This window comes from Suncus etruscus, chromosome 18 (assembly GCF_024139225.1).
Source record: "Suncus etruscus isolate mSunEtr1 chromosome 18, mSunEtr1.pri.cur, whole genome shotgun sequence".
NCBI classification, from domain to species: domain Eukaryota; kingdom Metazoa; phylum Chordata; class Mammalia; order Eulipotyphla; family Soricidae; genus Suncus; species Suncus etruscus.
In genome coordinates, this window is record NC_064865.1 from 9,895,266 (window position 1) to 9,967,354 (window position 72,089).

Consider the following 72,089-nt stretch of genomic DNA (forward strand, 5'->3'; position numbering starts at 1 on the left):
TTTTAAAAACTTCAAATAATCCTAGGGATAAGCATTAATCCTTATTACATAATTCCAGTTTAGTACAATTGCTTGAGCATAAGGAGAATATGTTCCCAGAGTTGTGAATTTAATAGCTAATAACAATTTTTCAGGAATGACACATTCATTTAAAAGAATGGATCAGAATTTACAATAAAATATGTTATGCTCCTGAATATGTCTAAGTAGTTAACACTCCTCCAAAATAATCACTGTTATTTACAAATCAAGTTCTAATGGGACTAGGCTAAATGAATATAGCATTCTATGAGTGTGTCAAAAATCTTAACTTGGTAAAAAAGCTGATCATTAAGACATCTTGATTTACGAAGTCATTCATAGTTGAGTTCAGGCATACAATGTTCCAGTACCAATCCACCACTGTGAATTTCCTTCCCCAGTTTCCCCAGGAGGAAGTCTTAAATTTAAAGAAAAGGGGGACATTGGTAGTAGATAAGAAATATATATATTGTATGACTGAAACTCAATCATAAACAACTTTGTAATTTGATCTAAAGAAACAACCCAACTGTATTATGAGAAGCCTTGTAACCATAGTGTTTAAATAAATTTAATTGAAAAAGAAAAGAAAAATAGTACTAATGTTTTTGTTTGATTTTCTCCTAGGGGGAGTCACCCTTATCTGAATCTTGACCCTGGAAAAAAACATTGCCCTATGTTTGTAGAACTGTTGCTCACTTGAATTTCACAGAGAAAAATAAAAAAAAGAGTACAATTCATATGTGACTTTGCTAAGGTAAATTCTTCTCAGGAGACATTTCTAAAATGTGAGACATTCCTACTTTCCCTCTTGACAATGAATAAAAGCTTGTCCTGCAAATATTTTTTTGTTTTCTTGGGGCCACACCTGGATGTGCTCAGGGGTTACTCCTGACTCTGTGCTTAGGAATCACTCCTGGCAGGCTCTGGGGACCACATGGGATGCTAGGGATCGAACCTGATTCAGCCAAGTTCAAAGCAAACACCCTACCCAGTCTGCTATCACTCCTCCATCCCCTCACAAACATCTGATTCAGCAAGTAGTTTCAAACATAGTACACAAATGAAACACACTTAATCAAATATCAGGCCCTGGAACTATTTTTAGTTCACAATTAGTATGAAAAAAATTAAAGTGGTCTGCAATGATGTTATATTAACAGGACAGAGTAGGAGAAATAGTATAATAGGTTGGACACTTACCTTCCAAACAGTTGACCCAGTTTCAACCAGAGCATCCTATGGGGCCCTTGAATACCACCATAAGTAATTTTTGACAGAAGAACCAAGAGTATTCTCTGAGTACCACCTGGTATGGCCCAAAAACTAAAACAAAAAATAAGGTAAATAAAAAGCAGGAGAAGGGTAATGAAGAAAGATCAGGTGTCCTACCATATGCTTACCATGGTGAGACACTGAGATCAGTCCCAAGTACTCCACAGATTCTCCTATTAAATTTTTGGAGATAATAACTAGAGTATTATATCTACATGAGAATCTGCATGACTGACTGCTTTCTATAAGGAGCATCTTGGATGAAATTTTTGTCTCTAAGCCAAGCAAAAACCACAGTCAATTCAATCAATCCAAATTAATTATAAAGTTAGGCTGGTTAGAAGAAATCCCAGGGGGCCATTAACATCTCTATTTGAGCAGGTTAAAACTTCTAAAAACACAAAGAGCTAAAGCAACAGGAGCACAGGTGCACAGCACGTGTGTTCTTCCCTTTGTCCATTGAAGGATCTAAAAATATGTGGACAGTTTTGTTTGGATCTTCATCTTCCACAATAAGATGTAATTCACTGGATGATATGGTCTGAGGTATATCCATTGAAGGGTAAATCTTATACAAGGGTCTTGATCAACATTTAAAAATAAATTTATGGAAAGAGAAGTAATGGAATAGGAAAAGATAATATTTTATTATTTCAGAATAATTTAAAGCAGGGGTCTCAAACTCAATTTACCTGGGGGCCGCAGGAGGCAAAGTTGGGGTGAGGCAGGGCCGCATAAGGGATTTCGCTTACCAAATATTCGCAATAAAAATCACATTAGTAAAAAAAAAAATCGCAAAAATTTGTATTAAACATTTGCATACCCCGAACGGAACTACTCGGGGTATGTGAATGTTTAATGCAATTTTGTCTTACTAATGCGATTTTTATTGCGATTATTCAGTAAGCGAATAATCGCGAATACTGCGATATCTGAAGGCCAGCTGCAGGCCACAAAATGTATGGAGGGCCACAAAGACCCGCTGGCCACGAGTTTGAGACCCCTGATTTAAAGAATCTATAAGTTTATAGTGAATTATCGAACATTTCTTCCTGCTGAATTTTCTAATACTTTTAGCCTTACCAAACTTCATGGTGATAAATTCATTTATTTACTCTAATGTCTATAGACTAAATTTTAACTTGTATATTATAACATAGCATTTCAAGAGAAATAAACCTATTTAAGGAGAAGCCTCTCTAAGCTCTTTCATAGAATACCTAGCATTACAAGAGCCAGGGACTCCTGGTAATTATTCCCTTCCAATCTCAGTTCAGTGGCTCTCCAGAAGAATATTCTGAAATGTTTACATCTTCTACAGGAGAGGAAAGTGAGCTGAGCTCTTTGTCTTTTCATTACATACAATTCTTGTTACCTCTTCAAACCAGATTGTCCATAACCAGAGACCTGGAGATATGCAGGAACTCATACTTTGCATGGGAGCCCCAGGGTTAAGACTCTATATGTAATGGTGATTCTATAATTCTTTCTAGGAATGAGTTTCCCAAAAGCCAAAACCTGAAAGTCTTCTGTTAAAGTTGAGAAATAAAAGTATGTTGAAAATAAAAGTAAACAAAATATTTTGGCTGTTTTTAATGACTTTATCTGAAAGTACAAACATCTATAAGGGAACAGAGATAAGAGTAGAAGAGTAGAGACAATGCAGGATCACATAAGAAAAAATAAACCCCCATAGTTCATTTTTGGTTTTGGTTTTGGGGCCACACTCGGTGATGCTCAGGGGTTACTCCTGGCTATGAGCTCAAAAATCGCTCCTGGCTTGGGGAGCATATGGGACGTTAGAGGATCGAACATCAGTTCGTCCTAGGCTAGCGCATGGAAGGCAGACGCCTTACGCCTTGCTCTGGCCCCAAGCCCCTATAATTCTTGACAGTAACTACTTGGTTTCAAAAGTAGAGGTACCCCCAAACCTTCTGAATTTTCTTGGGCTGTTGCCACTGTAACAATCCCCCTTCCGCTCCCAATTTCAGAGGCTGAGGCTGCCGCCCCAGTGTGAAATGTTCATTGGGGAGACACTCAAAAAGTGTGTCCTAATAGGGAGACATACCCCATTAGGGATCTGTAAGTCAACCTCCTTCTAGCTGAGCTAAATGGCATAAAGATATTCACAGGATTCTAAAAACCTTTCAGGATGTTCTGGCTCCTCAGGAATAGTTTTATCAAAACGGATCATGCTTTTAACTGAGGATGTCTGAAGCCATTAGCACAGATTTGTGACTGGAAAGAGGGCAAAGGGAGGTGGACTTGCCAACTCCCAGAGGAGGAGAGAGATGCAATGAGGATGCCCCGGGCCTTATGCCAGAAAGAGTCAGCTACCAAATGAATTTCTCTTTATCCCAAGATTTCTCAACTCATATGCAGCAGCAGAGAGCTTAGCTTCAGAGATAAAATATGCATCAGTCCATGGAACCATTGCTCTCACACTAAAGCATCATTTTCAAAGGCCTCTGGGACCTTTCAGTGGGACCAACTGTCCTCATTGGGCATAGCCTTAGTGGGGACTATGTGTGTATATGTGTGTGTCAGACTGTGTGTCTGTGCCATAAATAGGAATTTCTGTATTTCTATGAAGAAGACAAACAGATGTCTCTTTAGGATGTCATATTCTTAATGTGGATGGCTGTTTTGAATACTTCCAAGAATATTTCACCAAAAGACCCACTGGGAAGCCTCACCCCTGAATGGATAACTGGTAAATTACATAGAGATATTTCTGAGATTTGTGTTATGGTGTTGACATTATACTTCCTTTGCAACTAAATTATTTTTTTTTGATGGTATGAATTTTCTTTTTATTTACTTTTCAGGTGATTTATCTTAGCCATGATCTGCTTTGCTTCTCTCTAAGTTGCAAAATGTTATTTCTTTTTTTTTTCTTTGACATTCTTTTTTGTTTGTTTGTTTTTAATTTCTTTTTTTATTTTAATTATGACAACAAAGATGTAAAGAAGAGGACAGGGTGAAGTTACAGTGGAAGCCCAATCACCCATAAACAGAATTCTCTGGCCTTTCTCCTTTCTGCTGTGTATTATAGTCCAAAATTAGCCTTGATTAAATTTCTCTTTACCTGGAGAATTCCAGCACCAAAGACATTAGAGACAATTTTCTCCTCTCAGTCAGTTCAGAATTTATATTGAAAAGGCTTGACCAGGATGTAGCATTTGGCTTTCGAATCTTCTTACCAGGTAAAAAATTGGCATTTCATTAACTACTCCTAATACACAAAAGGAGTTTTCCTGCAGAAATAGGAAACCTGTCAAGAAATGTAACTCCTTTCTACTCCCTCAAAATCTTTACATCTGAAAGTAGCTGGACAGGATATGCTTTGAGATGTTAAAACTAACATTCTCCTTTATAAATCATGACTCTTACTCAATGTAGTCCTTTTTACCAGAGCTGCATATCCCCTCAGCCAGGGAATTGTTATTTATATCTCACAGGGCTACTGTTAATGTTTCTGTGTACCAGAAAGTATCTGTTTTGTTTTTTTTTTTTGTCAATCCACACATTCTTCTCATACCTGTGACTTGAAATTACCCCTTATAAAAACCCCTAGTTTGGAGATTAAATGTAGAATGCTGTTTATCTCATACATTCATTGTGTGGTCTCATTTTCTTCATATTTAGCTGCTGTGCATCCACTCTCCCTGAGGGAACTTAAAGAAGTTCTCTAACTCAACCGGACCCCAAGAGCTAGGCAAGTGTGTATGGGAGTGGGTGTGTGGGGTTATGTGGTGGAGTTCTGTGTTTCTGTGCATGTATACGTGTGTCTGTGCATGTTATAGGTATCTTTATAGAAGTGAATATGTGGGTGGAGGTCTGTGTGTGTGAGAGAGAGAAAGAGAGAGTGTACTTATGGAAATGTGGATGTGTAGAGACAAGGACCAGGCCTGGGTGAACAGAACTGAAGCAGGGACACCACAGTATTAAGAAAACAAGACAGACATAAGGAATAACAAGGGATCAAGGGAGCTCCCAGCCCCAACTGTCCTTCATATACAGTATTTATTGTTCAGGGACAATCAACATGGAAGGGCAACTGCCAGTAGGCAAACACCTACCTAATGCTAATCAAGACTATGTGAGTCATTATATCTCAAAAAGTTGTGTGTGTGGAAGGAGAATCTAATGCAAAGTCTCTATGAATTGTCCAGGAGAGGTTCAGGAAAAAAGAGTGAATACATGTTACACCCCACTCAGGAAGGGCACACACCAGAAGTGCTTCTTAGCCTTCTTAGGTGTAGTGCACTCCTGAAAAAAGAATGATTTGCCAAAAAGGCCCGCTTAGAGTAGTCAAATTAGGTGACCCTTTGCGTGGATTGTTTGGCTGTAATTCTAAACGTGGCTGTGACTATCTCTCTCTTTATTTTTGACCATTATTAGAAATCAGGCCTCAGTATTTCTTTCTAACAAAGGAAGACAGTATCAAATCCCGCCAAAAGTTTCCCACTGACCAGCTCTCTGTGATCTCTGCTACCTTGGCGTCAAGATCATGTTTTTTTCCAAAACTTAGCTCATGATGAAAGTAATTTTCAGTTTTCCCCAAAACTCTAAAAACATTTCTCTCTCTTCCCACTGCCCTGAAAATTACCTGGTTTCTCCTGCTTACCCACAACAAAAGCTAACCCACAACAGAACTTCTTTTTACCCTCAGTTTTGGTTCTTTAATATGCAGATTTTAGCTATGGCCTTCCATTATGCTCCCCTGACCATCTCCTACTTTCTTTGATCCTCCTAAATTACACCCCGCATTCCAGAGCTCACCCCTTAAAAGTCACCCAGCTCAAAAAATAAATTTGTCTTCGTCTTTCCAGACGCAAGTCCCCATACATCTTGTGTAGTAATTTATTTCTACAATATTGTTCCATTTTTTCGTCCATTTCGTATTTCCACTCTCTCCCCGTGAAAGGTTACCCGGACTCCACAAAGAAGCTGCTTAGAGGAGCTGGCGTCTTCAGCAAATACAGGTCTTCCACCCCATCAGGTGTTGCTTGTGAGTGCAGGTATCTGGTAATTTAGAAATTAATAGCCTTAAATCACTTTTCCACCCCTTTCCACAGACTATCAATTCTCTAGATAAATGTATTAATTTCATGGGTGTCTTCATATGTGACACTGTGGGAGCATGTGGGTGGAGGACTCTCATGTCTGTGTATGGCTCTGTATATATAGATATGTATATGGCTTGTATGTATCGATATTTATGTAAAGGATGTGTAAGAGCATGTGGGTGGGGAGGTATGTGTGTGTTTGTGTCTGTGTGCTTGTGTTTAGGAGTGTTTATGGAAGTGGGCGGTTGGGAGCATGTGATGGAGGCCTTTGTGCAGTTGTGTGTGTCTGTGCATATGTGTTTGTAAGGGTATTTATGAATTGGATGTGAGGAGTATGTGGGTCTGGGCGTGTGCCTTGTGTGTGTCTCTGTGTGAAGTGTTAATGTGTCTTTCAGTTTAAACAGAGAGCAGACGAACCATCTGGCATCTAGGGACTCCTGGATCTGACCTTTCAGCAGGGGTTCTGGAGTTGAAGTGAGGTGGGAAGCAGAGACAGCTCATAGACAAGCATGGTAAGAGGTAAGTCATACAGGATACTACATAATGTTCTGGGTTGGGAGAAGTCAGCTGGAATTAATCTGGGGGAGAGGTACTAATTAGCTGTTCTAAGTTAGAATAAAGCGTCATGAGAAGGCAAACACTGTGCACAGGAAAAGGCCCTCAGGTTCCAGCAGTGGGAAATACAGACACTGAGCCACGAAGCCCAAAGTGCTCTGGAGAGATTGATCCACAAGCTGAGGAAAAGAAAAACATAACAGAGGAATGGTGCAGAAGTTTCAGCCTTAACTTGGTGTCATTCACTCCGTTTTGACCTAACATCAAATGGTTTTCTGAGCCCCAATGGGAGCACTCTAAGCACAGAGCAAGAATTAGCCCTCAAGAACAACAGCTGTGACTCTTCCCCTCAAAACTAATGGGGACCAGGGCCTCATAAAAAAGGGAATCCCTCTCCTCTGTACCTGCACCATCACTGAGCTGGGATTTGCTCTAAGTATCAGGGGTGAGAATGTGAGTAGAGAGCACAATGTTGTGGGGTTCATGGAGATTTCTTCCTTGTTTAGCAAAAAATGTGCACTGGAATAAAAGAGCACCAACACCACTGGGGAAGAGTGGCTCATAAAATCCAGGCCAATTTGCCCCAACTGAGTACAGAGAAAGCAGGGACCTGAGTAGGTAGGACTCTTCCTCTAGGACAAGTGAGACAGGTTAGCTCCAACTATGCTCTGCACTATCACAGTTCCCTTGAGGGGGCTTATGTTCCTGCAGAAGAACAATGGCACAAGAGCATCAAGGGCCAGAGACAAACAAGGGCTTTGGATCCCTTTGAAGTATTTCCCTAACTCAGGTTCAGGTCAATTCTGCCCTATAGATACTTTTCCTGCTTCATGACATTTCTTCAAAGTGTGACCGAAAAGAAAGTCAGCTGAAGTTACGGAGCATTAGTGTTTCCATTGCAGAACACTCTTCGAAACTGTGGTAAGAAGAGTGCAATAGGGACCAAGCGGTGGTGATAGTGGTAAGGTGCCTGCCTTGCCTGCGCTAGCCTTGGACGGATGGAGGTTCGATCCCCCGGCATCCCATATGGTCCCCTAAGCCAGGAGCAACTTCTGAGCGCATAGCCAGGAGTAACCCCTGAGCATCACCGGGTGTGGCCTAAAAACCAAAAAAAAAAAAAAAAAAAAAAAAAAAAAAGAAGAGTGCAATAAGGGTAAGATGGAAGACCTCCTCTCCTCCTCCTTCCTCATAAGACCCTCCTCCTCCTCTTCTCCTCCTCCTTCTTAACCTTCTCTTTTTCCTTCTCCTCCTTTCCTCATTGTCCTTTCCCTTCCTCTTTAATTTCCTTCTCCTCTTCCTTCTCATTAACCTCTCTTTCACTGTCTTCTTCATTATATTCCTCCTCTGCCCATTCATCCTCTTCTACTACATCCTCTCTTCCCCATTTTTCCTACTTCTCCTTCACCACCCCTTGTTTTCCTCCTCTTCCTCGCCCATCATCCAATTTCTCCTAGTCCTCTTCACTCTTCTCCTCCCTCTCCCCTCCACCTCCTCCATTTTCTTCTCTTCATTATCCCCCTTCCTCCTCTCTCTTTCTCCTTTTCCAAATTTTTCTCCTCTTTTTCTGTAGAAGTGAGCTGGAAAAGCAGCTAACTCTGTTAGTTTGTGATGTACTGTGTTGATCCCAAGTCAACAAGGCACCTGCTGCAAAAATATTGTTCAAGTCTGTGTCTGCACAGAAATGGCAAGTGTGATATGAATCTGGTCAAGTGTGATATGAATCTGGTCAAGCTTCCATGCTGCATTTCCAACAGAATCATTTTGATTCTGAACTTCCTGACTTTATCATCATGGACAGAGGAAGGGGTGGTGCCAATGTGGAGTCTGCAAGGATTCCAGAAAGATGCTCTCTGGAAGGAGTCTATACCCAGGGACCCATTCTGGTAGGAGTCTACATCCAGGGATCCTCTCTGGTGGTGTCTACACTCAGGTAGAAACCTAAAGACTTGAAAACACTGAGACCACAAGTACTGGGAACAATCTGGCTTGAGACTATTTTTTTTATCTTTTCAGAAGCAAAGTCATTTTTTGAGTGATAGTTTGCATTTCTAGGGAGGTTGAGGGGATATGAATAGGGCAGATAACAAAAGCCAAATAAAGTTCTTGAACAGTTTTATTATCAAAGCTCCAGAACAAAGAAAGACACTGGGAACATTGGTGGAGAGAAATGTGCAGTGGGAAGTAAAGGGTATTGTACATTGTATGACTGAATTCAATCATGTTCCACATTTTAAGTGTATATCTCTTGGAAATACACTTTAAAATTATTAAAATAAAGAAGAAAGAAAGAGAGAGAAAGAGAAAGAAAGAAGAAAGAAAGAAAGAAAGAAAGAAAGAAAGAAAGAAAGAAAGAAAGAAAGAAAGAAAGAAAGAAAGAAAGAAAGAAAGAAAGAAAGAAAGAAAGAAAGAAAGAAAGAAAGAGAGAAATAAAGAAAGAGAGAAAGAAAGAGAAAGAGAGAAAGAAAGAAAGAAAGAAAGAAAGAAAGAAAGAAAGAAAGAAAGAAAGAAAGAAAGAAAGAGAGAAAGAAAGAAAGAGAGAAAGAAAGAGAAAGAGAGAAAGAAAGAAAGAAAGAAAGAAAGAAAGAAAGAAAGAAAGAAAGAAAGAAAGAAAGAAAGAAAGAAAGAAAGAAAGAAAGAAAGAAAGAAAGAAAGAATGAATGAATGAATGAAGAAAAGAAAGAAAGAAAGAAAGAAAGAAAGAAAGAGAAAGAAAGAAAGAAAGAAAGAGAAAGAAAGAAAGAAAGAAAGAAAGAAAGAAAGAAAGAAAGAAAGAAAGAAAGAAAGAAAGAAAGAAAGAAAGAAAGAAAGAAAGAGAGAGAGAGAGAGAAAGAAAGAAAGAAAGAAAGAAAGAAAGAAAGAAAGAAAGAAAGAAAGAAAGAAAGAAAGAAAGAAAGAAAGAAAGAAAGAAAGAAAGAAAGAAAGAAAGAAAGAAAGAAAGAAAGAAAGAAAGAAAGAATGAAGGAAAGAAAGAAAGAAGGAAAGAAAGAGAAAGAAAGAAGGAAAGAAAGGAAAGAAAGAAAGAAAGAAAGAAAGAAAGAAAGAAAGAAAGAAAGAAAGAAAGAAAGAAAGAAAGAAAGAAAGAAAGAAAGAAAGAAAGAAAGAAAGAAAGAAAGAAAGAAAGAAAGAAAGAAAGGAAGGAATGAAGAAAGAAGGCAGGAAGGAAGAAGAAAGATAGATGATAGATAGATAGATAGATAGATAGATAGATAGATAGATAGATAGATAGATAGATAGATAGATAGATAGATAGATAGATAGATAGATAGATAGATACAAGAAAGGGTGAGAGAAGTGCTCCCTGCCAGGTTAGGTCACCCAGGAGCCTTCTTAGGAAGGTGAATGCTCAGATCAGAATTCTAGATATGCTTGAAGATGCTTCTTTCCACAGCTCCTCTTCCCCCATCCACATATCATTGCTGGTTTCATCAGCTCTCTCTGATTGACATGATTCTCTACAATTCCATCAGCAATGCCATCTCGTCTCCCCTGATGGCTAGATAGTGACCTCTGGTGAATTAAAGTCTAAAACGAAGAAGAAAGTAATCCTGAAAATGCACTAAGTAAGACTGCAGGATGTAAGATAAATAAATACTTCTCACTGACCGAATGAGATGTGAGGTGAGTTTGGCCACAGCAGAGACACAAAAAGGAACATCTATGCAGAACTAGGAACTGGCTGATTCTGGGCACCTGGGGGCTACATAGATGGTTTCCAGCTCATGATTCTGCATGTGCTCAAGAAATACAAAAGGGCCTGGCTTGCACGTGAAAATAAAGAATGGCAAGGGAAAAAGGCAGAAGAGAGACCAGAAAAAAAAAAGAGTCATTCTATTCCTCACACTTGAAAAGGAAATACTGAAGCCAAATGGGTTTTATACCAAGGTCAAGGAGTGATGTACAGGGAAGAATAAGTCAATAGCTACATTTCCAAAAACAATTAGATATTCAATATTGAGTCATATCAAAATATGAACCAATTTTACTTAAGTGCAAAACTCCTGGAGATTGGAAACCTCAATAGAGGTCAGTTCCACTTTGCATTCTAAGGAGAGTTTTGCTGTTTTCTCATCTCTGCCAAGAACTCTGGGTACTGTAAATATTAAAAATTCAGAAAAATGTGTGGCAGAGCTTTGTCTGGAGAGAGAGAATGAGGAAACCTGAATTACTTTCAGTGAACCAAGAGGATCTGAAATAGGAAATACAGTGAAGCAAATAATTACTTTGAAACATATCTAAATATGAAATTGCTTATGAGTGCTTGCAGCTCAAAAATGTCTGAGAGAAGTTTTTTAAAAAGCAAAGGAAACAAACTCCACATTCTATTACGATTTCAACATTTTCTTTGCTGAAGGCCAGAGGTCTAAATCTGTCTGTGAAAGGCCACACCTGCTGCTAAATAGATGCCAATGTGAAGATAAAATGAAGTTCCTTTAACTTAACCAGATTGGGGGTCACTCTCACAAGTAAATTCATGTTTGTTTGTTTGTTTGCATTATGGACTGTCATGTAGGAGAGATGAGTATAGAAGTTAGTAAAGAGAGGAAGACACTTCAAACTGAATTTTTAATTTAAATTTAATTTTTTTTTTTTGCTTTTGTGGCCATACCCAGGAGGATCTGCACTCAGGAATTACTCCTGGGAGGATTGGAGAAACACATGGGATGCTGGTGATCAAACCTGAGTCAGCTTCATGCAAGGTAAATGTTCTCCTACTATGCTATCACTTTGTTCCCAAACATGGGTCATTTTTTTTCTTTTTTTTTTTTTCTTTTTAATTATGAGAACAAGGGTGCAAAGAAAGAGGACAAGGTAAAGTTACAGTGGAAGGACAATCACCCATAACATAATTCTCAGAAGTCCCCTCGCTGATATCTTAACTTTGAAATTTCAGCCAAAGAACATTAAGATAAATAAGACAGAATCCATGTACAATTGCTTTGTCCCTCAAGTCCCCAGATTGTAACACATTATAATATTTCTTAACAGTACACTAAGCAATCTAAAGCCATAAAACTTACGTAACTCCTTAAACATTACAGGCATAGTATTTTCTTACATTTCCATATACATGCATATTAGCTTACGTTAACCTCAAATTTTAAGTGAGTTCTTTTTAAGGATTAGAGTCAAAGGAGCACAGTAAAAATGGTGTTAGAGTGGCAATTGTTGTTTGCATAGGCCCACCAAAATATGAGGGACATGGAAAGAAATAACCTTGGCCTAAGTACAAAGAGACCCGACCCCTGAAGTTTCCTGGCACAAGACCAAGTCTAGGCTTCAGGCAAGCTAGATCGTCCAATCCAATACATTGTCTGTAGTGCCAACACACTTTTATTTTTCACACTGTCTCTGTTGTTGGTATCATGTTTCTGTATTAAAGATCCTGGAATCTGCATATCTTACATTGAAGTCAGGATGTGGAGCATCCTCTCCTTTCACCTCACAATCAAAGGGCAATGCAGGGAGCCCTGTCCTGTAAGCAGGTCATTGTCATTGTTAAGTCTTCTCAATGTTAAGGGAAGTCTCTTTTGAGCAGGTCAAAGTCTGAGCAGTGTAGGTCTTCCGTGGTAGAGGATTGCTTCCAGGTGATGTTATAGACCAGCCTGGATGTTTCGTGGATGGCTTCCCTGGTTCAGGGGAGAATGGATTATGCCCTTTCTTCTGAGGTCTGCGCCAGGTCGTTATGTCAATGTTCAGGGTGTAAGGTCTCTCTGCACTACAAGATTTGTGTGTTCCAATTTCTATTAAATAGGATCTTATTTGTATGTATAGTATTTTCCCATTTTAATGTGCCTATGCAAATAAAAAAGCAATGCCACGTGGTGTTATTGGCGCATATGGGTGCCATAAGAACAATTCCAATGATTCCCATGACATGGTTCAATCATAAGCATTAAACTGGGGGACTCTTCCACCAAAATTCCTTGTTAAACAGCTCAAAAAGAGAAGATAAAAAGTTGTTAGAATCATCACTGTATAAGACAAAATTTAGTAAGAATTATAGCTTTCCGAAAAAAACCACAAAATATTCTAAAGAAATACGTGTCCATATTATGTATCTTGAAATAGTTTGGGGTTGTCACACACAATGGACAGCTTTGGACTGTGATTAGGATTGTACACTACTGAAGTTAAAAAGAGTAATGTAGGTTAGTGATGTTTGAGAGGGGGTTAGAGAGTTAAGGAGTAAAAAAGAGTTTTGTATGGGTGTGGGAAAGGGTAGAATACAAAGTGAATATTCTATATATGCAAAACATAACATAAGAATAAGGAATATTCTGAAAACATGAAGTATATGAAGTACGCGCGGGGGCATGAGCCCCCGCGCGGTTCTGTAGTTTTTGGATGCCTAGGGAGGAATTTCTGCCCCCCTCCCCCCAGGGCCCAATTAACCAGGTGTGGCCTTGAAGACCCACCAGGATTGGGGGGACCTTGGTCCCCTGGACTAGGTGTTCAGCCCAGGGGGCCTGTGGCTAGCTGTCCTGCCCAGAGCCCCCAACATACCAGGCAAAGACACCCAGAAATCCTGGCTTGCGGAGTACTCTGAGCCCAGCCGAGCCTCTGTAGTTTTTGGATGCCTAGGGAGAAATTTCTGCCCCCCTCCCCCCAGGGCCCAATTAACCAGGTGTGGCCTTGAAGACCCACCAGGATTGGGGGGACCTTGGTCCCCTGGACTAGGTGTTCAGCCCAGGGGGCCTGTGGCTAGCTGTCCTGCCCAGAGCCCCCAACATACCAGGCAAAGACACCCAGAAATCCTGGCTTGCGGAGTACTCTGAGCCCAGCCGAGCCTCTGTCATGGGTCATTTTTTAAGAAGATAGTGAGTAGTTATTGTGGCTGATGTATGGTGAGTGCATCTAGTTCTGTTATTTCATTTATTTTAGACACTTCAGTTACATTAATGTTCCTTTTAGAGTTACCTCCATACACATTCCAGCGTCACACCCTTCAACAAAGTGTCTGCCTCCCTCCACCTCATCTTATACTTTGTCTTTGCATTCCACACATGACAGAGATCATGTTATATCTGCCCCTCACCATGGTGATTAGCTCTCCTCAGCATGATGCTTTCCAGATCTATCCATGTAGAAATGAATTGTATGATTTCATATGACTTGTAGCCAAGCCATATTCAATCATACATACTGGAGTCTCTATACCCACACTATTCTATTCTTGAACATTTGAGTTTTCGCAGATCTGGGCTACTGTAAATAGTGCTACAATAAAGACAGGAGTGGAAATGCCTTATTTCAGTTTCCTAAGCATAGTGAAAGCCATTTATCACAAACCCACAGCAAACATCTGACTCAGTAGTGAAAACTGCAAGCTGTCCTTCTAGAAACAGGCATGAGACAAGGCTGCCTCCTCTCACCACTACCTTTGACTGTAGCACCAGAAGATTTTGCCATGGCATTGAGGCAAGATAGAGATCAAGTCCATCCAAGTCAGAAAGAGCCAAAATTTTCAATATTGCTGGGCTTTTGTTTCTTGCTGAATGCTTGTAACATGTTCTTCACAAAAGATACAGGGCTGGTGAGAAGTGATGGTCATTTTATGACTGAATCTCAATCATGAACAATGTTGGAACTGTATATCTTATAGTGATTCCATTAAGAAATTATTCATAAATATAAAAAAGAGACATGGGAAATGTTGGAGTAGAGAAAATTCTATTGAGTTATCCAAGGAGCAGGGCAATGTTTTGGGGGAGAAGTCAGAAGGATCAGTTGGAGATGGGGGCTCACTCTGGATTAAGGGGCATCAATGTGTTTTAGCACATTTTGGTGCTACTAATAAGTAAGCTCTTGGCGATGCCTGAGGAGGTGGAATGCAATACAAGCAGAACTCTCAAACTTGAGACCTTTTTCCCATTTTCCTGTTCTGCCTCTTGGAAACTTGGAGAACACTTACAGTGCATTAGATCCTCTTATGCCAGACCAGAAAGATAGCAGAGTAGTCTATAACACACCAGGATTGCAGAGTCTTATTGCTCTGTGAAAGTGCTTTATTAAAACTTACAGGAAGGAAGCTGGAGAAATAGCACAGCCAGAAAATTTTTCTTGCATGTGGCCAAACTAGGTTCAATTTTCAGGCATTCCATACAGTGCCTTTAGACTTTCAGGAGTGATTCCTGGGCACAGAGCCAGGAATAAAGCCTGAGCACTACAGGGTGTGATCCAAAAACAAAACAAAATAAACTTGCAGGAAGGGAATATAGGAAACATTGATATGTCAATAAATCTAGTATTAAGTTAGTTCTTAAGATAATATATTTTTCAGAGAAGATAATATATTTTGAGTGGATTTAACCCAAGGGACTTATATATACCTAAGCATCAAACATGATATACATTTTAATATAGCAATTATATCTGAGAGCCAAAACTGAATAAATTGTAACAATAAATGATAATTTTCAATCCCAATAACAATAAATAGATATTGGTAAAGTCATAATTTGCTTTTTTAATTATTTTAATTGTGACCAATTAAGTAACAAATCTTTCACAGTAATATTCAGGATACATCACTATGTATCTTAAATGAATTTATCAGGGCCATTCCCACCACCATGGTTGTCCTCCCTCCACCCCTTTTCCCAGCATGTGGTCCCATATCTCCCTCCTTTGCTCCCCAGAGTACTAGTGTAAATGTTCCCCTCTTGTATAGCTTGTTGTAGACAGGGTATAGATTCTGTTGTTGACTTTGAGTTTGGTGTTTCAGTCTGATCAAGTTTATTTTCACTCAATGTTCATACGGCTGTTTGGTCCAGGTATCATTCATTTTTATTTCCCCCCTCAATTCATAAGGCAGCACAAGATGATTCAAATTGTGTGGTCCTATTGGAAGAAGACAGAGAAAAACAAAAAAAAGCATAACAAAAAAACAACAAACAACAATAAAATATTTTAAAAGAAGAGGCAGTCACTACCCAAAAAGGGAGAGCACCCAACACCAAAAATCAAGAACTCTAATTCCAGAGATCCTACTATGACAACTGAGACTGAGAAGAACTTCTGGAACCATAATGAAAGACTCTATCCTAGGTTTCAGACTAGAATATGAGCAAAAACTAAGACCACTTATTACAGAAGACTTATTACAACAATGATGGAACAGAACTTCTATAACCATAAAGAAAGACTCTATCCTAGACTTCATCCTATACTTACAACCTGTGCAAGACCTCTAGCTACAGAGGCCTGATTTTTTTTATCCACAACTGAGAGGAAAGTTTCTTGGCACCACAAAAAGACCTTGGGCTGTGATAATGAGCATGTATAGAACCAGTAGTTGTTTTCATGGCAGTATGCTTCAAGGGAGGAGAAACCCTGCATCTCTTAGGCCACAGGAATTTCCTTTCTTATTTCCCCAATACTTACCACTGTGCCTATGAAAAAAAAAAAAAAGAAGAAGGAAGCACAAAACTTTGATACTCCAGCACTCTTTCCTTTTTTTTCTTTTAATTAACTTATTTTTTCTGTTTTCTTTTTTCTTTCTGTTTCATTCTTATGTGGTCAGTTTGATTTTATAAAAATAATCTTTTCTAAAATTAATTTTCAAATGTATGAATGGACACCATTCATATGCATATGCATAGGCATACTAAAAGTAGAAATCTTATGCATATAAACAAGCTCTTATCTAGGTCTTATCTAGGGATAAAAACCCATAAATTTTATAATACAGGGGCACCTCCCACCTTGAACATTTGTCATGGGGACTCAACTTAGACTGCATGTGATCGGAAAGTGACCGTCCAGCCTCAAACCCCATATCCCAACATATAACTGACACAGTTCCCTGAAATAGCAACAGGAATCAGGGATTAGGGAGTTCCTAATACCACTCTGGCACCAACTTGTGACACCCTGATACAAGGAAACAGCAACAACTTGATCTAAGAGCAGGTTTTTCTACCTCACCACATAACAGTAAGATGAAATCAGAAGACACTCCATCCTTTGATCTGTGCAAAAACCAAGATCACTAATTACAGAAGACTGACTTTGACAACTGTATCTGAGCAGAACTTTACCTGGGACCAGTAAGAAAGACCCTAACCTTGGCATCAGCCTAGGACATATACAAAAACCAAGACAGCTAATTCCTGAGGTTTGACTTTGACAACCATGACTGAGAACTGAGTAGAACCATAAGTATAGACTTTATCCTAGGCTTTTCCTAGGATCTGTGCAAAAACCAAGATCACTAGTTACAGAAAACAGACTACAACAGTGATAGAGAACTTTTGAAACCATAAAAATTCTGCCCTAGACCTTGTCCTAAAATATGTGCAAATACCAAGATCTCTAATGACAGAGGACTGCTTTTGACAATCTCAACTGAGCAAAACGATTCCTGACACCACAAAAAGTCCTTGGAGTTCGACAATGAGCATGTCTGGAGCCTGTAGTTGTTCCTATGACATTATGCTTCAGGGGTGGAGAAACCCTGTATCTCTCAGGCCAAGGGAATTCCCTTTCTAATTTCCCCAATATGTATTGTACCTATGGAAAAAAAAAACACAAAACTTTACCACATGAGCCCTTTTTTCATTTTTTTCTTTCTTTCTTGTTGATTGTTTTTTGATTTATATTGTGTTTTATCTTTGCTTGTTTTGTTATCTTTTTCTCTCTCTTTTTTCTTTTTTTCCAACAGAACCACAGAATTTGAATAATCATTTTCTGCTTCATAAAATGAGTGGGGGGAGTGGATGGTACCAGGAGCATGAACATTAAGTGGAAATAAAAGTGATATGACCTAAACGCCAAAACCAAAGTAAATGACAACAGAATCAAGATACCCAAATTACAATAAGTTATATATAAAAGGGCCCTGTTACACTAGCAGTCCAGGGGGCAAAGGGGGAGGTATGGGATGCATGCTGGGAACATGGGCAGAGGGTGGACAACACTGGTGGTGGGAATGGCCATGATTCACTTTCACTATGTACCATAAATATAACTGTGAAGGACTTATAAATCACGTTGATCACAATAAAAATTAAAAAATAAAAGAACAACAAATAATTCAGGCTCTGTACCACCAAAATTAATGAATAAGATCATTGAAGATTTGGATTTTCATTGTATCTCTACATGGAAGTTTACTACTTTTATACACTCATGTTTGTTGGACATTTTCAGTTCAAATTTTGGACCAAATGAGTCATTTCCTAACTATTGAAACAAAGTGAATAAATAACTCCTGCTTGCAAAAAAATGTCTGACTGAATTTAAAGAAAGTATTATGGTACTAAATCTAAGTTTTATTACTCAGAATTCCAAAGAGTATTACATAAAATACAAAAGATACTATTATACTAATTTTGAATGGGATTGATAATTCAGGTTCGAATTAAGTTTATAAAAATTCTTCGAACACTATCATAAAACAAAGATACTGAATTTAAAAAACTCTGGTCAAAATAAAAGTTATTAATAAAAAAGAAATTATAAATAAGAAATGAAATAAAATATCTCAACATTTCTAAGTACAAAATATCAACAAAATAAATGTCAACACATTTGTAACCAGATGATCTAAACTGTAATAAAATAAACCTTTTAAAAAGGATGCAACAAAAAAAGATACTCATTCTTTCAGTTAACTTTGTTCGAGTGGGAAAAGCTAGGTTATAGATTATACAGATGCTAAATTTTTTGAGAAATTTTTATTTTTACCACAATAAAAATCTTTCACAGTAATATTTTAGGTACATAGTGACATTGAATCAGGGGCATTTCCACCACCAGTGTTGTCGTCCTTCCACCCCTGTTCCCAGCATGTACCCCCTTCTTTTGCCCCCCGGCTTACTAGTATGAGTGATCCCCTCTGTGTATAGATGTTAAATTTTATAGCTAAAACAATAGATTAGATGAATAGATAGTTATATAAAGATTTCTAGATACCTTTTAGAAATTTTTACTTGAACCCAAATCATTAGATTAACCGGGTTCTATCATATTTTGTATATGCTTGTTACTCATTGGTCAGAAGCACCTTTGTAATGAAGTATCCTTTGGATTTATGCCTTAGGTAGCCTGTTCACCATCCCAGGGTATGGTCTTGCTCTTCCTAATAGAGACCTTGGAGACCCTGAGGGGAAAACTGTGTGCAACTTGGATTTTCTACCACTGAGCTATTTGTTTCATAGGAGAAAAAGGCTTCTGTGTGCAAGTTCCAGAACCTGCTTTATCCCCTTACCTGTGTGTGAATTATTTGCTGCCTTGATGTTTGCTTCCAGACCTGAGTTTCTTCAATGCCTTATATTTGGGGTATGAGACTTCTTTTTCACTTGGATCTCAGATCAGAGACTCTGTGTATGACTGGTGAGATGGTAATTCAGTGGCTGTTCAAGTGGATCTTGCCATCTTGGACTTGTTTTTTATTAATTTTTATTTTGTCCAAAGTGGATTACAAATCTTTCACAGTAATATTTTAATTACATAGTGGCATTGAATCAGGGGCATTCCCACCACCAATGTTGTCCTCCCTCTACCCCTGTTCCCAGCATGCATCCCATATCCCACTTTACCCCCAGGGTTGCTAGTATAAGTGGTCCCCTCTGTGTCTAGCATGTTGTAGACTGGGTGTCAACTCTGTTGTCGTTGGCTTTGGATTTGGTGTTTAAGTCTGCTCATTTTTTTATTTCTACTTAATGTTCATATGACTGTCTGGTCTTGGTACCCTCCATTATTTCCCCCTTGATTTGTGAAGCGAAATAAGATGGTTCAAATTATGTGGTTCTGTTTAAAGGAAAGAAAATAAATAAATAAAATAGGGCAAAAAACAAACAAAAAAATGGGAGGAGTTTTTCTAGAGGCTATAAATATCAATTTAAGAGAAGAAAGGAAAAAGGGAAGAAACATAGCAATAATACTAAAAAATGTTTTAAAAAAATCAAACATAAAACTCAAAAGCACCACAACAATAAAGTCACCAACCACACAATAACCATGGCCCTGAAATAAAAAAAAAACAAAGCACACAAAAAAGAAAAATTATGGAATAAAAAAAATAAGCAACAAACAACAACAAACCCCCAAAAATGTTGATTTGTGCTTCTCTCTCTCTTTTTTCTTGAATAGGCACAGTAAATGTTGGGAAAATTAGAAAGAAAATTTCCTTGGCCTAAGACATAAAGGGTTTCTCTGCCCTTGAAGTATACTGTCATGGGAATAACTACAGACTCCATACATATTCTTTTACTCTCCTTTTGGTCCTTTGGTGGTGCAACAGTTTTAATATGACATCCTAACATGAGGAAATGGCAACAACTTGAGAGGTTTGCCCTATCTAATCACCTAACGGTATGATAAAATCAGAAGACATGTCATCCTTTGCTCTATGCAAAAACCAAAATCACTAACTACAGAAGACTGACTTTGACAAACATGGACTGGGCAGAATCTATCGAAGGACCAATGAGAAAGATCCTAGCTTAGCAAGGATGGCAAACAGGATTTTTACCCTCACTCAAGATGGCAAAATGCAATATGTGCTTAATATATTATTGTTAAAATTAGATGCTTTTGTGTGAGTGTTTGTCTGTTTTGGCAGGTCACTGCATGGTGTGGCTCTCTGACTCTCGCAGTTTAATATTTTGGCTCTTTGTGCCGAACTTGTTTGCCACCCCTGCTACCTTAGGCCTTGTCCAAGGATTCCTACAAAACCAAGATCTCTAATTCCAGAGGTCTGACTTTGACAACTGCAACTGAGTAGAACTTCTGGAACCATACTGAAAGAATCTATCCTAGGTTTTTTCCTAGTATCTGAGCAAAAACTAAGACCACTAATTGCAGAAGACTGATTACAACAACAGTGATAAAACAGAACTTCTAGAACCATAAAGAAAAACTCTCCTAGACATAGACCTATGACATACACAAATATCAAATCTCTAGCTGCAGAGGCATGATGTTATCATCCCCAACAGAGCCGAAAGTTTCCTGGTACCATAAAAAGATCTTGGAATGTGAAAATCAATGTGTATGAAGCCTGTAGTTGTTCCCATGGCAGTATGCTTCAAGGGTGGAGAAACCCTGTATCTCTTAGGCCAAGGAAATTCCCATTCTAATTTCCCCAATACTTACTGTGCCTTTGTGAAGAAAAGAAGAAGAAAGAAGAAAGAAAGAAAGAAAGAAAGAAAGAAAGAAAGAAAGAAAGAAAGAAAGAAAGAAAGAAAGAAAGAAAGAAAGAAAGAAAGAAAGAAAGAAAGAAAGAAAGAAAGAAAGAAAGAAAGAAAGAAAGAAAGAAAGAAAGAAAGAAAGAAAGAAAGAAAGAAAGAAAGAAAGAAAGAAAGAAAGAAAGAAAGAAAGAAAGAAAGAAAGAAAGAAAGAAAGAAAAGAAAGAAAGAAGAAAAAGAAGAAGAAAGAAGATGAAGAAGGAGGAGGAGAAGATGAAGAAGAAGAAGAAAGGGGAAGGAGAAGGAAGAAGGAGAAAGAGAAGGAGAAGGAGCAGAAGAAGAAGAAGAAGAAGAAGAAGAAGAAGAAGAAGAAGAAGAAGAAGAAGAAGAAGAATGAGAAGGAGAAGAAGAAAGGAGAAGGAGAAGAAGGAAGAAGAAGGAGAAGAAAAGAAGAGAAGAAGAAGAATGAGAAGGAGAAGAAGAAAGGAGAAGGAGAAGGAAGAAGAAGGAGAAGGAGAAGAAAAGAAGAGAAGAAGAAGAAAGAAGAGGAGAAGAAGAAAAGAAGAAGAAGAAGAAGAAGAAGAAGAAAGAAGAGAAGAAGAAAAGAAGAAGAAGAAGAAGAAGAAGAAGAAGAAGAAGAAGAAGAAGAAGAACAACAACAACAACAACAACAACAACAACAACAACAAAGAGACACAAACTTTTTAAGTAGTTGCTAGTTTAGGTTTGGGGATTTTTTTGCTGTTTTTTGTTATGTTTTGTTTGTTTTTGTTTTGTTTGTTTTTCATAGTTGCTGTTTTAAGTTTTGTTCTTTTTATGTATTTTGTTGATACTGCTTTGTTTTTTGTTTTTGTTGTTTTGTTACTTTTTTCTTTTTCTCCCTTTTTTCTTCTAAATGGATATTTATAACACCTAGACGGACTCCTCCTAGTTCTTTTCCCTTATCTTTTCTTATATCTATAACAACCACGTTATTGGAATCATCTTGGTAAGCCTCATAATTTGAGGGAGGAAAAATGGATGGTAGCATGACCAGACAGTCGTATGAACATTAAGTGGAAATAAAAAATGATCAGACTTGAACACCAAACCCAAAGTCAATAACAACAGAATTGATACCCAATCAACAAAAAGCTGTACAAGTGGGGACCATCTACGCTATCAATATGGGGGTAAAGAAGGCAGATATGGGATGCATGATGGGAACAAGGGTGCAGGGCAACACTGTGTTGGGAATTCCTTCATTTGTTGTCACTATGTGCCTTAAATATTACTGTAAAAGATTTGTAATTCACTTTTACCACAATAAAAATTAAAAAAAAAGAAAAAACTTTATGATCCTACAATGTTCAGTCATTGAGTATGCTTTTGCAGTTTACTTTTAATTCTTACTAGTTTTCTACTATACCATATGCTTTTGTTCTTAGCTTGCCTTCAGGAACCTGGATATTTGAAACCTCTGATACTGTACTCTGGGATGTAGACTATTTTATAGTGCTCCTTTACATATAATTTAGTATTCTAGACTAAAGAAATATAATTTATGGTAAATGTTCTGTATTCTTTCTAGACCATGAAGCCTTTGTTCAGCAAAGTTCACTCCATCAACGTCAATTACTCCAAGGAATTGGAAAACTTTTACACCTGACATTCCAGCTTTATATTTTAAAGCACTTTGACTCATTTAATCTGGGTCAATTTTTCAACTGCTATTTATAGATTGATTTTCTTTCTCTATGTGTGTATGTGTGTGGTAGCCACCCCTATGTCTGCTTAATATCCATCAATATTTTATGTAATGTCTGCTGTGTTGTATGTAGCCCTTCCTTCGGTTGTACTTAACCCCTTCTTTTCTATTGTTTTCTGTAACTCTCTCACCTATGATTTATTATTTATCACTAGTTAACTTTCCTTACCCTCAGTTCTTAATTCCTCAGGAACTTCCACATCCAACCCCGACTCCTGTCTTCATCTTGGGAAGAATATGCCACCACTGCTACTGCTGATGTGTTCTCAGCAGTCACCTTTTTACTACTTCCCCTCACCATAGACTGTTGCCTACAACTGGTTTTGGTTTTAGGACATTTCCAGATACATGACTTCTGTGAGCCATTTTTTGACTCCACAAGACCACATTGCAGGCCAAATTTGTGATCTAAAATATACACACATCTTGAACTATTTCAAAAGACTTATAGAGGATATGTTTATGTCCTTTGTATATTTGTTAAGTATATTTTTATATGTATATTCTTTATTGTATATATTTATGTATTTATAGATTCCTGACCCTTCTCTTTAGATATACTAGTAGGAATTCATAGTAGATAGTTTTCTTACAGTTTTGTGCTTTTGATATACCTAGGTTATAGAGATTGTTTGGTTTGTTATTATTTCCTCTTAGGTTCCAGTAGTATCCTGTGGCACCATTTCTTTTGAATGGGTGCATTCAAATGAAAAATTTGGTTGGCTCCTCTCACAGGAACTGGCTGTTGGCAGTATTGCTGCTGAGCTCATGTATGATGGTGGTGTCAGTAGTGGCTGCATCAAAAGAGTGTGGCACCATGTCTCATACCATTTTACTAATACAGCCTAGCAAGAGGCCAGAAAGCAGAGCTGACACTGACTATGATAGACTGGGGTTAGACAAATTAATATGCCTGGAGCCTGTAGTTGGTCTTATGGCAGGATTCCTCATGAGTAGGGATAACCTGTTTTTAGGCCAAATGTTTTTTTTTTCTATTTTTTCAACTTTTGAGGAACCTATGAAAAATATTACCACACCTTTTGTTTTTTAGAGGCATCCACCTTTTTCTTAGAATCTTGGTATGTGACTTAGTTTTACCTCATATTTCTACATTTTCCTATTGTCAAAAAGGGGCAGATGTTGGATTAACCAGGTTCCATCTTATTCAGGATATGCTTGTTGCTCATTGGTTGGAAGCACCTTTGAATAGTTAAAGCACCTTTAAAGCATCCTTTGGATTGGCGCCTTAGACCACCAGTACTTCACCCAGGGTGTGATCTGGTACTTGATAATAAGGACCACATGTCTCAAGAAAAAAGATGCATGAAGTTTCAACTTTCCACCACTGAGCTATCTGCTTCTTAGGAGCTTGTATGTGTGTGTGTGGAGGGGGGTGTTCCTGAGGCCCTTCTTAGGAGACTTTTGGGGGAGGGGGAGTTCCTGAATCAGTTTTATCCCCATAACTGTGTGGATTATTTATTGTATCAGTGTTTGTTTCCAGACTTGCATCTCTCCAGTGCCCTAGATTTGGGGGAATGAGGGAACTATTTCACCAAATGTCATTGGATATTTGTGGCCCAGTGAAAAATTAGGATAAAGCATGATAAAAATGCACAGTAAGGATACATGCAAAGTTTTTGTTCTTTGTTTGTTTGTGGGGGACCACACCTGATGATATTCAGGGGTTATTTCTGCTTCTGTGCTCAGATTACTTCATATGTGATGCATATGGGATCAAACCTGAATTGGCCATGTGCACAGCAATTGCCCTTTTTCCTGTGCTATCACTCTGTCTTTAATCCATGCAATTTTAAATGACATCAAGATGAAATATCTGGACCTTCAGTCTCTTGCATTCTGTAGCTTTGTTATCTCCCAGGAACATGCTCTCCTCATTTCCTCAGCCCTTTTCTTCTCCTCACCTCACAGCCCACTAGGACGTACTTCACAGAATTCAAGCAGTTTCACCCAGCCTGGATCTAGGATAAGAAAACATTGTTTCAGGGACCAGAGAGAGAGCACCGCAGTGGGGTTTTTGCCTTGCATGCAGCCAAGTTTGATTGCATGCACTGGTTCAATTCCTGGCATCCCATATGGTCCCCAGCCTGCAAGGGGCAATTTCTGAATGCAGAGCCAGGAATAACGCCTGAGCACTGCAGGGTGTGGCCCCCAAACCAATCAATCAATCAATCAATCAATAAAGTTTAAAAATAAATAAATATTTTTAAATAAAATGTTATTTCTAGAAAAAAGCTGCCTAGAAATTCTTAGCGATTGACAACATGCTGAAGGAATATTATGAAAAAAAAGTCTACTTTTGGTTTAATTATTCAGTTGGTTGACTGTGGGAACTTTGAAAAATCTATTAATCTAATTGCTTCTTTATCCTTATGTGAAAGCCTTTTTTTAAAAGCTGGAGATATAGAATTTGAAGTAAGTTTAAAAGCTTCTAATTTTTTAACCTTTATTTATATATTGCCTTGCGATTTTATGAATATTAATATCTTTCTTATGAAAAGATTGTCCAGTCAATAATCTTATTTATACATTCAAATTTTTATTGGGGACTGATGTGGGAAAAACATATTAACCTGTAATTTAAGTGGAAATTGACCATTAATTTTTGGAAGAATGTGTTTAATTAAAGAAAATTAAATATGGGCAGGATTCAGTAAAGTAGATCTATATAGCCCTTATATATGCATACTTTGTAGACATCTTCCTAATATTTTGCATTGTTTACTCATAAAATTTTTAAGAGTCTCCAGTATTATTTTAATAATATTAAGATATACATTCACAGACACAAGTTTTGTATTCTGAAATATTACTCTTTTTGTCCTTGGTAAGCTCAATTTTCTAATTTTCAAGATGGAGGGGTATAAAACTAAGTGAAAACCATGTTAAATATTGAATTCAGTGCTCTCGTATTCTGAAGATGGGTTATGTTAAAAGTGCACAATCACCAAGGGCATAGAAGAGCGGCCAGAATGGAGAGAAAATATTTGCAAAATATTTTGCAAAACTTATATTTAATGCACACTCAAACACACGTGCACACACAATCCCTTTCATAAGCACATGCATTTTCACATATGCTCACACACATACTTCATACATACATGCGCACATTCATACAAATACACTCATATACACTCTCTCTTACACACTTACAAAAGACTTACCTCTGTACTCTCATACACATATTTGATTTGCACACTCAAGCTAAAAATTGTACTACTACACATATACTCACACAGATACGTGCATGACATAGGCACATTCTAATATACTTGCACACTCAAAAATTCATGCATGTCTTACACAGACACTCATGCATGCTCATATACACTCATACTCTCATTCACACATCACAGGCACACGTATTTTCATATATTTTCATGATGTACGCATATTCACCCTCACACCAAACACACAGCATTCAAACATTTATACAGTCACATACTTAAATATTCACACTCAAACATTCATAGTCATACACAGTATTTCTAAAGCTGTGGAAGATGTTTTCTTGCTTTTCTTTTCTCTGTGGCTGTTGCTGCAATGATGGGGGGGTGTTGCACCCACTTGATGGTAACTCTTGGTGGGGCCCCAAACATCCATTGATGCTGGAATCCCCATGCTCCTTGGCAGAGCATAGGGTCTGTGACATTGATTAATATGATAGGATGTGCTTGACGTCCTATGTTGACTAAGACTATGGGATGAGCTTGAGGTCTTTGATGCTGACTGAGTCTATAGTACTCTCCTGAAGTCCACCTGAGATTATGGGACATACATGTAATTTGTTGAGAGATTGTATAAATTCTCCCCATTGGGAGACTGAGATTGGATGACCCAATGGAGGATGTGAGAGGGCTTCATCCTCCGTGGTGCATCTTCAACAGACAGTTCTATACTTCACCTTATACCACATGGCTCTAGATAATGAAAGAAAGGTCACCATAGTCCTGGGTTGGTAGGGGCATTAAGAAAATAGCTTGCTTGGGAGCAGAGGGGACCCTCAAACTCAAGGGTCTGCAGAGCTGCAGGTGGGCCAAAGATAGTCCGTCAGATGCACCACAGCTGAAGTCAGAGTTCAGAGGCATTTCTAAAAATGCCTGCTGTGGTCAGATCCCAGAAGTATTAACCAGGGTCCTGGTGAGCAACCACACCAGCCAAAGAGGAAGAAACCCAGGTTGCCAGCTCAGAAAAAGGGGATTTTGTGTGTTCCCAGATTTTCTACCCTCACTTTTCCCTTACCCCAGGGCCACATCGCTCATTGATGCCTGAGTCTCTCCAATTGGGAATGGTGATCATAAACTAGACACAAAAGCCCCCCAGTTCCAAATGTGCCACATCTAAGCTCACCCAGCCTGAGCCACCTTTGTCTGCTGAGGAGTCAACTGGAAGATCTCAGCCTTCAAGGTGCAAAAACATCCACTTCGGTAATAGCGTATGTCCTATTCCTGTCCCTCCCTTTCTGCTGCTGTACTCACCTGTCTTTATCCCTCTCCTTCCTCACAACTTCCCTTCTCTTCTCTTTTGTTGGAGGTGTGGAGGAGGCCTCACCCAGTGATGTTCTAGAGGTTACTCCTGGCTTTGCACTGAAGAATTATTCCTAGCAGTGTTCATATCAGATGACAGGAACCAAACCCAGGTAGGCCATTTGCAAAGTAGGTGCCTTCCCCACTGTACAATCACTCTAATTACTCTCTTCCCCCATCTTTTTCCAGCCCTTTAATCTTCTGTTCACAAAAGGACAAAAGACCTCAAATTTGTATTTAAGCACATATAAAAATATCCCTAGTTCTTTCACTATTTGTGTTGGCCTTAATGGCAACATCTCCATAGATTATTGTCCAAATGTTCAAAGGAACCAAACTTACAGTTGTGTTAAGTGTTAGAGCTTCATTATTGTAAGTCAGAATTGTGCATATAAATATGAGATTATCAGTGCTGGCGTGGTGGCGCTAGAGGTAAGGTGTTTGCCTTGCCAGCGCTAGCCTAGGACGGACTGTGGTTCGATCCCCGGGCATCACATATGGTCCCCCAAGCCAGAAGCGACTTCTGAGCACATAGCCAGGAGTAACCTCTGAGCATTACCAGGTGTGGCCTAAAAAGCAATAAATAAATAAATAAATAAATAAATAAATAAATAAATAAATAAATAAATAAATAAATAAATAAATAAGAGATTATCAAAATCAGCTAAGACAACTTGAATGCTAAGCACATGCTGGTTGGTGTTGCAACATTGTAGACTAATGTATTGTTTATATTAGGTAAAGATCATTTAGTTAAATAAACATGTCTAATTTATGTATATGTATTTATGTATGTATATTATTTGCATCAACAGATATCAAGTTTAACTGTGCCGTAGCAGTATAGATTAGTTATATATTTTTAACAATTGAAATGTTTCCTCCCAAGAAAGTTTTTAAATAAAAATAAAAATTTAATTAAAAGTAACTTTTTATACATATGTTTACAAAAGTGAAACTAATCACACACATAAATTTACTTCAAAATCTTGTAGGTAGACATGTGACATTAATTGTAAAGGCAATTCAGACTGACAGACACATCATCCCTACCAGTCATACATGTCAAATATCCACTATGTACTTCACTATGATGCTTCACTGGTCATTTCTCTAATCACTTCAGAATCGTTGTCCATTTTGTCTGAGTTCATAAATTCTTGAATAAACATCCAAAGTTTCCTTAAGTAGGAGAGAAAACAGGTAAAAAATATTTGTAATCCACTTTGGTCAAAATAAAAATTATTTAATTAAAAATGTTTCAAAATTTAGATATTGGAGGACATATTTAACCTTAAAACAGAGAAAGCAAGACACTTCTTCTTTCCACTTTACTTTGAAAGGTAGAATTTAAAAGACAGAATCCATTTTTATGTGAAGGTTCTGTGGACACAAAGACATGCAGAAGGTTCTAGATGGAGCCTAGAAACTAGATGATTTAGCTGGTGGGTGATTATGAGGTCTGATAATTCTCAGTGTTAGTGCTATGTGAGGGCCACCCCAACTTCAAATCTATAATGTTGGCAAATTTTTCTCCAACCTACAAAAATAAGAGAAAGCTCCCCCTTCCCCAAATCTGGGCTAATCCACAGAACATTTTCTCCCATTTTACCAAGAAAGTGGGAAAGTGAAAAGTCTGTTTCTTGCATGCTCCAGCAGCTCAGAGAGGTTTGAGAAATTGTGAGGTGACTGAGGTTTGGGCAGAAATTATGGGGAATGGATTTTATTCTGAACTAAGCAGAAAAGTCTCCTGATGAGAAACTCTTTGTTACTAGACTTGTACCCGGAACACTAATCTGATGCCTGACAGATTTCTCCTTGGGATGAACATGGACCCATCTCTACATTATTTCTCCATGAAACATGAATCCAAAACTTTAATTATTTCTGCATGGAAAGAAAACCCAATACAGCCATTATTTCTCCATGGAACTTAGACCCAATTCTTGCATTATTTTTCTTTGTCAATATGAGCTCAATATTTTTATTATTTCTCCATAGGAAATGGATACAAAATGTCCATTATTTCTTTAGGACACAAATCAAATACTTCCATGATTTCCCCATGGAACACAAATCCAATGTTATTTATCCATGTCACATGAGCACAGAGTCTGCATTATTTCTCATGGGACATGGACCCAATGCATTCTTTATTTGTCCATGGGGAATTGACTTCATGCCTAAAGACATCCTACTAAAGTCCCAAGAAGGAAATGTAGATTAGTGTATAAAAAGGGAAATGAATGAACAATGAACTCTCCATGCAGAAACTTCCATGGAATGTCCACTGTTCCAGAGCCTAATATGTCAGCTTAAGTGCCAACCTTGAGAAAACTACATAAAATATCTATGTATGTAACAGATCACCTATATCAACCGTTTCCATTTGGGGCTAAAATTTTAAAGTAATATTTATAGGGGCTTTCAAAGACTTAATGTAACCAAGACTTAGATGATAGAGAAGAATTCACATAGTCATAAACCCCATCCTATGCCTGCCTGTGTAAGTTTATTCGTGTTTTCTTTTTCAAAAAAATATTGTTAAACCATTTAGGCATAGTTTCATGATGCCTTAACCTGACCTTTACTTTGGCCTATGCTTGCCACTTCTTGGGGATCCTTGAGCTCAACCTGCAGGCAAAGCCTGAAACTATTGGGGGAGTCATGCTGTGGGTTGTCTGGACAATGCAATCTCTGCCATCTGTTGCACAGAGAATATTAATGGAATGAGTCCAAATTTAAACAGATTGACTTCAGTATGGAGAGAGCCCAGGGGCAGCAGGCCAAACATGGATGTGGGTGTAAGCACGAGAAGATTCAGCATACTAATTAAATTTCACCAGGAAGTACAGTAAGCCAGGTCAAAGGCCTCATGAGATCAGCAAGCCCCAAGTGCAATAGATTGACAGTCATGAGGAGAGATCTCAGAGTGCAGCAGGACATATGTGGGCATGGGTGTGAGCTTGAGAGACTCAGAGAACTGATCAAATTTCACCAGGAAGCATCATGCTCCAGGTCAGTGGTCCTGTGAGAGCAGGGCAGCCACTCCAATTTACTCCTCCACTGAGCATTTCTTCTAGTCAGTTAGCCGCAGTACATCACATTAAAAAAAATCATTGTGCAAAGGTCACAATGAATAAACAACACAAAATCCCTCCACACTTAGTTAATGAAGAAGATAGTTTTGAAGATCCAACAGAAATCAGCCACCTATATAGACATTCTAATAAGAACTTTAAAGAAGAAATGTTAAGGATGCTCAAAAACTCAAATAAATTGTGGAACAGGCAGCAGTGAAACTCTGAGATACATTCAACAGAAATAACATAAGAATCAAAAGGGTCCCACAGCATCAGAGAGAATCATAAAGAATCGACAGTCAAAGACATCATTGCTGAAAAGTTCTCAGAACTAAAAAGTGCATGCATCTACATTATAAAAGTAACACACAAATATCCATTGCTTTTTGCTATACACAAATGATGAAATAAAAATATTAAAAAACAATCCCATTCCCAATTGTGCCTCAGAGAATCAAGTAACATGGAGTCTATTTAACTAATGAGATGGAAGACCTATACAAAGAGAATTAAAAAACCACTGCTTCAAGAAATAAAAAAGGATACGAGGAAGTAGAAACATATATCCTGCTCGTGAATCAAGAAGATTACCATAATTAAAATGGCAATACTTTCCAAAGCATTGTTGTACAGATTTAATGAAATACCTATAAAATACTCATGACATTTTTCAAAGAAGTATACCAAACTATCTTGAAATTAATTTAGAACAATAAACATCCATAAACAGCTAAAGAAATCTTTTGCCCAAAATGGGAAGAATCATTTTTGCCTAACTTTACACTGTACAAAAAAGCAATATAAAGCATTAATCATTAAAGCAGCATGGTATTGGAATAAAAACAGATCAATAGATTAGACTTAAATATTCAGATCTGGACTCATAGGTTTACAATTAGTCTTTGATAAAGGAGCAAGAAGTACAAAGTGGAGCAAGGAAAGCTTCTTCAATAAGTGTCTGGGAAATCTGGGTGGTTGTGTATTAATTTTATAATGTAGATGCATGCACTCTTCAGTCCTGGGAATTTCTCAGCAATGATGTCTTTGACTGTTGATTTTTTATGGGAATTTTATCTCTGGTGCTGTGAGATCTGGATGATTCTGAATGCTGTTTCTGTTGAATTTATCTCAGAGTTTTATTGTTGTCTGTTCAGATATTTTAAGTATTTTTTGACTTCTTTTTAACAACAACCAAAAATGAACTCAGACCTCTCTTTATGCCAAGCACTAAGATCAAGTAGAAATAGATTAAAGACATTGATATCAAACATGAAACCATAAGGTACATAGAGGAAAACATAGGCAGAACACTGCATGACATTGGAGCTAAAGGAATCTTCAAGGATGAAACACCACTAGCCAACCATGTGGAAGATAAACAAATGGGACTACATTAAACCAAGAAACTTCTGCATCTCAAAGAAAACAGTGACTAGAATACAAAGACTGCCCCCCGAATGGGAGAAATTATTCATCTAACAGTCATTAGATAAGGGTTAATATATAATATATTAAAGGCAATTATAGAACTTAACAAAAAAATAACATCTAACCCCATCGAAAAATGAGAAGAACTAAACAGACATTTCTTAAAAGAAAATATACAGATGGTCAAAAGGCATATAAAAACAATCTTCACATCACTACTCAACAAGGACATGAAAATCAGAACAACAACGAGTTATCACCTCACACCACAGAAACTGGCACACACCACAAAGTAAAAGAATAAAACCAGTGCTGGCATAGATATAGGGAGAAAGGAAATCTCATTGACTGGTGGGGATGTAGACTAGTCCAGCCTTTTTGGAAGACAATATGGATTTTCCTCCAAAAAACTAGAAATAGAACTTTCATATTATCCAGCAGTGCCACTCCTAAAGATATACCCCTAGGAATCCCAAAACACCATGCAGTAAAGCCCTCTGCATTCCTCTTTCATCACATTATATTTATAGTAGCCAGAATCTAGAAACAAACCAAGTGAGTGTCCAAGAACAAATGAGTAGCAAAAGAAACTGTGGTACATCTACACAATGATTAGGAAAAATGAAGTCAAGAAATTTTCTTATACCTGAACATATTGGGAGATTATTATTACTTTTTTTTTTTTTGGTTTTTGGGCCACACCCATTTGATGCTCAGGGGTTACTCCTTGCTATGAGCTCAGAAATCGCCCCTGGCTTGGGGGACCATATGGGACACCGGCGGATCGAACCGCGGTCCGTCCTAGCGCTTGCAAGGCAGACACCTTACCTCTAGCGCCACCTTCCCGGCCCTATCGGGAGATTATTATGCTGAGTGAAACCAGTCAATGTGAGATAGATAGACATAAAATAATTTCATTCATTTATGGTATATAAGAAAAGTAAAATATTGTATGGTAATAATTTCCAGAGACAATAGAGATGAAGGACAGGAGGACCAGTCCATGCTAGGAAGCTTGCCACAAATAGTGAATCAGTGCAGTTAGGGTAGGGAAGGAACCACTATGATAAGGAAAGTTGGCACGTACCACTCTGGACAAAAACAGGTTGTTAAGAGGAGAAAATGATATGCATGTTAGTACCCCCTTTATTAACAGTAGTGCAAACCACAGTGTCAAAAGGGAGGGAATAAAAGGAAAAGAGAGAGAAAGAGAAATAGAGAAGTAAATGTCTGCCAAGAGGCAAGCAGGTGAAAGGGAGAGGGAAACTAGGAACATTGGTTATAGGAAATGTGCACAGGTGAAGGGTGGTGTACATTGTATGAATGAAAATCATAAAAAAATTTTGTAAACACGGTGCTTAAAGTAGTTATTATTTTTAAAAAGAAAATTTAAATTTTATCTATTTATTCCTCTATTCTTAAACATGTGCACAGATTCGGGTGTTTATATATTGAGCTAAGCATTCTTAGCACTGGATAAACTATGATATGCACATCTAAAGTCCATGTAGCAAAACTTTTTAACTATTGCTAAAGAAAAGGTCAAAGTGAAAGTGTGGGCACATCAAAGCAGTTCTCCCTCCTTGCGCAATCCTCCTACATCTTAACCTAAAGTGGTCCTTCCAAGAGAGGCAATTCAGCTCCCATCTCCTGGGACCTCCAGATAGAGACTTTAGAAAAAAGATAATATAAAGCATGCAGTCAACACCAATTAATGAAAATACTTTGCGGGCACAGTCTGGTTGTGAGTAAATAGTTTGGAGACAAGTACAAGATTATTGTCCCACTTTTAGCATCAATATCAACACTTACTGCTGCTTCTTCTCACTTATATTACTCTTCACCATACTCTGCTTCAGATTGTGCTTAGTGACCTACCAAAGGTTAAAAAGCAGCTGGTCATTTAATTATGCGAGACTGGATTATATGTAATGACAATACTGAGTGAAAATAGACCCACTTACAGAATCAGGCATAGCAAGCTAATGCATCCTAAGCAACAGAGATAAATGCAATTGAAATCAAGCTTTACTTTTTTGTTTTCTATTTTTGTTGTTCTTGTTTTATTTTTTCGTTTTGTTTTGTTTTGGGGGGGACCACACCTGGTGATGCCCAGGGGTTACTCCTGCCTATGTGCTCAGAAATCGCTCCTGGTTTGGTGGACCATATAGGATGCTGGGGGATCAAACCACAGTATGTCCTAGGCTAGCGTGGGCAAGGCAGACGACTTACTGCTTGTGCCACTGCTCCAGCCTCAAGCTTTACTAATTTAAACAATAAGTTATTAACATGAAATTTGGAGGGGCTTTTTGTAAGTTTTTAGGGAGTCTGTTCATCAAAGACCTTGTCACAGAATACAATATTTGTTTTGTTTTGTTTTGGGGTCACACCGGCAGTGCTCAGAGGTTACTCCTGTCTCTCTACTCAGAAATAGCTCCTGGCAGGCTCAGGGGTCCATATGGGATGCCAGACTTTGAACCCCCTATCCTTCTGCATGCAAGGCAACGCCCTACCTCCATGCTATCTCTTCGGCCCCAGAATACAATTTCTGATGGATCCTGTCCATAATAGCACATGCTTAGTTTTCTCATTAGTAAATTAGCTTATTAGTTAAAACTAGATTAATACAGCTTTATGACGATGTTTACATATCCAGAGAGTTATAAAATTGCAGAAAATTATTATTTACAAAAATACATGACTCCCACTTGGCTTATGACTAACAGATTCTAATTCAAACATTTCTTTTGAAACACTGATTCACAAAACTTACTGTTATGTTCTTCTCTAAAATTTTAATTTCTATCTCCAATTTTTGAGTTTCAGCCTAAAGGGGATAGAGATAAGAAAAGATAAAAGATATTTGGCTAAGGATATATGTTAAATATTTCTCCCTTTCATGAAACAAAACTATTATCTGAATATTATTATTCTTATTTCAAAAGTCCCTATAACGCCGCATTTAAATACAGATGCAAGGCCAGAGTGATAGAACAGATGTGAAATTAATTGCTTTGCATCTGCCTGACTCCAAATGGTTCCCCAGCACCAACTTGATCAATGATAGTTCTCCTGATCAATAGAAATGATAACCCAGGCAGAGCTGAAATAAGGCCCTGCTCACCGCCAAGTGAGACAAAAGTAAATAAAATAAAGAGCTAAAATGAAAGCAAATCTAGTACAAAGCCCTACTAAATATCACAATGCAAATTTCAACACTCCATGGAAAAGATTAGAAAAGAGAAGGTTGATTTTGCAAAAGAAAAGAGTTTTAGAACAATGAGGAATGGACAAGTTTTTCATTCTTCCAAAATAATAACAGGCCAGCTACAGTATAAAAATGTAAATTCAGTAAGTCACACATATATTCGCAGTATCTTATAATGAGCTCAACAAATGTTCAAAGAAAATAGTGCTTCTGCAGCAATCAGGATCTCTAACTACAGAAACCTGACACCAACAACGCTTCTGTGAAAAACTTTTACTAGGACCACAGAGAAAATGACTCAGGGGTTGAAAAACCTAGCATGCCTGGAGCCCAGAGTTGGTCTTATGCCAGAATACTTCAGAGGTAAGGCAAATATCTTACATTTAGATCAAGGCTTTTCCTTTCTATTTCTCCCATATTTTGCTGGGCCTCTGCAAAAAAACAGCAATTGCCACTCAGGCACCTTTTTTACTGTATTTTCTAACTCTTAACCTTTAAAAAAATAAAAGAAGAAGAACAGCTTACTAAACCTTCTACTATTGCTTTAATGAGTTCATTGATAATACAATGATTTTCAAAAATATACTCACTACTGAACTTTTTCTTCTTTCCTTTCTCTTCCATTTTTTAGGTTTTTTTTTAAATCTATTTTTTACTTTTTTAAATAACTGTTTTGTCATTTTTTTTGTTTTGGGGCCACACCTGGTGATGCTCAAGGATTACTCCTGACTATGCACTTAGAAATCGCTCCTGGCTTGGGGAAACATATGGGATGCCTGAGGATCGAACCATAGTTCGTCCTAGGTTAACTGTGTGCAAGGTGCCTTACCACTGTCCACCGCTCTGGCCCCAGCTTTTTGTCAACTTGAAACAAATAAATTATGATCAGTTATGTCAGCTATGTGATGTAGTGCTTCTGTTTACCAAAGTACCAGGTCATTTAAAGTCACAAGAATACATAAGACCAATGCCATTAATAAATATTCAACTCTTTCTCTTCAGAAAGTATAATGCTTCTGCCCTAATAAACACATAAGGCAGTGGCTAGCATAATCAAAATAGCAAGATGCAAATTCAAATAAGTAGCCAATATATGAATTAAAATGTCCAAGATACAGGCCAGACTGATAACACAGTGCATAAGGCATTTGTCTTGCATGCTTCTGAGCCAGTTTTTGATCTCCAGCATCCCAAAGCATCCATCATCTCCTGAGCACTGACAGAAGCGATTTCTGAGTGCAGATCTAGCGGTAACCATTGTGCACCATCAGGTTTGGCCCAAAACAGAACCAACAAAAAATATGTCCAAGATAATTTTGAACAATTATCTGATGGTAACTGTAAGAGGTATAAGTAGCAAAATGGTTTGCTCTTTTACTACCCAGTATATCGAAAAAGGGCAATTATAACTGTGAGGCTGGAGAGAGTTCATCATTTTGACTAGGATGTATCTTGGGATGTTTATCATTTGGATCTCTTTTGACTGTCACTCTTCAGGCATGTAGAATTTGGTTGTATGCACTCTTTAGCTCTAGTAGTTTTCTGAGATGATGTCCTTGTTCATTTAAACTTTGTGGGGGTTTTATTACTATGTCTTATGTTGTTTTTACAATTCTTATGTTGTTTCTGTTGAGTTTATAGAAGACTTGTATTTTCATCTGTAACATGCTTTGAGGACTTTTCCTATCACAGACTACTTTGAGAAACTCTATGCTACAAAATATGAGAACCTGGGAGAAATGGGTAGATTATTGGAATATTATAATTTCCTAGGGTTGAACAATGATGATCTAGCATATCTCAAAAAACCCATAACTGTTGAGAAACATAAAATAGTAATCAAAAGTATTTCCAAAAACAAAAGTCCAGATCCAAGTGGTTCACTAACGAATTTATGAATTCTTTCAAACCTTCCAATAGGATCTACTGCCTATACTTTACAAGTTTTTACAGGAAATTTAAGAAATAAAACTCTCAAAGAAACAAAAAGAAAAAGAAATTCTCAAAGAAACAAAACTCTCAAATAGTTTTAATAAGCTAACATCACCCTGATACCAAAAGCAGGCAGAGATACCACCAAAAAAGAGAACTACAGATTAAAATCTTTGATGAAAATGAATGTGAAGATCTTGAACAAAATCCTAGAAAATATGATCCAATGTCTCAAGAAAGTTATACACCATGACCAAGTAGGATTTATTTGAAAGATGCAAGGATGGTTTAACATAGGCAGGTCAATCAATGTAATACTCCACATCAACCAAAGGAAAATTAAAAATCATATCACCCTATTAATAGGTGCAGAGAAAGCATGTATAAGGTCCAACACACATTCATAATTAAAAAAAAAGGTCTCAAAACGATAAAAATAGAAGGAAGGAACTTTTCTCAATATGGTCAAGGCTATTACAGGCCCGTGACAAATATTATACTTATTGTGGAAATAATTGAAAGCCTTTCCCCTAAGATCAGACACAAGGCAAGGCTGTCACTTATCCCCACTCTCCTATTCAATATAGTACTTGCAATAGCAATTAGGCAAGGAAAAAATATCAAGGGCATAAAGATTGAAAAGAAACAAGTAAAGCTTTCACTGGTTGCAGATGACATACTTTACTTAGAAAATCCTAAAGATTCTATCACAAAGGTCCTAGAAACAATTGATTCATATAGCAAAGTGGCAGGTTACAAAATTAATGCACAAAATATCAATGGTCTTCTTTTATACAAATAGTGATAGAGAAGAAATAGACATTTAAAGAAATCCTATTCACAATAACACCACAGAAATTCAAATATCTTGGAGTCAACTTAACTAGATAAATGAAGGACCCATACAAAGAAAACCATAAAACATTGCTTCAACACTCCATCTTAGGATCTGTGCAAAACCCAAGATCACTAATTACAGTAGACTGATTACAACAACCACCGCTGAGCAGAACTTTTCCTGGGGCTATAAAAAATACTTTATTCTAGATTTTTGCTAGGATCTGTGCAAAAACCAAGATCTCTAATTATAGAGGACTGACTTGAAAACCATGACTAAGCAGAACATTTTAGGCACCATAAAGTAAGACCTTGGGGTTTTGCCACTGACAATGAACTTGTCTGAAGCTATAGTCAGTCTCATGACAGGTGGAAACACAGATACAGGGTAAAGACACCTGTATATCTTAGGTCAATGGAATTTCCTTTCTAATTTCCCCAATACTTACTGTGCATATATGCAAACCAAAACAGAAAAACACAAAAACAAACTTGCCACATCAGCCTCCCCTTTTCTTTTTCTTTCTCTTTTTTTCTTCTTCTAAATTTATATTTATAGATTCTAGACAGGGGTTCTCGCCATTTTTTAAACAGAACCATAGAATATGAATCATCTTGTTTGGCCTTATATTTCTATGGCTTCCTACAAGTTGAGAAAAAAATGGATAGTACCAGAGGCAAAGCTGTCTCATGAGCATTGAGTGGAAATGAAATAAAAAATGATTAAACCTAAATACCAAACCCAAAGCCAACGACAATAGAATAAAGACACCCAAACTACACCCAAGCTATACACAAAAGGGACCTGCTACACTAGCAGTCCAAGGAGGCTAAAGGTGGAGGTATGGAATGCTTGCTGGGGACAGTGGCAGAGGGAGGTCAACACTGGTGATGGGAATTGCCCTAATTCACTGTCACTATGTTCCTTAAATATAACTGTGAAAGATGTGTAATTCACATTGGTCTTAATAAAAATTATTAAAAAAATACATTGCTTCAATAAACAAAAGAAGACAGAAAGAAATAGACATATATCCTGCTCAACAATTGGGAGGAGTAAATTATTAAAATGGCAATAGTCCATAAAGTTTGTACAGATTTATCACAATCCCTTTAAGAATAACTGTGAAATTCTTCAAGGAAGTGGATCAAACACTTCTGAAATTATCTTGAACAATAAATGACCAAGAATAGCAAAGCAACCCTGATGAAAAAGAAGATGGGAGACATAACATTTTGCAACTTTAAATTGTACAACAAATCAATAATCATTAAAACAGCATGGTACTGGAATAAAGACCCTCAGACAATGGAATAATCTTGAATATTCAGAGCATGACCCTCAGACTTACAAGCAATTAATCTTTGATAAAGGAGCAATAAATATAAATTGGAGCAAAGAAAGCCTCTTCAACAAGTGCTGTTTTGGTCAGCCACATGCAAAAAGTCAAACTCAGACCTCTACCTAACACCATACACAAAGGTCAAATAAAAATGGATTAAAGACCTTGATATCAGACCTGAAACTATAAGGTATATAGAAACAAATGAAAGCAAACACTCCATGACATTGAAACTGAAGGTATCTTCACACAGGAAACAGCACTCTCTAAACAACTGGAATCAGAGATAAATTGGTTTACATTAAACTGAGATGCTTTTGCAATTCAAAGGAAGACAGTGACTAGAGTTAAAAGGTCAGCCACATTTTTTAATAGAAACTATTCAAAAAACACCCAACAGAAAAGGGTGTGTATCTAAATGTATATCTAAGATGTACAAAATACTGACAGAACTTAACATAAAAAACATCTACCTCCATCAACAAATGGGGGGAATAAATGAACATATAATTCCTCAAAGAAGAAATACGGATGACTAAACGACACATGAAAAATGCTCCACATCATCGAAGTGATGCATATCTAAACAACACTGAGGTATCATCTCAGGCCACAGAGACTGGTATACATCACAAAGAACAAGAACAACCACTGTTGGTGTGAATGTGGGGAGAAAGGAACTCTCATTCACTGCTGATAGGAATGCTGTCTAGTCAAACCCTTCTGTAAAACAATATGTACATTCCTCAAAACGCTGGAAATTGTGATTGCATTTCATCCTGCAATACCCTCCTAGGGATATATCCTAGGACTAAAAAATCACAATACAATAATGTCCTCTGCATTACTGTGTTCACAGCAGTACTATTTACAATAGACAGAATCAGAAAAGAAAAACAAAACAACAACAGAGGCCCAATATCGGATTAGTAGCTAAAGAAACTATGGGACATCTATACAATAGCATACTATGCAGCTGTTAGAAGAAATGAAGCCACGAAATTTGCTTATACATGGATGGGTTTGAAGACTATTATGTTGAGTAAAATAAGCCAGAGGGAGAGAAGCACACATATTTCTTAGCAGCACATAAAGCAATCTAAAGACATAAAACTTATGTAACTCCTTAAACATTGAAGGCAAAGTACTTTTTTACATTTCCATGCATGTGCATATTAGTTTAAGTTAACCTCAAAAGTTTAAGTGGGTTGTTTTTCTTAAGGATTAGTCAAAGGAGCACAGTAAAAACGGTGTTAGAGTGGCAATTATTGTTTGCATAGGCCCATCAAAATATGAGGGACATGGAAAGGAAAAGCCTTGGCCTAAATATAAGGAGACCCTACCCCTGAAGTTTCCTGGCATAAGACCAAATCTAGGCTCCAGGCAAACTAGTTTCTCCAATCCAGGTCATTGTCTATGGTGCCAATACACTTTTATTTTTCACATAGTCTCTGTTGTTGGTATCATGTTTCTGTATTAAAGATCCAGGAATCTGCACATCCTATATTGCAGTCAGGATGGTGCAGAGCGTCTATAAATCTATATTTTCTTGTGTGTTTACCAGTCATCATGAAAAGTAATTATATAAATATTCAAATAAAACACATACCTCAATGCTTTTCAGCCGATTATCAACAATATTTAAAGCTCCTGTATGAGTCATATTTGTTTTAATATCTTTTTCAAGGGCTTTAAGTTCATCCCATTTCTTGAGTATTTCACATCTTTTTGTCTCAATTTTCTGAACATGAGTGAGGCTTTCATCCCCCATTTGATGATTTTCAAAGGAGCCTGGGAGTAATTTTCAAAGGCAAATAAAGCATTAATATACATTTTCTATCTCAGTTCTCATTAGTAGTATTATGTTATTGGCAGTAAGATGTATTGTTTAATGCCTATTAAAATAATATACATTCCAATTACATAAAAGCTTTTGCTCTGTGAAGGGTTATTGCTTAGTTAATGTGTTCATATAATCAGTATCTCTTTATTGGGAGCCCAATCGGAGCACTTGATCTTGTGTGAGGAAGTCACAGCAATGTTTTCTAGACAAGCATAAGTAATTTAAGAATGAAAGGGAGATGTTAGGAGATGGATGGAGGTGGGGTGTGAGTGGCAGGCATCAAGGCATATGGCACTAAAAGGAATAGGGGCCAATTTGAAAATATATTCTGAATTAGGATGTAAAAGCAGGTCAAAGAGATTGTAATCATCCTGACTAGAAGAACAGATGAGAATAGATGAGACTAGAAGAACAAGTGAGTATAACAAATCATTCCTAGTTTTTAGTATAGCTACTGTAAGAAACAAAGATGGGGAAGGAAAATGATAAGGAAGGAAAATGATAGGTGCTGGTTATGGATCCAATGAAGTCCTTGCCAACAAGTTTGCTGCCAGGGACAAAAGTAACGAGATAATGTGCTTTCTTCAAATGTGGAAAGGCCACTAATCAACATGAACAGTATTATAGAGAAGAGTAGGGATAAAAAATAAAATGAAAAGCAGGGGGATGAGAGACACAGGGAGGTGAAATAGAAGGAAGGCAAGGACAAGAAAGGAAGAAAAAAGGAAGAAAGGTAGGGAGAAGGAAGAATGAAAGGAAGGACAAGATAAAAAAAGGAAGAGAGGGAAGGAATGGAGGAAGAAAGGAAGGGAGAACAAAAAGTTAAAGGAAAAAGGAGGGAGAGAGGGAGGAAAGGAAGAAGAAAAAACAATGGAAAGAAGCAAAGAGGAAGGGAATATGGAAAAGAGATAAAGGGAATAAATGAAGGAGAGAACGAAAAGTGTAATAAGGAAGCAGGAGGAAAAAGGAGAGAAGAAATGGAGGAAGGAGAGAAGGCAGATAGAAGGAAGGAAAGACAAAAAGGGCATAATGAAGAAGGAAAGAGGAAAAGGAGGGGAGGAAAGGAAATAAAAAAGGGAAGATGGAGGGAAGGGAGTAGGGAGGGGAGTGAGGGAAGGTGAGAGGAAGGGAAGGAAGGTACAATGAAAGATAGGATGCAAGAAATAAAAGGAACATAAAAGGGAAGAAAGGGAGAAGGGGAAAGAGTGGGATTATGGGAAAGAGATAGGGAGGTAGGAAAAAGGGAGGGAGGGAGAATGATTGAGAGGGAGGAAGGTAGGAGAGAAGGAAGGAACAATGGAAAGAAGGAAGGACTGAAGAAAAGTAGGTCAGAAGAAAGTGGGGGGAAGAAAGGAAGGACAGAATGGGAGAATAAAGGAATAAAGGAAAGCGGGAAAGATGGAGGGAATAGAAAGAAGGAGTGCAGAAGGAAGGGATGCTAGGAGGGAAGGAATGGGATGGAGGCAGGGAGTAAAGAATTAACAGAAAAGCAAGGGAGGGAGAAATAAAGGAGAGCAGTAAGGAAGAAATAAAAAAGGAAGGAAGGGAGGAAGGAATAAAGAGAGCAAGAGAGGGAGAGAAGATGTAAGAGAAAAGGAAGCAGAAAAATGAGGAGGTTGGAAGGAGTGAAGAAAAGAATGGGAATACAAGAAAGGAAAGAATGAAGAAAAGAGAGAGGGTGGAAGGCAAGAAGAGAGGGAGTCATTGTGGGAAGCCAGAAAGAAGGAAAAGTAGAAGAGAGGCAAGGATATAAAAAAGAAGAAAGATAGATACAAAAATTGAAGGTAGGTTAGGAAGGTAGAAAAAAGTTAGAATGAAGGAAGAAAAAGAAAAAGGAAGAAAGAAGGAAAGAAGAAAGGAATGAAACAAGAAACAGAGGAAGAGAGGGAGGGTTGATGAACAGGAGGGAGAGGGAGGAAAGGAGAGAGAAAGGGTGGAATAAAAGAGAAGAAATGTGAAGGGAAGGATGGATGGAAGAAAAAATGGGAAGGAAGTGATTGAGAGGGTAAGAGAAGAAGCTATAAAAAAGAGGATGAAGGAAGAAAGGAGGAAGCAAAGGATGACAAGAAGGAAGAAAAGAAGAGAGGGAGGTGGAAATATGGGAGGTAGAAAGGATAGGAGAGAGGAAGGAAGGGAGAAAAGAAGGGAGGGATGCAGGAATAGAAGGGAGAAAAAAGAGGAGGAAGAAAGGATGGAGGTAAAGAGAAAGAGGGAGTGAGAAAGGGAAGAAAAGAAAGAAGGGACGATAGAAGGAAGAAGCCAAGAAAGGTAGATGAATGGAGGGAAGAAAGAAATGAAGGGAGAAAGGAAGGAAGGGGCAGGGGAGATGGTAAAGTGGAGGGAAATAAGAATAAAGAAACAAACAAGAGAAGAGAGAGAGGAGAAAAGAAGCAAAGGAAGGAAAGAAAAGGAGAAGGAAAGGGAAAATGAGGAGGGAAGGAGGAAGGAAAGAAGAAAAACAGAGAATGGAAGGAAAGAAGGAATGGAGGATAGAAAATAAAGGAGAAAGTAAGGAAAGATGGAAGAAATTGGGTAAGAGAGGGAGGGAATATGGGCAATAGAATAAAATAAGGAACCACAGAAAGAAGGAAGGTAGAAGAGACAAGAGAGGAAAGTCATACAGAAGAAAAAGAGGGAGAGAGGGAGGAATATAAGAAGAAGGAAAGGAGAGAAGAAAGGGAGGGAGGAAGCAAAGAAGTGAGAAAGGACATAATAAGAAAGGAAAAGGAAGGAAGAAAGGAGGGAGAAAGGTGAAGAAAAGCGGGAGGAGAGAGGAATGAAGGAAAGGAAGGGAGGATGAACAAAAATGAATGGAAAGAGCAAAGGGGAGTAAAAGAAGAAAGGATGGAAAGTAGATGGGGAGGAGGGAAGGAAGAAAGGGAGGGAGAAGGAAGAAGGGAGGGACAGCAGGAAGAAGGGAATATGAGAAATAGAGAAGAAATAATAGGGAGAAAGGAGAGAGGTAGGAAGCAAAAAAGAGGAAAAATGCAGGAAGGAAGGATGACAGAATATAGGGAAGGGAGGAGATATATAGGAAAAAAGGATGGCATGGAAGAAGGATGGTATCAGAGATTAGGGGATAGAGGTAGGAAGAATAAAGAAGAGAAAAAAGGACAGAAGAAGAGAGCAAGAAAAAAAGAAGGAAGGAGGAAAAAAGATGAAAGTGGGAAGAAAAGAAACTGAGAATGGAGGGAGTTAGGAAGAAAGAAAGAACACAATAAAGAAAGGAAGGAGGGGTGAAAAGGAAGGAAAGAATGAAGGGAAAGGGGGAAGAAAGTGAAGGAAGGAAGAGAGGGAGTGACAATGGGGGAAGGAGAACAGAAGGAGAAAAGAAAATGTTGAAGGAATGAAAAAAGAAATGAAGAATGAAGAAAGGAATAAAGGAAGAAATGAGAAAGGAATGTCGTATGGAGAAAGATATTGAAGGGAAGTCAGGGAAAAAGAAGAGGAGGATGGAGGGAAGGAATAAAGAAAGGAGGGAGGGAAAGATAAAAAGAGGGGAGGAAATATCTGAGGTAGGTAGAAAAAAGATATAAGAAAGATATAATGAAGAACAGAATAGAGGAAGAAACGGAGCAAGAAAATAACAAAGATCAGAAGGAAGAAAGGAGAGAACGAATAGAAGAAAAGAAGAAACAAAGGAGAGATGACAGGGAGGGAGGAAGGAAAGGATTAAGGGAAGGGGTGAAAAAGGAAGAGGAAGAAAAAAGAGAAGAATGGACAGAGGGAGAAAAATAAAGGAACTGGAATGGTAAGTATGAAGGGAGAAAAGGTAAGAAAGAAGAAAGGTAGGTAAAAAAGAAGGAAGGAGGAGAAGGAAGAAAGAAAAGAGGGAATATTGGAGCAAGAAAAGGAAGAAGAAAGGACAAAAGGAAGGAAAGAAAATGAGAAGGGTAGAGAAGAAAGGGAAAGAAAGGAGGAAAAGAAGTAAAGGGTACAACAAATAAAGGAAGGAAGGGAATGAAAGAGGGAGAGATGGAGAGGGAAGGAATATTAGAGTGAGGGTGTAAGGGAGGAAGTATGGAAGGTGAGAAGAAAGGGAAGGTGAAAGCAAGATCAGAGGAAGTGAGGAAGGGAAAGAAAGAATAAAGAAGGAGAGGGGGGAAAAAGAAAGGATTAAAGGAGGACAGAATGGAGAAGAGAAGGAAGAAGGCAGGTCTAGGGAAGGATGGAGGGAGTGAAGGAATAAATAAAAAGTAGGAAATAAGAAAGAAGTGAGATGAAGGGAAGAGAAAGAGAGAGAAAGAAGAAAGAAAGAAAGAAAGAAAGAAAGAAAGAAAGAAAGAAAGAAAGAAAGAAAGAAAGAAAGAAAGAAAGAAAGAAAGAAAGAAAGAAAGAAAGAAAGAAAGAAAGAAAGAAAGAAAGAAAGAAAGAAAGAAAAAGTAAGAAAGGAAGAATAGAGAAAGAAAGAAAGAAAAAGAAAGTAATAAAGGAAGAAGAAAGAAAGATAAAAAGAACTAAAGAAAGAAAAAACAAAGAAAGAAAAAAGTGAGAAAGGAAGAAGAGAGAAAGGAAAAAAGTAAGAAAGGAAGAAGAAAGTGAGAAAGGAAGAAGAGAAAGAAAGAAAGAAAGAAAGAAAGAAAGAAAGAAAGAAAGAAAGAAAGAAAGGAAGGAAGGAAGGAAGGAAGGAAGGAAAGGAAGGAAGGAAGGAAGGAAGGAAGGAAGGAAGGAAGGAAGGAAGGAAGGAAGGAAGGAAAGAAAGAAAGAAAGAAAGAAAGAAAGAAAGAAAGAAAGAAAGAAAGAAAGAAAGAAAGAAAGAAAGAAAGAAAGAAAGAAAGAAAGAAAGAAAGAAAGAAACTGAATGCACATTCTCCAATGCACATGGGTCATTCTCCAGTATAGAGAACATGCTAATCAGAAAACATATCTCCATAAAGTCAAGAGGATAGAAATCGCACAAACTACATTCATTGACCACAAGGCACTGAAATTAGATGTGAACTACAAAGAGACACAGAAGAAAAACTTTTAATACTTGAAAACTAAACAGTTCACTACTGATCAAGCAGTGGGGAGAAAGTAAGAAAGAGTAGTAGAAAGGGATGGAGAAAGTATGGAGAAAAGAAGGAAAAATGGGAGAAATGTAAATGAAAGGAAGAAGGAAAGAATAAAGGAAAGAAAGAAGAGAGAGGTAAAGATGGAAGGAGGATGGCAGAAGGAAGGAATGGAGTAAAGAATAAAGGAAGAGAAGGGAAGTAGAAAAGGAAAGAAAAATAAACAAATGAGGAGGTAGGGAAGGAAGAAAATGAAGAATTAACAAACTTGATGAGAGGATGTAGTAAGAAAATAAGGTAAAAGGAAGAAAAAAGAAGAAAGTTTATAAGAAGGAAAAAAAGGATGGAGAAAGAAGCAAATATACAAACTATAAAACAAATGAAGTAGGGAGGGGCCAGAACAATGACAGGGTGGTAGGGCATTTGCTTTGACCTCGACTGACCTAGGATAGATCGAGGTTCAATTCCCCGGCATCCCATATGGTTCCCCAAGAAAGGAGCGATTTCTGAGTGTATAGCCTGGAGTAACCCCTGAGTGTTACAGGGTGTGGCCCAAAAACAAAAAAAAAAAAAAAAGAAAGAAAGAGTATAGGCAGGAGAAAGGAAGAAAGTTGCAAAGAAAGGGATAGAGAAAGGAAGGAGAGAAGAAAGGAAGGACAGAAGGAAGCAGAGAGGAAGTGTAGAAAAGAGAGCATGAGGGGGGTAGAGAGAAGAAATAGAGTGAGGTATTATGAAATGAAAAAGGATGTATGAAAGGAAAAAAGAATAAAGAGAAAAAGAGGGAAGCAGAAAATAAGAAAGATGAAAAATAAATATGAAAAATGGAAGGAAAATAGAAGGAAGTAAAAGATAAAGATGGAAGGTAAGGGAGGAAATGAATGAAGAGAGGGAGAATTGAAAGGGTTAGAAAGGAGATAAGTGTAGAAGAATGAAGAGAAGTAAAGGAATGTAGGATGAAAATCAGGCGGGAGGGGTGAAGGTGGGAGAGAAGAAGGCAATGAAGGAAAGAAGGAAGGTAGATCAAAATTAAATGAAGAAAAGATATACAGAGAGAAGGAAGAAAGAAAGATGGAAGCAAGGAAGCAAAGGATGAAGATAACAAAGAAGGGAATTAGATAGAAAGGACTGAAGGAGAGAAGAAAGGGAGGGAATAAGTGGCCATAGGAAGGAGGAAGGTAGGAAAAACAGTCAGAAGAAAGAGAGAAGGAAGCAGAGGAAAAAGAAACCAATGTAGGTAGGAATAGCTTAAAAAAGGGAAGAATGGAAGAAAGAAAGGAAGGAAGGAAGAAAACAGGAAAAAGGAAGGAAAAGGGAGTGGAAGGAAGGAAGAAGAGGGGAAATGAAAGTAAGTTAAGATGTAAAAAATAAAAGAAGAAAAATGAGAGTATGGGAGAGAAAACTGAAGAAAGAAGGAAGAAAGGAAGGAAAGAGGGGGAATGGGTGAGGAGGAAGGAAGAAGACAGAGAGGGTGGAAGGAAGTAGAGAAGAAAGAGCAAAAGAGTATGGGAAGAAGAAAGGAGAGAAGAAAGAGAGGGAGGCAAGAAGAGAAAGGAAGAATAAAGGAAGAGAGTAAAGGAAGAAGGAAAAAGAAACAAAGAAATGTCAAAAGGAAGGAATAAGAAAGGAAGGGAGGAAGGAAGGGAGAAAAAGAAAGGAATTAATAAAGGATGAGGAGGGGGTAAGGTTGAAGGGAGGGTAGGAAGGGAAGGAAGAAATGAAGGAAGAAGAGAGGATAGAAGGAATAAAGGAAAGAGAAAGGATAGATGGAAGGGAAGGATGGAGGAAGAAAGGAAGGAGCAAAGGATGGACATAAGGAAGAAAGGAAAAAGGACAGAAGAAAGGAGGGAGGGGTGAAGGAAAAAAGGAAGGAGGAAGGAGGGAGGTAAGGAGAAAGGAAGAATAAAAGTAAAGGATGGAAGATGGACCATAGTAGCAAAAACCCTTTGAAACTTGGCCTGCTTGTAACTATCTCAGTAGATGCTCCAGCTTGATATTGGTATATACAAGTAAATCACATAGAGCAGCACTGAATTGTTGGCAGACAAGAGGAAGTAGAAGAAGGAAAACTGGTTTCAGCAGGAGTTTTTGGGGTTCAGTTGTGCAGAGAACAGAGCACTGATGATCCCTGAGTTTGTCTTTGATGCTCAGAGAAAAGCCAGTGACCCCAGTCACACTGGTTTACAAAACCACAGAGGCTGGAGGCCAGATAGATTCCACAGTGGGTAGTGTGGTCGCCTTGCATGCAGCTGACCCAGTTTCCAACCCAGAGTCAGGAGAAATCCCTGAGCACCATTGGGCATGATTCCAAAACAAATGAATGTCACCCAGAAAAGTCAGATTGCATTTGATAGGATCATTATGACACTGTAAGGCTTATAAGCAAAATTATTGGCATGATGGTGACTTTTTCAACTTAAAAAAAAACAGTCATAAGAGGTGATTAATGTCCTGTGAACAGGTCATGTTGTGAGGACAGACCCTGAACAGAGGATGACAGACCTTGAGCAAAGGGGGCCAAAGGGATTAAAGGGGTCTTGCAGATAATGAACAGATTTCATCCAAAGACAAATGTCTAAAGCAGCACCTCATTGACCAGAGCCAAGAAGTTATGACCAAAGTTGATGAGCAGAGAAATGCAAAGCCCCACTGGGAGAAATCTGCGTTCCTACAGAGTGGGTGTGACTGGAGGGGGCGACTGAGCTAAGGGAATTAACCAAGAAGTGAGAGACTCTCAGTAACCTGAGTTTCTAAAGGAAACAGACTAGTAAAACATAACTAGGGCAGTTTTTGAAGGAAAGGGGTCAGGCAGATAGAGGAAAGATCTGGAGATTTGGTAATGGGGACAGTAAGACATGTAATGCTTTCTTCACTTTTCAGCCTTTCCCTGCAGAAGGCAAGAGAGGGCATGGGCAGAGCAGACAGAGCCATCATGTTTAACCCCAGAGACACCCACCCTGCAGATAAAATCAGCATCCATTGGAAGTTCTATCCCCCCCCAGTGAGATACTCCCCATTGCCATTACTGGAAAATTAGGAGGCCATGGTACCCTCACCTCATGAGCACCCACATCACCTACACAAACACCCCCTTTGATTTCATTAGGTAGTTCAGGGAACACTCTTGGATCAACTGACCTTCTTCTGGGACTCTATACTCTATATATTTTCTATACTTGTTCCTCAGATGTCTGACAACTAGTAGTTCCCAGGTGCTGGCCCAAATTGGATGTGAACTCATTCAACATTGCACTAACTCACAACCCCTTAGTGATTCAGAGAGTGTGTTTATGTGTGACTTGGACCCCAAACAGCCAAAGTTACTTAGAAGCAGAGAGATTCATTAATAGAGGCCGTAAAAGAAGTCTTAAAGTAATTATTTAAGCACACTGATTTGTAGTATCAATATTATAATGGCGGCATTTCATGCAAAAACATCCAATACCACACCCTCCATCAGTGTCACCTTCCCACCACCTGTACCAATGAGACCACCTAGGTCTATCCCCGTTCCCACTACATCATTGTGCTGCTGTGAAAGACCAGTTCTCAACTTGTGCTGGCTGTTAAAATTTGTTTCACTAAGAGGCTATCCCAGAGGAGGGAGATCTTTCTGCATCTACACCTCTTTTCAGCTTAACTTGAATCATCATAAGCAGATCAGACTTTTAAACTCTTTTTTGAATGTGATGGGTGGAAAGACTGGGCCTGAAAAATCCTTCGAAATGCCAAACAGCAAAATTCCCAGTGAAACAAAGGAAGTTTGAGATTGTCTCCAGCCAAGGCCCAGCCAAGTCTAGGTATCTACACACAGCCACTTGCCTGCACCCTCTTTGGCTGACTGCAGCAGGGCTCGCTCTGAATCCAGTTCTTCTCTGAGTCTGAGGATATAAAATGAGAGAGGTATGTTAGAGCTCCTTGTTAGAGGAGTTGCCTTGCAAGCAACTGCCCTAGGTTCAATTCCCAGCATCACTTATGGTCCTCAATGAGCATTACCAGGAATGATTCTGGAACACAAAAATGTGGAGTAAACTCTGAGTTCTGAGCAAAGCTGGATAGCACCCTATCCTCACCAAAAATTACTTCTGAGTGAGTCCTAATATAAGTCTTGATCTATAACCTAATTTAGCATTATTGCACTGTTCCCTTGGTTGCAGAATTCATTCTGGTGCAAGCCAGTGAGAAACCAGGGGCACCCCTGAAAGTTGGGGGTGTGTCTAGTGTGTTGTTGGGGGGGGTGTTCCTTTGCAAGCCTGACACATGCCCTTGAGCTAGTGTGTTGGTTTCTCAAAAGGTTCTCAAACTTTAACTCAAAAAAATAAAGACAGCACACCCAGTAAAGCTCACTTGTGAAAGGACAGGGTATCTGGAAACCATTTTAGAGAGAATTTGGGGTGGTGATTGGGAGTGGTGTTTGCAGGCAGCAGATAACTCTGAGGAGAGATTCTCAAGCAAATTATTGTCAAAGCAAAGGCAGGGGCATTGTGGGTACAACTGCAGTCACAAAGCAAGGTCAATATCATCTCAGAGATGTCAGAGACACTGCAGGTGCATTTACAGCTACAAGCAATCCCAGGTCCTGCACAGAGCCTGGGTGGGGCAGCTATGACTTGGATACTGGGAAGGATTCCGCAGGACCCTTTGAAAGAGAAAACTGCATTCCTACATAGTGGGAGGGACTAGAGGTGGGACTGAGCTAAAGTAAATAATCATAAGTGAGAGAATATTAGTAACCAGAGTTATTAAAGTAAACAGACTAGCAAAACACAACTAGAGCAATTGTTGAAGGGAATGGGTCAGGTAGGTAGATAGAGAAATGGTCTGAAGATTTGATAATGGGGACAGTAAGACACATTGTGATGCTCTACTTTTCAGCCCTTGCTGTTTTCTAAGCCAGTGGCAGATCAACAAACTTGATTTTGGAGCAACCCCAGAAGCTCAGAGGTCTTAGGAGAGTCTCCTGCCAATGTGGGGTGGTGCTAAAGTGCTGGGGAAGGTGCTATGGTGATATTCAGGGGACCATGTAGTGCTGTAGTTCAAGTTCAAATCCCTCTGCAAGCCTGACATGTGTCCTTAAGCTAGTGCATTGGTTTCTCAAAAGGTCCTCAAACTTAAACTCAAAAAATAAAGACAGTCATGAAAGGTTTGACTTAGTACATTCTTACTTAGCATGAAACTCTTGAAAGCAGCAGAGAGCAAATGCCTGCCAAATTTTCCCCACACTGTCCCAGAGTGGCCAGCAGGGGTCACAGGACTGGCTAAACAGTGTGCCTCACCTAACTATGCAGATAAGTATGCATACATGCATGAACATGGGTAGATGGAAAAACAGGTATATAGTAGACAGATCAATAAGCACATATGATAGAGTTGAATATATGAAAGATAAAGATATACCTCTCTATTCATATAGATAGATAGATGGACAGATAATAGAAATATGTGGATGACTAGATGGATATATGGATGAGTGGATATGGAGATGGTATGATGGTAGATGGTATGATGAAGTAAAAGCAATAAATGATAAGCAGAAGCTAGAGATGTGCAGATTAATTAAAGATAGAAGCATGCATTCATGCACACTAGAAAATACACATGAGTAAGTAGATAGATATGAATTAATTGAGGCTACATGAATGTAAATGGGTATAGAGGACAGACTTAATGATCTTAGAGGGATGGATATGCTTGCCCCATAGTTGTAAGACATTATAAACTGAGTCTGCTCCTAAGCTGAATCCAATCAGCCACTAGCCTCACTTGTCATTGTGTTCCAGTGCTGCTTTGAGGACCTTCACAAGGGCCTTCAGCTCTTCTCTGGACTGGCCAACTTCCTCTGTCTTCAGGGTCCTCGACTTCATGGCCTTGACATGGGCCCGCAAGGCCTAACAGGACACAGCCACCGAGGGGACAAGCAGAGGACAAGGTGAGACAGTTCCCTTGGAAAATTCAGATGTGCTCCAGACAACTGGAGTGCAGCACAGGTTGGGGGGTGGATGTGGGGGAGATGGGGAGGAGAGAGGCAGGGCAGGGCAGCAACTGATGTGTGGGGATTTCCCAGCTCTGAGAACAGTCTGTTTCCAAAGCATCAGATTTAACCAAGAGATTGCAAAAGTCCTGGGGTTTTACTCCTGGGCTGTTTGAGTGAAAAGTTCTGGTGAACAAAGTACTGGTTGCCAGAGCTGCATTAATTCTTGTGAAGAAGTTGAAACAATAACTCTATTAATATATAGGCTCAATTTAATTATATATTCACACATATGTAACCTAGTAATATCTAGTATACATGAACATACAATATGGTTATATATGAACATACAATATATTGATAAATCTATATAAGTTTATACACACATGGTAATGTCAAACATATGTATAGGTACATTATGGTAAATGTAGACATATATAGTATGTATACACCCAATCGATGATAAGCAGCATATATGTACTTGCAGTGTGGCTGTATAATGTTAATGCACACACACACACACACAAGGTGGTGATATCATGATGCAGCCATATTATTTACAGTGTGGAGAGACATGGGGTTAACCCTGGGTTGGAGATCAGTCTCTAGAACAGAGACAAAGCTCCGGTGTATCTCGGCCTGGGGAATACCTGCCATTTGAGACATGGGCATACATTTCCTTCTTTATTTCTAAAAATTATCCAGGAGCAAGGCAGACCCATGCAACATTTGCTCATTTCTGTCGAACAAATCTTATTCTGCTGTTCATGGAAGGCTCAGAGTGAATCCAGATCACTGGGGTTAGCGAAAGGGCCCCTAGAGCTCTTCCCAGTAACATTCTGACCATTAAAATCAGAAGAGATACTCGGCCTTCCCTTTGTGCCTTGGGACTGTGAAGCCCAGTGCCACAGGACTTCAGCCCCTGTGCTCCATTCTCTTAAGGATGGGGCATGCTTGAAGGTCTTTTCCTTTCTGGAGTAGTTTCAAGAACACCTAAGACTGAGCACTTACGGGCAAGAGAAATAGTGAAGTGGGGAGGGGAGAGGAAATTTGCCTTACATATCGCCAACTTGCCTTCAATCCTCAGCATTCAATCCTGCCAGGGTGATCCCTGAACACAGACAGAGGAGCAAGCCCAGTTTAGATGTGGTCACCCCAAAAACTAAAACCAAAAATTGGAGCCTATGTTAAGTAACCCACTCTAAATTGTATCTTGCAGTTGGCGAAGTCTAGCCCATGCCTATTTCCAGCCCCCAAATTTAACCATGCACAGGTCCCAGGGTCCCCATTACATGAGCCCTAATTTAAATTCAGAAAACATGGAAAGAGGAACCAGAGAGTAGCGCAGGGAAGATGCTTGCTTTGCATACAGGTGATTCCAGTTTGATTCCTGGTACTTGAGTATATGGACACTGTACCCTGTAAAGTGTGATCTCTGGGTATAGACTAGGCGTGAGCCTTGAACACTGCCAGGTGTGACTCAAAAATGAGAAAAATGGAAGGGAAGGAAGGAAGGAAGGAAGGAAGGAAGGAAGGAAGGAAGGAAGGAAGGAAGGAAGGAAGGAAGGAAGGAAGGAAGGAAGGAAGGAAGAAAGGAAGGAAGGAAAGGAGGGAGGAAGGGAGGGAGGAAGGAAGGGAGGAAGGGAGGGAGGAAGGAAGGAAGGAGGGTAGGAAGGAAGGGAGAGGAAGAGAGAAAGAAGGAAACAAAGAAAGAGAAGGAAGGGAAGGGAGGGAGGAAAGGAACGGAAGGAAGGAAGGAAGGAAGGAAGGAAGGAAGGAAGGAAGGAAGGAAGGAAGGAAGGAAGGAAGGAAGGAAGGAAGGAAGGAAGGGAGGGAGGGAGGGAGGGAGGGAGGAAGGAAGGGAGGGAGGGAGGGGCGGAGGGAGGGAGGGGAGGAAGGAAGGAAGGAAGGAAGGAAGGAAGGAAGGAAGGAAGGAAGGAAGGAAGGAAGGAAGGAAGGAAGGAAGGAAGGAAGGAAGGAAGGAAGGAAGGGAGCTTGGGTAGGGATGTAGGATACAATGTATAGCCCTACCTGCCCATCTCCAGGAACTGCAGTACGTGTTCTCTGCCCTCCTGCCCTCCAGCCAGCTAAGCCCCTTGTAACCTCAGCCATATGGTCACAGCCAGACTCTGGTAGGCAGAAGGTTCTGCAGCTCCTGAAATAAGCAGGAGCCAACAAGGTGTTACTCTTGGGAGTCTATCTTACCTGGTACCTGGGGATTGGCTGAGAGTGCAGGAGGATCATCATGTAGAGTTCGTACTCATTCTGGAAGGAAGGAAGGAAGGGATGTCAGGAAAAGGATTTGTCCCATAGGAAAGGGTCAGTGCAGGCAGTGTGACCAATAGCAGCTGACATCATCCTTGAAACATTAAAATGCTCTGTAGGGTGTAAAGCTGTGCACAGGCCCAAATACAACAGCTTCTCCCTCTCCTCTTATCCAGTCTGCATAAGTGTTGGTGATGCTGAAAAAAATATGCTTGTTGCTGTGCCCTTTTTTTTTACTTTTACTTCCTTTTTCTTTTTTAATAATTTATTTGCCATTAGAAACAAATTATGGTCAGCTATGTCAATTGTGTGAAACAGGCTCTTTAAAGAAATTAAATCAAATTGAGATAGAGAAAGAGAGAGAGAGCAAGCTTGGGGCAAGAGATAGTACTTGCTGGATACTTGTCTTACATGCAGCCAACCCAGGTTTGACCCCTGGCATCCCATAAGGTACCCTAAGCACTATCAGGGGTGATTCCTGAATGCAGAGCTAGGAGTAATTCCTTGGCAGCATGTGGTGTGGCCCCAAAACCAGAAAAGATGAGAGAGAGAGAGAGAGAGAGAGAGAGAGAGAGAGAGAGAGAGAGAGAGAGAACAATCAGCATAATAAATAGTAAAAAAAAAAAAAAGAAAAGAAAAGAAAAGGTGGAAAAAGTCATACGGTATCTGAATACATGATTTCCCTGAATTCTGTTAAGGGTCAACTGTAGTCCTTGGAGCTGACCCATCACAGATGCCCTAAGCTCCTCCCTGTTTCTCTGAGGGACTGGTTAGAGACGGCACAAGGCATCCTGGGTGCATTCCAACTTCCAAGAAGTCCAAGCTCATCCCAACATCCACACTCCATGAGCATTTGTACAAGATGGCCCACACTGCTTTTGATCATGGACACATCCGGGTACAATGGAGGTGAGTGTAAGGGAACTGGCAAGACTGGCTAAAGTTGACCGAGAAGTCTCCTGTGGGATTCTGGTCACCTATGTTTCTGTATCACTCTCAAGGCCCAGGTCTTTCCTCTGCAGAACAGACATAGTGAGTCTCAGCAGCGCATCTGGGAGGAGGACAAGTGTAGATAGGGAGCACTCTACAGGGCTCTCAGCTAACCTGGGGAACCCAAGATGTCTTTGTCAGTCCCTGTTACCTTGATCTCTTGTAGGAGGTCCCCAAAGATTAACGAGCTCTGGCAGATGGCATCAAAGATCTCCCTATACACGTGCAGCCTGTTGAAGTCCTGTCCATCACATGTGCAAACCTTCTGCAGCCCCTGGGGGGGTTGGGCAGAAAGACCCAATTCAATAATGTTCTAGTTTCCTTATAAATTCTTTCTCAGGGTGAATGATCAGAGGAACACAGGACTCCATGAGGGTCCTGCCCACAAAGTGCAGCCCAAATGCTTCCAACCAGAGTTCAGGGCCTTTCCCTGCTGTGTCTTCAAGGCTGTTTCCACATTCTTGCTTCCTGCACTCAGAAATCTCCTCTGCCACCCACCCCAGGACATCGGAGGCCCTTCTTTTCTTCCAGTTCTCTGAGCCAGAAGCTGCATTGAGGTTTGAATTTTTACATCATACAAGACTGCTAAGTCTCCCCTGCCTCCATGAAGATAGCCCCCATTTGCTTTTGTTTGTTGAATTTTGCGGAGACACCCAGTGATGCACAGGGTTCCTCCTCATTCTGTACTCGGGAATTGCTCCTGGCATTGCTCTGAGGATAATATGGGATGCCCGTATCAAACTCTCTTCAGCCTCGTGGAAAGTAAGTGCCCTCCCCGTTGTAGCTCTGACCCCAGTGTTCCCATTTTTGTGTATCTTCATTACTCTGGTCAAGCTACTTTCACTGCACATTCTACCTTCCATCTTCTGTGGACCCTCAGGGGTTTTGAGCAGCAGCATTTCTCCTCCAGGACCCTTTTCAGCCATCCTTCCCTTCCGTTCTGGCTGGTGTCAAACCCAGTCTCCATGTCTTCCTCACCCTACACTCATCTCTCTGCACTACCTCAGGCCTCATGTTAGTATGTGACCCTTAACTGACCCATTTTCACTTGGTCTTTCACTTCACCCTGAGCCACCTAGATTCTTCCAGTGTGTCCTGGCCAAGGGTACCTTCTACCAGAAATGCCAAAACAGAGGAAAAAAGAGCAGACAACCCCCTACCCGCCCTTTCAAAACCTCTCATCTTACCTCTTCCAGTTTCTTTTCTAGGGCCGAAACCATCTTGGCCCCAGTGAAGTCACTGCTGAGACGGTCCTTTGTGGCCAAGACATCTCTCTGGAAGTGGAGGAACTGCTGGTACTGGTCGCATTTGGTGACGCCAGCCAGGTAGGAGCTGATATACTGGTACTCATCTCTGCCTGGGCATTGCCCACTCTGCTGCTTCTTCAGGACCTTCATCTCTGGCCACCTTAGCTCTTCCCTGTGAGACCTTTCAGGGGACACTGCTCCCAGCCCACCCTCAAGGATAGGAGCCTCCTTCTCCTCCTCTGGAGGGTGGGGGGCTGCCAGAGGTGCAAGGTTCAGGTAGCGAAAGAGCCGGGTACCCTGGGTCTCTGGGGGAGTCACTGCCGTGTTGAGGGTGAAGTGCACCAGGGCATCTCGCATCTGTTCCACCTTTGGAGAACATGGTGGCCTGGGGCTGCCTCGCCCAGGCCATGCTGACTGGGCATTAGCCCAGTAGGATACTTTCTCTCTGTGGGGCTTGTAGAGGTTATTGGGGTTTAGGTGCCCAGATGTGTACAGGCAGACATGGTCCTTGTGCTGCCGCTGGAACTTGTTGAGAAGTTTCCGGAGGTTGCAGAGAGTCAGGATGCCTGGTGTCTCGCAGTGTCTCCAGTGCAGGTAAACTGGGCAAGGAAGATGAAACTGGGTATGGAATATGCTCAGAATGACATGGTGGGAAGGTCAGTCAGGATGGAGTCTGCATATTGCCTATCAGGACCATGGAGTCAATCATGGAGATAGGCAGACAGATTCCGTCATGGACAGACTGACATACACAGACTCCAATATGACAGACTTGGGTACACATGGTCACAGACACAGACATGGGCTTAGGCAGAGTCTCAGAAACATGAATGACAAGCATGAGCCCAGTCACCTGACTATGAACTGGGAGTGAGAGGCAACCAGGCACCTGTGCCCAATTACTTGTCAGAAATCACAGGACCCCAAATGTAAAAAGAGGGGTGGGGTGTGGAGTCCCAAGGACTCCTGGTGCTCCCTCCCACAGAAGTGCTTGGGAGGGAGATACTCTAAGAGCAGGAATTGCTTGTAACCTATAAAGACCTGCCATAAACCTTCCTGCCTTCCCAGAATGCACAAAGAAATAATACTTATCACAGAGTCATCAAAGATTTTAGGCCACATTTTCCTATAAAACTATATGTGAAGTTTTATGGGTAGTTGGGCTAAACCTGTTTGTATTCAGAATTTAATCTTGATTCTGTGCTCAGAGATCACTACTGGTGGGTGCTCAGGGACCCACGAGGGAAGAAGCCTAGGTCAGCTGTATGCAAGGGCAGTGCCTTACCCCCTATATTGTGTTGCTGGCCCAAATGAAACTTTTAAAATTATTATGTGGGTCTCTGACAAAAACAAATCATGGAGATTATGTGAAAAGTTGAGTCTACATTGTATTTTCCAATATTTTTACATGACTGCTTAGAATATTTACTAATGTATTGGATTGGGGTGATGTTGGATCTGGTGATGCTAAGGACTTACTTCTGGCTCTGAACTCCTGGCTATAATGGGGGACCCATATGAGGTTCCCGGTATCAAATTCAGCTCAACAACTTGCAAGAGAAATTCCCTATCTACTGTGCCATTGCTTCAACTCCCCTGGTTTTGAATATTTTGTAATTTTTTTTACTCCCCTAATTTGGGAATTTACCTACTTCTCACTTCCTCCCAGGACTATTTTATGGAAAGAAAAATTTTCCCACCTAAAAGGGCCCTCAAGATGCTGCAAAAGTGCTTAGATAGAATGCTAGAGATTCCTTTCTTTCTCCACTATGCCCATGGAATCAATGTCCAAGTTCTCTCCAGTGCAGGTACTTCTCTCTTGCTTAAACTTTTCACTCAAGGTAAGCAACAGTGATAACGGGACCATTGTGATAGTAGTGGTGATCATAGTGATGACAATGATAATAGCAATGGTGATCATGTGTCATAGTGTCATGATGATAATAAGTGACAACAATATTGGTCATGTTAATAATGGGAATGGTGATGATAAGTGATGACTATAATCGTGATAATAGTAATAATAATAGTGATAAATATGACAATAGTGATGAGTGACCCCAATAATAGCTACAAACTCTAGGCTGTGGTGCTCTCAGAGCTAACCCTATATTGCCAGTGCCCATGTACCTTATGGACCACTTTGCCACTTACAGAGGGGCTCAGGTGGGAGAGAGCTCCATTGTGCCTGGGGCCTAGATGACACTTGAATTGGCTGAGACTCAGACTACAGTGCTCAGGTTCAGCACATCTGAACCAGGCCTAGGGAACCCTGAGTAGTGGTAATAGCAAAGTGTGGCTCTGAGCCCAGAATCCAAGGGCCTCCCAGCTCTGCCTTCCTGGAGCACCACCCCCCCAATCCTCCTCCAATCTAGGGGAAGACAGCAGCACACAGGGCCACCCAGTCCCCCACGAGACCTACTTGGGGTCCCGCACTGTGGGGGGGGGGAGGATTCAGGATTCAGTGGAGCATGAGTTGCAGTGTGGAAAGGAGGCAGCCCCGACCCATCTCCTGGTGGACACACAGGAAGGTTGAGTGTGACACAAACACCAATACACACATATTCATACTCACATACTCATCACATAGACACACACACAATTACACATTCATGCTCACACATTCACTCACTGCCTCTCTCCCTACACATTCTCATTTTCTCTAAAGCAGTAGGTTTGGCTCTGCAGCCACCAGATAGATTGACCCTTCCTCATGTTCTTCCTCACACCCACCTCATACCAGGCAACGGGCCTCAAACAAAAACAAACCCCAAAGTTTCACGTACAGTCCTCCTCTGAGTCTTGAGCCATGTCTGCCTCCCATGACCATTGATTGCAGTTCCCAGAGGCTCTGCTGTTGCTGTGGAGACCACAAACATTCTGAGGTGCTGAGAACAAGGGTGGGGCATAGGGGAACCAACCACCCACCAATCACAGGGGTTCTAGAAGGTACTGCCTCCTGCACTCTCAAATGCCTCCAATATTGTCCCACTTCTAAAACGAAGTCCCATCTGGAATTTAGACAAACAACACAAGAGTTAGAGAAAGAGAGAGTATAGCAGGGAATCAGCATTTCATGCACAAATCTAACCCTGGTTCAATACTTGGCACCAGGATTCCCTGAGCCCTGCCAATAGTGAGTTCCAGAGCAAAGAGCCAAGAATGAGCTCTGAGAAAAAAGCAGGCGTGAACCCTGAGCAGAGCCTGGAATGATCCCCAAGCACAGAGCCAGGACTAAGCCCTAAGCACAGAGTAGGAGTAAGCCCTGAGCAAAGTCTAGAGTGAGCCCTGATCTCAGAGCCTGGAGTGAGACTCATCACAGAGCCAGAACTGAGCTCTAAGCACAGAGCCAGGAATGAGCTCTGAGCACTGCTGGTTGTGGCCTGAAACCAAACACACTGATAAATTAATGTTTAATTTTTTTATTGAAACCAATGTGCATTACAAGTCTTTTACAGTTATATTTCAGGCACATAGTGACAGTGAATTAGTCAACCATCAGTGTTGACTTCCCTCCACCATAGTCCCCAGCATGCATCTCATCCCTCCACCCTTAGCTCTCTGGACTGCTAGTGTAAGAGGTCCATTTTGTTTAGCTTATTATAGTTTGGATCTCTTGATTCTATTGTCTTTGATTTTGGTTTATATATTTAGATCTCACCATTTTTTTTTATTTCCACTCAATGCTCCTGAAATGGTTTGTAACCTGGGTCCCATCCACTCATATTTTCTTTTCTCAATTTGTAGGAGGATGTAGAAATATAAAGTAGAACATAGATGATTCATGTTCTATGGTTCTGTAAAAATGGTTGAAGATCCTATCTAGAAGCTATAAATAAAATTTAAAGATCAAAAAAAAAAGAAGGAAGGGGAGAGGCAGATGTGAGGGTTTTTTTCCCCATAGGCACAATAAACATTAGGAAAATTAGAAAGGAATTCTCTTGGCCTAAGAGATACAGGGTGTCTCTACCCTTGAAGCATACTGTCATAAGACTGTCTATGGGCTCCGGGCATGTTAGGTGCCAAATCCCAAGGTCTATCTTTATGGTCTCAGGAAAGATTCTGCTAAGTCATGGTTGTAAAAGTCAGTTTTCTGTAATTAGAGATCTTGGTTTTGCACAGAGATTAGGGCAAAGCTAGGATAAAGTCTTTCTATATGGTTCCAAGAAAAGTTCTGCTCAGTGGTGGTGGTTGTAGTCAGTCTTCTGTAATTAGAGATCTTGGGTTTTGTATAGATCCTAGGATGGCATGTCTTCTGATTTCATCTATTAGGTGGTAGAGCAACCTGTCCTTAATCAAGTTGCTGCTGTTCCCTTGTCACTAGGTTGTCATATAAACCTTTCCAGGAGCAAGCAGAGTGGTATTAGGACCTCCCTTGGGAGAAATTTGATTCCTGGTACTGATTCAGGAGATTGTGCCAGTTCTAAGGTTGGGATCTGGGATTCAGGGTTGGATGGTCAATGTCTGATCAATTGAGGTCTAAGTCAATGACAAATATTCAGGCTAGAAGGTGCCCCGCATTATAAAACTTATGAGTTCTTATCCCTATTAGATAAGAACTTCCTTCTATTCATAAGATTTTCCCATTTTAATGTGCCTATGCACATTAAATATATTTATAAATATTTATATTAATATATATTTATATAAGTATAAACATATATTATTGGTGCATTTGTGGGTAAAAATAACTTGCTATACAGTCTCTGTGCCCTGGTTTTGACTTGAGGCCTTATCCCAAGCCAGACATTTCTACTAAAATTTCCTACTAAGTAGAAGCAAAACAAGCAAAAAAAGGGGGGATGAGGGAGATTACTTCTACATATGGAAATAAACACTAAGAGTTATAACCATTAAAGAAATGCATCTACAGAAACAGAGAAAGAATGCTAAGGTCCCAGAATGTGCCCACAAGTAGGCACAAGGATTAGGAACCTTAAGAAGAGTCAAAGATTTGAGTCAGGTCCATAAGAAGAGGAGGGAATGTTGGAATCTGAGTGCATAACAAGGAGGAATACCATTTTGAAAAGCTGGATTCTTCTCAGGTTCTAAGCAGGGAGAGATGCCATTTTGTAAGAACCACATAGTGTAGGTCTTCACAAGCTTATTTCCATAGACATTGCCCCAAGCTACCTGGCCATCCCAGGAAAGTACCCCCTAGACAATAGCCAATCATTTTAAAAATCATCAAAAAGCTGAAACCTCTATATCCTTTCCCTATATAATCTTCCTTGGATTGGGCTCATCTCCTTCAGAAGATGGCCCTGGCTGGACAGTGTGGGGCTTTTTTGGCAGATAGATTAAAGTATAAAATTTTATTCCAGTTAAAAAAACACACAAAATGTATAGATATACCCATTAAGTCTTTTCAGATAGACTGAGGGGGGATAAGATCCAGGGCACATTTTCATCTTACACCATGGTCTTGTGGAGTGGGAGAAATGGTTTGCAGCAGTCAGGGATCAGGTAGTGCCCTCAAGCTAAGGGTCTCTCAGGAGCTGGATCTGATAGCAATCTATAGTCCACATTAAGGGGAGGTGAGAGAAAAGGATGCATAGAATAAGTCATTAGGAGCAGGAGCTGCAGCTTCTTGCTGGGGTGAGAGACAGGGGACTGGGAAGGTGTCTTTTTACTTAGGGAGCCAGGTGGCAACTTACTGGGACAGGAGAAATGTCCTATACTTGATGAATTAAGGACTGGGGATAAAGAGGATTAAATAGGAAGAGATAACAAATCAGAATTGAAGGGATGATGGACTTGTAAAGTGGTGAGCGAGGTGGTGGGGAAGAAGGGATAATATATAACAGGGACTATATACAATATAGGCAGGGATTTACAATACAGATTAGACAAATATAAAGGAGTCCACCACCTACCCACTCACACCTTCTTATAGACAGACATTGGAAATCTATTTATAGGTTGTAATTGGAGGCCTGACCCTTATGGGATAGGTCAGAGCACTTGTAAATAAAATGGGGCCTGCACATCGGGGGCTGGGGGAAAGGTTTTCCAATTTCTAGCACTTCATCAGTGGTGGAGATAGACTGCTAAATAAAGCTTTCAGAGTTAGATTTTGCATGGAGCATTTTAGGATAAACATAATTTTCATGTCTAGAGTACTAAGTGAGTGCTTCTATAAGTATGTTTAGTGTCTTAATTTTATTTCATATAAAATAACTCAACTTCTTTGTCCACGGGGGATCTTGGAGGCACAAGTTGGACACCCTAATTTTGCATTTCAGTGCTCTATCATATTAAACTCCAATTACAATGTTCATTATGACAATGTCACTACAAAATATACCAAATTTATCCATTTCCTTTTGATTACATCTGCTATTATGATCTAATGATTATGACCATAGATACCACTGAAATAGGCAACTGCATACCATAGACTTTTGTTACAGGCCCCACTCATTGAGTATGTTTCTGCAAGTAATTATTACCTTTTTTGTTTGTTTGTTTGTTTGTTTTTGAGCCACAGCCAGTGATGCTCAGAGGTTATTCCCGGCTATACACTCAGAAATTGCTCCTGACTTGGGGGACCATATGGTGTGCCAGGGATCAAACACAGGTCCATGCTGGGTCAACCACGTGCAAAGCAAACGCCCTACCACTAGTCTATCGCTCTGGCCACCACTATTACCATTTTTTCCTCCAATTCAAGCTACCTTGCCAATATATCATCATGCCCACTCTGTCAGTTTCCTTTCAGAAAAGGAACCCCAATGCACAAAACATGGTAAATGATACTACATGGAACAGACTTCTCTTAAAGTGTTCACACTGATAAATTAAAGGCATTCAAGTACCACTTTGCCTTCCCTAATTGTTTCCCAGAGACTCCATAGAAAAGGGCACTTGTCCTGGAGGGTTGCGGAGAGGGCACTGTGCCTGCCCAGACCCCTGAACCAGTCTTTGCAGCTAGCAGGGCTTGCCAGGCTGCACCAAGACTTGCTGACCCCTGTGCCAGCAGGCACATGCATCCTTTCATTACCCAGATGCTTCTGAGACACTTTAAACATGGCTCCAGAGGCAGGAGTGATAGCACAGCAGGTAGGGTCTTTGCCTTGCATGCAACCAACCCAGGTTCAATCCCTGCAACAGCACAGTGCCTTGTTTCAAAGCCCAGGCAGAGAAGCTGAAGAGACAAAACCACTGGGCTGGAGTAGGTCTTGGAAAGGTCCCAACAGGACTCTGTGTTCTGTGAAAAGGGAGCAAGAAATTAAGCATATCAAATGCCTTTCAAGTCACCAAAATTGTGAGGTTTTCCTGCAGGTGATGACTGGTGGGGATATGGGTTCACAACAGCAGGACCCTCTGGAATTCATCCCATACTGCCTCACCAAGCTCAGGGGTACAAGAGTCCATACAGCTCCTCCAATGGGAACTACAGGATGAAAAGAATGGACAATTTTGTTTGTTTGGTTGGTTGATTGGTTTTTGGATTTTTTTTCTTTTCTTTTTTTTTTCCAGACAGAACTATATAACTTGAATCATCTTGTTCTGCCTCATAAATTGAGGGGAAAAAATGGATGATACCAGGACCAAACAGTTGTAGAAATAAAAAAATAATTAGACTTAAACACCAAACCCAAAGTCAATGACAACAGAATTGACACCCAATCTACAACAAGCTATACACAGAGGGGGGCAGTTACACTGGCAGTCTGGGGGGCAAATGAGGAAAATATGGGATGCATGCTGGAAACAGTGGTGGAGGGAGGACAACACTGGTGGTGGGAATACCTCTGATTCAATGTCACTATGTACCTTAAGTATTACTGTGAAAGATTCATAATTCACGTTGGTCACAATAAAAGTTATTTTATTGTGTGTGTGTGTGTGTGTGTTTGGTGCTTGTGTTTATTGTTGGAGTCCTCACTGGATATTTGACACTTCTTTTTGTACTGGTGGAATGTTTCACCTTTTTTCTCTCCGTTTCTCAAACCGATGTTGAGAGACTCTAGAAGAATTCCGCTTATTTTTGGCGTATTAGACTTTTACCCCAGTTTATTACTTTTCTCTCCTTCAAACAAAACCACGTAACTTGAACTAGCTAGTCCTGCCCCCCCCCCAACTAGAGGGGGATACAAGGGAGGCACCAGGACCAAACAGGAGCAAGACTACTAAGCAGTAGGCTAGATACAGAGGAGACCACATATTCTAGCTACCCTGGGGGTGAGGGAAGAGGATATGGGAGGTAGGACAAAAACGGAGGTGTAGGGAGGACAATTTGGTGATGGGAATCCCCCCTGATTTTATGTAAATATGTACCTAAAATATCATTGTCAACAATATGTAAGCCACTATGATCAAAATAAAAATTAAAAAAAAAATGAAAAAGCAAAAAGAAAAAGTTATTTAAAAAGAAAAAAGAAGGAAATACAGTGGCAAAAATAAAAATAAAGAATTGACATGTTCCAGACCTTGGTTAATCCCCGCTTCTGTGATTAGGTGGTCAGCTGGGTATCTGATTTTCAAAACTCCAATTGCTAAATGTTTAACTCAGGTATGTACTGCAGAAATATATTTAATTAGAGGCCAGAAAAATAGTACAATGAGGAAGCCAACTGCCTTGCTAATGGCTGACCCATATTTGATCCCTAGCATCCCATTTGGTCCGCTGAGCCCCACCAGGAACAATCCCTGAGATTACTAAATTAATTAATTATAATGTATGACTTTGCATTGAATTTCCTTGAGGCCAGACATGCGCATAGTGGAATCACTAGGAAATGCTCCTCTGAGCATTTTCTGGCTCAAGTCATTGGAGGAGATAAGCAGGTTATTTTGCTTTTTCACCTCTAGATAGCGCCAGAACATACTTTAAATCAGGTCTCAGCTTTCTACCTCACAATACAGGCAGAAAATCAAGAATCACTTGCAATTACTGCTTTTCTCTGAGTGCAGAAATGCATGTTGCGTGAAGCAATGTGCAGAAATGTATGATGTATTCTCTGATCAAAAAGAAAACTATCTAGTGTAGGAGAGACCATTACTCAGCCTTCATGGAGGGCACAATGGGGACAAGAAAAGGTTGGGAAGGAGGAAAGTTGGGGTGAGGGCAAAGGTGCTGGGGTCTCAAGTAAATGAGGAGAAACTCATCTGTGGGCAAACCAGGGGCACAGTGTACAAGAATAGCTCAGCCAGTCCAGTTAAATTAATTTCTAGAAACCAAGTTTTCAGCAATCAAGAGAAAACTGTACAAAGGACAAGAGCTAGAGCCTTAGTTTGAGCCATGAAGGTAAGGGGCAGTCCTGCTATAGGAACAGGTCCATTAAACAGCAAATGTGCACACGGTTTAAAAATTTTAAAAATGTGCATGAAAGCAACTTCCCTGCAGGGAAGCAGTGCATCCTGCTTTCTATCTCCTGTCCTAGTCAGTCCCAGTACCCAGAATTGATTTCCCTCGGTGCTGCCACAGGAGAGTTGCCAGGGGATGGTTGGGACTGTGTTCTCCCCCTGGTCTCACCTAGTTCAAGGCACTGCTCTTTTGTTATTTATATATAAATAAATTCTTTAATTAAAGCACAATTCAAATACAAAATTTAATTAAAATACAAAATTGTTCATGATTGAGTTTCAATGGCCCACACCCTTCACCGGTGTATATTTCTCACCAACAATGTCCCCAGTTCCCCTCCAGTCTTTCCCTATATGCCTATGGGGAGGACATTATTTTTGTCTCTTTTTCTTTGTCTGTCTCTCTCTTTATCTCTCTTCCTTTTCTCCCTTTTTGATACTGTGGTTTGCAATACTGTAAAATGAAGGACTATCATGCATATCACTTTATCTCTGTTTAGCACCCAGTTCTTGTCAGAGTGATTATTTTCAACTTTCCTCATAGTGGTCCCTTCCCTGCACTAACTGCACTCCCCCACTCTTTGGGGAAAGCTTCCTATCATGGGCTGTTCCTCTTGACACTTGTTCCATTTCTATGGATATTACTGCTATCCTATCAATTTTTAATAACTCACAAATGAGTGTGATAGTTCTATGTCTATCTCTTTCTCTGATTCATTTCACTCAGAATAATATTCTCCATATCTATCCATGTATAAGAAAATTCATGACCTTATTTTTTCTACCAGCTGTACATGATAGAGATGTATCATAGTTTCATTATCCATTGATCTGTTCTCAGGCACTTGAGTTGTTCCCAGTCTCTGGCTATTGTGACTAGTGCTTTGATCAGCATAGGAATACAGAGGGGTTTTCATCCTTTTTATTATTGAATTTAAGTATTTTTTAGATGGGAAACTCTTATCACATAGATGAGTTGAAATACTTTTTTCCATTTGGGAGTTCATCTTTTTCATGTGCCTTTTTTTGGGGGTGGGGGATGTTGGACCACACCTGGTGATGCTCAGGACTTGCTCCTGGCTATGTACTCAGAAAGTACTTCTGGGGATGCTTGAATCTTATGGAATGGCAGGGATCAAACCCATGTCTGCTACATGCAAAGCAAGCACCCTCTCTTCTGTACTATCACTTCATTACCTTTTTGTTTTGTTTTATTTTTTGGGTCACACCCGGCAGCGCTCAGGGGTTACTCCTGGCTCATGCTCAGAAATCGCCCCTGGCAGGAACAGGGGACCATATGGGATGCTGGGATTCGAACCACCATCCTTCTGCATGAAAGACAAATGCCTTACCTCCATGCTATCTCTTCGACCCCCTCATATGTCCTTTAAAAATAAACTTTATTTATTTATTTATTGGTTGGTTGGTTGGTTGGTTTCTGGGCCACACCTAGTGGCACTCAGGTTACTCCTGGCTCTTCAATCAGAAATCTTCCCTGGCAGACTGGGGGACCATATGGGATTCTGGGAATTGAACCGGGTCCCTCCCGCGTTGGCTGCATGCAAGGCAAATGCCTTACCACTGTGCTATCTTTCCAGCCCTACCTCGTGTCCTTTAAAGCAAAACAAGGTTCCTAACTATTCTGATGTCTGAGTTATCTGTTGTAGTTTATTTTGCTTATAGTTTTGGAGGCCACTCTGAGCCAAGAGTGGCTCATGTCCCAATGTCTTGGATAAGAATCTGAAACCCTTGTTCAGAGACAACCCACTTTGATGGGTAGAAAGATTAACTAGAGGTTGTCTTTAGTACCTCTTTTAAAGAATCTTTAGTTCTTGGATCAAACCCAAAAACGAGGGCTTACTCCTGGCTCTGTGCTCAGGAATGAATATTGCCAATGTTGGGGGTGGGCAGAGAATGCCACTATCAAACCTTGGTTGCTACATCCAAGGTAGCCACCCTACCCATGGAACTCCCTCATTCCAGCATCTTCAGGAGCACATCTGGAGACTCACTGTGGGGGGGTGGAAGGTTATTGGATTGGCTTCCAGACAGGGTGCTGAACACAACCTATAGTTCATAAGGAATAAAGGCTTGGCCAAGGTTGTTGGCCAACTTCCAGTGGGGGAACTATCAGGGGTATACCAGGTCCATTTGCCAATCTATATTATTTTAATATTTTTGTTGTTTTTTTCTTTTGGGGGTCACACCTGGAGATGCTCAGGGGTTACTTTTGGCTCTGTGATCTGGTCATCCTGTTCGTGCTCAGGGAACTACATGAAATGCCAAAGATCAAACTTGTATTGGTCACATGCAAGGCATATGCCCTACCTGCTGTGCTATAGCTTGGCCCTATTATTTAAATATTAAAAAAAAAGAAGCTTGCACAATGGAAGCCAAGCTTTCTGTTTCAAAGAGCTGAAGAAGAAAGAGAGATCATTGGTAGAGACAGGGGGACTGTGGAGTTGGGTCTGGAGTGCTATAGAGACTGAGATGCAGTTCTGTCGAGGAGGATGTCAGAGATCATAGAAGGTTTACCTCAGGAGGTGTGTTGGGTTCATGAGAAGAGGCAGTGGAGAAGCTCATGTGGCAAGGAGAGTTGCAGCAATGGTTCCATCTCTCCACTGTCAGGCTTCTCTTAGATTAACTGCAAAGATCAAGAAGTATAGATATTGGGCATTTTGATGGTTGGATCCTTACTGATACTAGGTGTAGATGGTGAATGCTGTTGTCTTAATGTCAGTGCTAAAGCTTCACATCAAGTTGTATATAGCCCAGGAGAAGCAGCTGTTGGATGACATATTTCAATACTGAGCTCTGTCCAGGTCCAAGAGCACCATGTGGGCAAAAACATCACTGGCTCGGTGGCACCAAGAGTACCATGTGAGCATGAACATCGTTACCTCATGAGGGCAAAGGCTGGGCACTTTGTGACAAGAGGTAGCTGCTGGAAATTTCTGAGTGAGACTCATCACGCAGTGGATTTGAAAATACTTTCATCCATTTGGGGGTTTGAAAATACTCCTTTATATGATGTTCTTTTTTTTTTCTTTTTTTTGGGGGGGGCCACACCCGGCGGTGCTCAGGGGTTACTCCTGGCTGTCTTCTCAGAAATAGCTCCTGGCAGGCACGGGGGACCATATGGGACACCGGGATTCGAACCAACCACCTTTGGTCCTGGATCGGCTGCTTGCAAGGCAAACAGGTCTCTTACACATCAATCAGGGACATTTCTACTTGAACTCTGCTGGGTGGAAACACTACTTACTGAGGGTGGGTGAGAGGCTTGGTTAGAGGGAGGTAAAGAGCCAAGGAACCAGTCATGCACTGGGCAGTGCATGTGAAGAGCATCAGTGATGTATGTGAAGATGTCTCAGCTCACCTCATCAGATGAGCAGTTTCTCAGTGCACATGACTGTGATCTAGCTCTCGTGTTGTGAAAGCTTTACAGACTCATTTCAGAAAGGGATAAGAGAAGAGGGCATGGAAGGGTCCACCAATTTTCCAGTACACGATTATTTCAGTTCCAACCCAGAAGTCAGGGTGGTCTGTGTTTGCTTCCAATATCCCTTCTCAGCAGCCTTGCAAGCCTAAGGGATCAGCAAAGATGCTTGGAACTTGTTTTGATAGGTTGCTTCCTGCTTGCTTTCCAAATGTACTGATAAAGGAATTCTAGTTTTCAATAGTGCTCATGTCACTGTTCCTGATGGCTATGTTGCTATACATTGCCTATTGCCAATGTCAAGATCGGCCACCCTTACCCCAAAGCCACCCTCTCCAACACTTAGAGCCCAGTTCTATTGACCATATATCAGGGCTGTTTCCATTGGGCATGGTCTTCTCCCTCTGTTTCTTCACACCCTGCAACTCAATGAGATTGACTAGGGCTTGTCTTTCTAATTCACTTCACTTAGCCTGATTTGCTTATTTTACTGCTGTTTCAGGTTACCTTTTCATAGGAAAATAGGTCTGGTGGAGAAACTTTGCCTTCCTCAAAGCTCTTGGGTTACAGTGCTGAGTAAAGTAAATATTGACATGTGATGATGAGGACAGGAACTCAATTTAGACAAACCTGCAGCTTGTCTCATTTCAGAAAGGGGTAGAGAAGAGGGCATGGAAAGGTCCACAAATCTTCCAGGACAAGATTATTTCAGTTTCAAACCAGGAGTCAGCATGGCCTGTGTTTGCTTCCAATATCCCTTCCCACTGCATGGGCATATTAGTTAACACAGTGAATATTTTACTTGGTTTCAAAAAGAATAACGAAGACTCTAATACACAACTGGATGTTCCATAAAGGAAGAGTCTCTTGGTGCATGATAATTCTATTTGAAGGGCCAGTTCTACTATATCTACTGTCAAAATGACAGGGCCTTAGGCCAATCAATTGGTTAATATAGCTAAATTTAAGGAGGAAGGTATGAGGGATGCCGGTGATTGTTGACGTTTTGGCTTTACATTTTTTGTCTTCTTATTAAGTATGCTTTTGTCTTTTGGTCTTTGATTTTTGGGCCATACCCAGCAGCACTCAGGGATTACTCCTGTCTCTGCATTCAGTATTCATTCCTGGTAGCCTCGGGGACCCTATAGGATGATGGGCTTTAAACCCAGGTTGGCTGCCTACACAGCAAATGCCCTCTCCGCTGTACTATCATCCTGGCCCCTCAGTTATTATGTTTTGATTTTAGTATAGAATGTACAGTTATATAAGTGTTAATGTCTTAATGATTTTGGTGGACAAAGTCAATTGTCCCATGACCATTACCAACATGCCAAAGGCCTTCTAGCATTGTCCTTAATTAATTTCTGTTCCACCTCCTCCTTCTACTGCCCATAATACCCAGATATGAAAGTCTCTGTTCTGAGTCAAAGATAAAAACTGGTGTGTGTGTATACTGAGCTCAGGGTACAGGCAGTATGGAATTTTAGACTCATACACTGTGACCACAGCAGAAAGAGTTCTGACATTGCACAAGGAGCTTCATATTATCTTTCCTGCTCACAGTCAGGTTGTCATGGATGCTGAACATACACCCCTGTTGGAATCTCTTGGTGACTAGGCTCAGCTTTGGGACAATAGCAGCTACCTGCTGAGAATGCTCCAGGACAAGGCCAAAGGCCTGGGAACACCACTCCTGAGATGACTTGGACCCAGCTGACACACAGACCTGCCACCCCTTTCCCCAGATAATCAGCAGACACTGCACCTCACTTTGATGACTCAATATTTACTAGTCCCCTAATGCAGGTTTCCTTCTCTGGTTTTCATAGCCTTGAAATGGACAACTGTGTCTTTGTTCCCTCTTCCCAGATGCCCTCATGAGTTACTCCCCTCTTACTTCAAGTTTTAACTACCTCATTTTTATTATTTTGGTTTGGGGTCCATGTCCAGTGGTGCTCAGGAATTATGCCTGGCTATACTGTAGAATTTACTCCTGGCAGGTTCAGAGAACCATATGAGATGCTAGGGATCAAACCTGCATAAGGCAAGCACTCTCCTTGCTGCATTCGGGCCCCTTAACTCCCCATTTGATACATTGCTACATGTAGACCATGGCCAGTGGGATATTAAAACCCTGAACCCTTACAATAAACTCTCTATTGACTGTCAGTTGTGGTCTAATTCATTGACTACTAGTCAATGGAATCTGGTTATTGATTCTCAAATAGCAGGGGCTTCATCCTATCAGGATCTGAGCACTGGAACTTTCAAATCATGGGATGATTCACAGACCCCCACCGGAAAAGGTGTTCTAGGATAACTCTCCTCAGCCATCATTGCTGCAAGCTTTCATGTAAAATGGATTTTCTAAAAAGTTCCCCCAAGTCTTCCAACCTTTCCCTCTTTCCAACAGAGGAGCCATTCTGTGGCCTCATATTTTCTGCCTGGAAGGACTTAAAGCAAATAGCTCACCCTCAGTGTCACATCCAGTAAAGGTTGGTACAGCCTCCAGAAGAGACATAAAGTGTCTGTGAAGTTAAGTACAGCAGGAAGCTCCCTCATTTTGCCTTCTTCACACACAAGTTTCCGACACATAAATGATAGCACATGCACGTGAAAAATAGTTTAAAAATCTGTATTCAACTTTTCACACCAAAGGATATCCATTAAAATTATGAACATCTCTGAATATATTTCATGTATCATACATATATATACTTTATATGTATAATTACATATCAACAGAAGATCTTTTGATGCCCCTAAGCAGGTCATGAAAGCAAGGATTCTGCAATCAAAAGCCCAGATATGCATATATATATACTGGCTGTTTGAATTATGAAATTATTTA

At 39.9% G+C, this 72,089-nt stretch overlaps 1 protein-coding gene across 1 annotated transcript; it reads right to left on the reverse strand.

Moving 5' to 3' along the window:
- Window positions 1-28,471: 28,471 nt before the first annotated feature.
- On the reverse strand, window positions 28,472-59,298 carry C18H6orf118 (chromosome 18 C6orf118 homolog). Its single transcript, XM_049765220.1, has 9 exons — window positions 59,274-59,298; window positions 56,428-57,086; window positions 55,392-55,514; window positions 54,191-54,250; window positions 51,778-51,902; window positions 49,837-49,895; window positions 40,790-40,971; window positions 34,634-34,687; window positions 28,472-28,531 (listed from the first exon to the last, which is right to left on the reverse strand). The coding sequence occupies exons 1-9, from the start codon at window positions 59,296-59,298 to the stop codon at window positions 28,472-28,474; spliced, it is 1,347 nt and encodes a 448-aa protein (XP_049621177.1).
- Between the last annotated feature and the right edge of the window lie 12,791 nt (window positions 59,299-72,089).

Coding starts and splice junctions, on each gene's coding strand:
- C18H6orf118 (XM_049765220.1), bottom strand. CDS start 59,298: ATGGCTCAAGACTCAGAGGAGGACT. Junction 55,515..56,427: donor TAGAAAAGAAACTGGAAGAG/GTAAGATGAGAG, acceptor CAACCCCCCCAG/GGGCTGCAGAAGGTTTGCAC. Junction 40,972..49,836: donor GTCAGCCAAAGAGGGTGCAG/GCAAGTGGCTGT, acceptor AATTACTCCCAG/GCTCCTTTGAAAATCATCAA.